At 39.8% G+C, this 61,021-nt stretch overlaps 2 protein-coding genes across 7 annotated transcripts; both read right to left on the reverse strand.

Moving 5' to 3' along the window:
* Nucleotides 1-6,229: 6,229 nt before the first annotated feature.
* On the reverse strand, nucleotides 6,230-53,452 carry LOC143031999 (uncharacterized). 5 transcript variants are annotated; one of them, XM_076196439.1, is made up of 4 exons: nucleotides 53,240-53,452; nucleotides 32,637-32,895; nucleotides 19,734-19,991; nucleotides 6,230-8,727 (listed from the first exon to the last, which is right to left on the reverse strand). In XM_076196439.1, exon 4 carries the CDS (start codon nucleotides 8,709-8,711, stop codon nucleotides 7,239-7,241), a length of 1,473 nt encoding a protein of 490 aa, XP_076052554.1. In that variant the 5' UTR covers nucleotides 8,712-8,727; nucleotides 19,734-19,991; nucleotides 32,637-32,895; nucleotides 53,240-53,452; the 3' UTR covers nucleotides 6,230-7,238. The 5 variants fall into 5 exon arrangements, with proteins under 5 accessions (XP_076052554.1, XP_076052553.1, XP_076052555.1 ...); XM_076196438.1 differs by lacking the exon at nucleotides 19,734-19,991 and having other exon boundaries at nucleotides 53,240-53,451; XM_076196440.1 differs by lacking the exons at nucleotides 19,734-19,991; nucleotides 53,240-53,452 and adding an exon at nucleotides 52,808-52,901.
* On the reverse strand, nucleotides 39,932-53,884 carry LOC143032000 (uncharacterized). Of its 2 annotated transcripts, none has more exons than XM_076196442.1 (2): nucleotides 53,597-53,884; nucleotides 39,932-41,288 (listed from the first exon to the last, which is right to left on the reverse strand). In XM_076196442.1, the coding sequence occupies exon 2, from the start codon at nucleotides 40,655-40,657 to the stop codon at nucleotides 39,938-39,940; it is 720 nt and encodes a 239-aa protein (XP_076052557.1). In that variant the 5' UTR covers nucleotides 40,658-41,288; nucleotides 53,597-53,884; the 3' UTR covers nucleotides 39,932-39,937. The 2 variants fall into 2 exon arrangements, with proteins under 2 accessions (XP_076052557.1, XP_076052558.1); XM_076196443.1 differs by lacking the exon at nucleotides 53,597-53,884 and adding an exon at nucleotides 53,158-53,227.
* Nucleotides 53,885-61,021: the final 7,137 nt, after the last annotated feature.

Raw genomic sequence — 61,021 nt, forward strand, 5'->3', positions numbered from 1 at the left:
CTTTTGGTGATGAAGACATATTTCTATATTTTGAGGACCAAAAACTCGATGGAGATAATCAGGAAACTTAATATTATATATATATATATATATTTATATATAATTATATATGTATTGTCACAATTTTGGATTGTGACACACGGCCTACTATTCTTTTTCATTTTCTTTCGTCTGCTTTCAAACCCGTTACCAAATACTTTCGCTCATGGGCCTACCCGACGCAGGTTTCATTTTCTTTCGTCTGCTTTCACCCCGTTTCGGCCATTCATTCCCTTTACTCTGGGGAATTAAGGCTTCTAGTAACTACTTCTTGATATTCTTCCTTCTCCTTATCCTCATTAACTATTGTGCCAATTTGGCAATCAGTTACAGTGCCTTAACGAAGTTGAGAGAGACTTCTAATTGCTCAGGGAAGCCTCACCCCCCTCCCTTCAATTCCCAGCGTCTGGATATGCCTGCGAGCAAAGACGATTAATATTAAGTGTGAGATTCCACAATTTCTCAAGTTTACTGTTTCTTATTGCATTTGTAAGCTGCTACTCTATGATTAGAATTCGAGCTTTCCATTCAAGTGTCACCGTACGATTTAGGTCTAACGGTTTTTAACCCCCCCCCCCCCTGCGCGCTTGCCATTTATTGTTTAGGCTAGTTTTAATTATATTAGTTAGGATCATATCTTACACGCTCGTGAAGAGTGGCTACCCTCAAGGAACAATTAGAACTGTTTCAACTTCCACATAGACATTGCATGGTGCTCCCTTCAAATATAACGAGGGGAAATTGAGAGAGACGGCAACGGTGTACGCCCTATAGTATGGGCATTTGGCCGCGGACGAGAGTGCCTATGGGCAGTCAACACATTGGGTCTCTACAGGGAGGTAGGGCCGCTCGTATTCTCGGAAGTTCAATCGCGCCCTATCCTCCTTATGTGGCTATCGAGGATTTTCATCCTTAAGTGACCGATTACGCACTGTAAGACCTTACACGAGTGATTCAGGTACAAACCCCTCCCGGAAACTTAACAAGTGAAGCGTTGCGAGCGACATCCAGACCATCGTGGGAAAGGATTTGAATGGTGTGACGCGGTCAGCCTCCAGTGAACACATCACTCTTGTGTTATTGGACTATGTGCGTACCTGTACCCTTTTTCTCGGGACATTCTGACCTGAAAGGAACTTGATAGTGAAAAACAGGAAACCCCCTACGAGATCAAACCCGTGCCCCCGCCACGAGGTGTCCAACTATGAAGATGGCCAGGGTTCCCGCCGTGATCAACTGCACAGTTATCCTTCAATAGCCAACGCATCCTGCCTGAACGAGGGACCAGAGCCCCTTGAAAGACATCCCCACAACCAGCAGAAACACTCCAAGGATGATAGCAAGTAACGATATTGGTGTTTACTAGATAGGACCCCTAGATAGGCGCGCAGGGAGATAGAGTACGATAGGAACCCCTAATTAACTTTTAGGCCAACTTTTATAGATTAAGGTGTATGGTTACAGTGTTTGATTATTGAAATAAGTTGACAATTAAAACTCACAATAGGAACTCAGGTTTTCATTAGCCTAGGACGGTCCACTCAATGAGTTGTTCCGCCACCCCCCTCTTTGATTTACGTACACGCACGCCGTGAAGGGAGCGTGCGTGGTCCCGGGCGGTGCTACAAATCTCCTGGACTTCGGCTTCCCAACTGCGGCTATCCCCCCCCCTCCCTTCATCACTCACTTAAGGTACGTATTTCCCACGCCCCCTCAACCACCACCTTCCACTGTCCAGGAATTTTGTGACATATACCTGTATATATATATATATACATATATATATATATATATAATTATATATATATATGTGTCCAAACCACCCCAATACTCTTTCATCAACCCTATCTCCCAACTCCCTTTCCACCCCTGTTCTCCTCCTCACTTTGTTTCTCACTCTTTCCAGCCTAGTAACCCCTGTCATACTTCTCAGGCACCTCATCTCAAAAACATGAAGAAAACAATAGGGAAATAGATGATCTAAAAATGGAACTGAATAGAATAAAGGGAGAAAATATAAGTTTGAAAAATGAAAATATGAATAGGAATGAAGTATTGAAGAGAGATGAAGGATCAAATACAGGCGGTGACTGAGAAACTGGAAGAAAGAATTAAAGAAAATGACTTTCAAGAAATTAAAAAACAGTGGAAGGAGGAACAGGAAAGTCAAAAATATATCCTTCAAAGAAATAATGGAACAACAAGTAAAGGATAATACAAAAGAAATGATAATCCAAGTGATTAAAGAAAAAGGAAATTTGGTTAGGGATGCAGTGGACAGGAAAAGATGCATTGTGATTTACGGTATTAAGGAAAAGCATGATGTGCCTAGATACCAGAGAGAGAAGAAAAAGAGAGCGCAAAAGAGATTCTAAAGGAGATTCAAGAGGAAAATCAGACCTTGCATAAAGAAATCGAGGAAACTTACAGAATGAGGAGATACTCAAAAGAAAAACAATATAGACCACTAAAAGTAAAACTTAGGTCAAAATTGATAGCAGAGGAAGTACTATCCAAACAGCAAAACTAGCAAATAGTGAAAAATCTCACAAACATATGGATAAAGAAAAAAATGAGTGAAGAAGAAAAAGAAAAAGAGCTTAGGAGTGAAGCAAAAAGGAGGAACAAAAAAAGAACCGAGAACGAAAAGAATTATTTTTTTGGGAAAGTGGTGGACCTGAGGTTGAGAAAATGGCATATCACAAAGAAGGAAACAAAACAGACTGAAGAAGGGAAAGAAAAAAATTAAAATTAGCATATACCAACACTGATGGAATGATCTCAGGAATGAATGAACTGAAAGATTACCTGGCATAAAATTGTATAGTTCGGATGGAATTGCAAATTGGAAACTGAAGGAATGTGTGGAGGAACTAACAGATAAAATACACACTATAATCAAATGCTCACTCAAAGAAGGAAAAGTACCACTAGACTGGAAAAATGCAAACATTGTACCAATATATAAAGGAGGAAGAAAGGAAGATCCAACTAACTACAGATGGTCTCCCTAACAAGCACAGTTGCTAAAATATGTGAAAAAGTGATTAAAAGTAGATGGGTTAAACATCTGGAAGAAAAATCTATACTAAACCCAAGCCAATTTGGATTTAGACAAGGAGGGTCATGTACAACAAATCTAATCTGCTTCTATTCGAGAATAACAGATACCGGTATTAGAGATGAGAGAGATGGATGGGCAGACTGTGCCTATCTAGATCTACAAAAGGCAATTGACAAAGTACCACACAAAAAATTAATTGGAAAATTAGAATCAATAGGTGGCATTCCAGGTAATTTATTAAAATGGATGGAAGACTTCCTGACTGGGAGAAAAATGAGGGTAATAATTAGAGACAAATACTCGAAATGGGAAGAAATGATAAGTGATGTTCCACAAGGGTCAGTACTAGCTCCAATCATGTTTGCTATATAAATAAACATGGACGAAGGAGTTGAATGTTATATGAATTTCTTCGCAGATGATGCAAAAATATTAAAGAAAGTATCAATAAATGAGGACTGTGACTCGTTACAATCAGACCTGGACACAATCTGGAAATGGACTCAAAAATGGGAGGTGAGCTTCAATATCAAGAAGTGTAGCATAATGGACTTTGGTAAAAGCAAAAACAGAATTTCAAAAAATTACAAAATTGATTAAAATGAAATAAAAAAAGGTGCACTTGGAAAGGGACCTTGGAGTGATAATCAGCAATGACATGACACCGGACAGACATATAAACAAAACAGTAGGTGAAACATACAACCTACTAATGTCAATGAAAGTGGTATTTGAATACTTGGACGAGGAAATGATAAAAAAAATATTAGTCACATTGATTAGACCAAAACTGGAATATGCAGCGACACTATGGACACCCAGTACTAAAAAGAATATAAGGAAACTAGAAAGAATACAGAGAGCAAAAACAGTATTGGCACCAGCTCTTTCCAAAGTAACATACGAACAAAGATTATCAAAACTAGAACTACCAACACTGTGTCTTTCAAACAACACATCACAAACATAAAAAACAAATGCGCACCCAGACTTAACGCACTTAAGTCAGTCACTGGAACAACATTTGGACAAAACAAAGAAACTAATATAATAATATACAAACAATGCATACGCTCAGTGTTGAATTATGCGAGTCCTACATGGGCTCCTAATCTCAGTGAGACACACCACAACACCCTTCAAATTATACAAAACAAAGCCCTAAAAACAATTACAGGCTGCACAAATACAACACCTACAGACCATTTACACCATGAAACAAAAGTCCTCAAAGTCAAGGACCACCTCGACATGAGAGGCACACAAACACTTGCCGCAGCCACCACAAACACATTACACCAGCTACACTACATAGCAGAACACCCACACACACCAAGAAACATTAAAACAACACCCAAAGACCTTTATCACGCACAGATACTCTCTTCTCTTCCTCCACAACCACCAAATACCAGCCTCCGCAAACATATTCATAATCATATCACTCACCGCTCCATTAACACACTGAAAGACAACACACTACTGCATGCCAGACCCCCTGATATTCACCCTTCTAAATCCTCTCTCCCACGAAAGGACAGAGTCCACTTGGCCAAACTGCGGTGTGGTCACCACCCAGCACTTCTAAACTACCAAAAGAGGCTGGATGACCGCATTGTGAACAGCTGCCCAGGATGTAACACTTCACCCCATACCATACAACACATAATGGAAGACTGCATTATACACAATCATGCACGCAAACAACACAACATACGCTCTATAAAGGATTTGTGGGAAAACCCAGTTTCGGCTATGGCATTCCTTGGGGAGACGGGACTGCTCGGACAGACAGTCTAGGGAACGACAACAACAACAACAACAACACTGGAGCAAAGAAGAGAAAGAGGTGATCTACTGACTATATATAGAATTATGAAAGGAATGGAAATCCTTGACAGAAAAGATTTACTAAAAAATGACAATGGAAAAACAAGAGGTCATGAAAAGAAACTCAAAAAGGACAACTATAGAAGAGATAGGAAAAAGAATATTCCCTCAGAGTGCTGGATATATGGAATAACTTAGATGAAAAAAGTGTGTGCAAATATTATTCACGATTTTAAAAATAAACTTGATGCTGAAAGATACAAAGACAGGTCAACACGAGCATAGCTCCCTTCCCATATAATACAACTAGGTAAATACATTTAAAGTCCTCCTCTCTTTATGTTCCATGTTTCTGCCCTATACAGTGCTGTCAGTACAATCACTCCTTCATAAAATCTTCTATTTAAGACAATATTAATAAAAAATAAGTGCATGCGACTGTAGTTGTCAGTAAACAGCATGACTGACTACAATCAACAGCTGCAGTCAACTCTTATAATTTTTTTTATTCAATGCTGTATTGGTATAAATAAATTGTACTATATCATATCCTATATGCAAGTTTGAAAGCATTTGGCCTCATCAATATCAAGTTAATCAAGATGCACGATACACTACTAACAACTTGGAGCTCTATGCAAGCTATGTGATGACATGTTTGTTTTCCGTGTTACTACTATACCATAATTTATAACTGCAAGTTTAAAAGCATTTTCCCTCATCCATATCAAAGTGTAACCACTTTGAAAATTAAAGGTAGACTCTAGTTTTACCGAAATATGTTTTAGTACTTACCAAAGTCAACAATAGCTAAATATATGACAAAATCTTTTGTTTTTTTACTCATTGCAATTTGAAATTACTGATCCAATCCCCAAAACATTGTCTGCTTCAGGCATTCTCATAAAACCTAACCATGGTGTTTTCTACTCCACAGTGATGTCATGAATTATGTTCATCTTTCAAGCATTGTCATTGTGTTTGATGAATGATGGTCATGTTGAGCATTGCAGGCAATTTAATATCAAATCTAGGAATTATGAGGATGAAGAAAGGACTACTGAAGAAAATACATGATTGGGTGATTAGGGAAAAAGAGGCAGAGAATAATATTCTAATAACATACAGAACTCAGAGAGCTAAAAGAAAGCATATGATAACTGCCAAGCAACAATGATATGATTCATGTACAGAACATACATGGGGAGCAAAAGGATGGAGCTAGATTATCTTACAAGAATAAAAATGGCATTTTTTAAAGCATTATGCAAAACAAATGATAAGAGATACTGTTTTTGGAACACTTTATTAAATTTATCACATAAGATTAGAAAAATAAAACAAGGTGAAATGGTATGTGAAGAAAGAAATTACACAGAATAAATATAACCAAAGGGAAAATAAAACTAGACAGAAAATAGGATGTGCATTATAGGAATAAATGCAAAACATACTTGACATTTGCTAAAACAGATTGGTATGTTCTTAGCAGTACTTGTAGTGAAACTTTCATTTTCATAGTGTGTAAACGATCTAAAATAATGTATCTAATTTGTATAAAGAATAATTAGTTTTATCAAGTAGTACCAAATCACTACTGGTGCACTTGGGCCAAGATAAAAAAAATATCTGTATAATGTTGTAGAAATCATTGTATACAAATCGTTTGTGGCATCCACGTGGCATAGTGCGATACAGTGCAGTATTTCGTACAGGAGCACAATGCAAAAATTATAAACGAGTCATGTATACTACCCTTGCTTTTTTGAGTGCCCAGAGGCAGCATTACAGGACTAACATGCACACAGGTAAGCATCTATTATGCACCAATATAAAAACTTCTCCAGAGAGATATTTCAGTTCAAACTGATAGCCTGTAACTATGCCATCTATCCACATATCTTGCCTATTGTCATAGATATTTAGGGAGTCAAGACCACCCCCAAAAGATGATAAAAAAAAACCTCAATATCCCTGAAGAATAGTATGTTTCAGTACAGGACATTGTTAACTGAGATGGTTTGTGTTGGTATACAACATGACATTATCAAAACTAAAATCAAGAGATGGTGCTGTATGCCATGTTTTAGAAAGAAAATTAGCAGATGACAGATATTGTAAAAAAAAAAAAAAGTCCTTCAAAAATTACTTTTGAGATATTTGTTTTAAACAGGATTCTCTTGAAAATGAATAACATTATGAGAGAAAATGCAAAGTTGTACCTGGGCATGGTGGTTACTTTTACTATAATGTAAAAAATCCAACAAGTTACACTAGGAGACAATTTGCACCTTAAACAGACAATCTATGTGTGTGTTTCCATGTGTCTCTTTAGACCATAAGCACGGGAGAACGAAGCAACACAAGCAGTACATTTATGCGGCTTGTCTCCCGTGTGAGTGTAAATATGATTCCTCAAACTACCCAAATCAGAGAAGGAAGCCTTGCACACTTGACAGTGGTGAGGACGTTCACCTGTGTGCGTTTGCATGTGCCTTGTTAGTCTACTCATCTCGGCAAAGGTTGCAGGGCACTGCTCACACTGGTAGGGGCGTTCCCCAGAATGGGTTTTGACGTGCCTCCACAGGTCACTCGGGTGTGCAAATGCCGAGTCACAAAACTGGCATCGATGTGGCTTCTCGCCAGTGTGGATGCGGATGTGCGTTTTGAGTCTTCCAGCCACGGCAAAAGCAGCCCCACACACTTGGCACTTGTGGGGCTTTACTCCTGTGTGAGTACTGATGTGCCTCCTGAGATCTCCAGGGGAGAAGAAGGCTGAAGTGCAGGTTGGGCATTTGTGAGTTTTTTCTCCTGTGTGGGTGCTGATGTGATACTTCAAATGACCTCTTTGGGAAAAGGCGGCACTGCACATTGTACATTGGTACGGCTTTTCACCTGTGTGAGTCCGTGTGTGGATCTTCAAGTCGTCTGTCCGACTAAATTCCGCCCTACAAACGGTGCACCGGTACGGTCTCTCACCTGTGTGTATTCTGACGTGTTTCTTCAGGTAACCGTTCTGGGAGAAAGCAGCATCACAGTATATACATTTAAAGGGTTTCTGTCCCGTGTGTATCCTGAAATGCTTGCGCAGACCGCCTGCTTCCGAGAAAGCAGCACCACACTGTTCGCATTCATACGGCTTCTCACCCGTATGCGTCCGTATGTGGTTGTTCAGCCTGTTTGATTCTGAGAAAGCAGCATCACAAAGACTACATTTATGTGGTTTTTTGCTGCCTGTATGAGTGCGTAGGTGTTCCTTGAGGCTCCCAGTTCGGGAAAAGGCCGCGTGACAGACTGTGCATTTGTGGAGTTTATCTTCTGTGTGTATTTTATTGTGGTCTTCGAGATGACCTATTTGATAAAAGGCCACATCACACCGGGTACAATAATATTCCTTTTGCTCTTCTTTACAGCTGCTGTTGTCCATCACAGTGGTACTGCTTAAAATGGTCGAGTTAAAAGACAAATCTCTTTGGGAACTTTTCTGAACACAGACCTTACTATGGCACTCAAGGTCATCTTTGGTAGTAAACATCAAATGGCAAATGTCACAGTTTGATGGCTTTTCCTCTGTCAAAGTCACACAAGTGTTCTCTGGAGTGGGAATGTCCTGCTGTGAAGTGGAATACCCTTTGCAGGTATCAGACTGAAATTGTTCTAATTTGATATGAGCCCTGGGAGGGGCATCTTGCTTGTGGGTCTGCTTTGAAAAGCTCTTCTTATCTCTTTTCCAGTGATTGGGGTCATCACTCACTAACTTGGACATTGTACCATCCATTTTACCTCTTGTGAGTCTGAAAGAAAGAGACAAAAATCAAAACATGTAAAGGTTTGTATTATATACTAAATATCTATATCTTATATCTTTATAATCATAACAGTCTCTCTGCCAAACAGTAGTGTGAGTTCAAACACACCTTAACTGAAGTAAAGGCTTTCGATGAAGTACCTCACAGTCCATTTATGTGGTAATTGGTGCACACTGGAGGACTGAGGGGGAAACTACTCATATGGATAAGATTTTTTGAGGGGAAGATACAAGAGGACAGCAGTAAAGGATACAATGTCAAGATTGAGAGCAGTAATGAGTGCAGTTCCACAGGATTCAGTGTTTGCACCAATAATGTCTCTTGACAATCCATATCAATGAGATGATGGAAGATACAACAAGCTATGTCAACATATTTGCAGATGATGCAAAACTCATGAGAAGAGTGAATAATGAGGACTGTATGATATTGCAAAAAGATCTAGACATTATTTTTTGCAAAGGACCAAGAATGGGAAGGTTCAATACAACATGCAAAGTATTGGAAACAGGCAATAATGGCAAAAGACTTTTCCTTGGGGGGAAGAGAACACTTACAAGAGCAAAAGATGAGAAAGATTTGGAAGTGGTGATAAAAGGCAGCCTGTTACCTGACAGATGTATCAGCAAGATTGTGAGAGAGATGTACAGACTGCTGCAAGATTGAGAAAATACAAAGGGCAGGAATCAAACTGGTTTCCAGCCTGGCAGATAAACCATATGAGAGAAGACTAAAAGTATTGGGTCTGTAAAATTAGCAACGACTGCAACAGTGCTGTAGGAGAGAGGCCAAACGCAGAGTATGGGATCCAATGTATTTAACGTTTCCCCCAACAGGGCTTCTTCAGAAATAACACAGTGGAGAAACATCTGATTCCTTATATAGCCTGAGCTTGCAGGGAGAAACAAACATAAAACCGGTGTAAACACAATTTGCGTAAATTGCTTGTTACTTGGTTATTAAAATTGCTAAAGGTTTATTGTAAAAAATCCATTGTTTTGATTTATATTATCAATAAGAGATATAAAAGCAGATTCAAAACATCTACGTTTCATAGTATGGTTTTCATATTTAATAATCTTAGAATTATTCCAGTCAGCATTGTGGCCTGTATCGAATCTATGTCTAACAATGGCATTATTCATATTGTAAGTTTTCATATCATATTTATGTTCCAATATTCTTTTATCAATACCACGGAAACTTTCATCAATGTAGACCTTTTTACAACCTAAACATGGCACACAGTAAACACCTGCTTGACAAACATTTTCCCTACTCTTATTTCGGCTTTTTATAAGATTGCCAACTGTTATCAAGCTGGTTTTAACAACATTAACATTATTAAATAAGGTTGATAGAAGGTATATCTTGATAAAGGATGGGAGGGCCTTAATAGCTTATGGGAACAAATTAAGACCATATGTCTAAAGATTGTGAAGAAATAGCTTAGGTGATATGGCCCGAGCTGGAACAGTGCAAGAATTAATACCTAAATATGGTAACTGGAAATCAAGGATATAGTTGGAACTGTATATCAATGTGAAGCTAGGTATAATAAACTGGAGATGAAAATGGGACCCAATGAATATTATTCCTTTCCTATATACTATATTCAGGTAAATACCAACCCCATCCTCTCAGTGGGAAAGGGGGAAGTAAACATCAATATTATTTTTCTGGAAAGAGGGGGTTGGTGTCAAGTCACTGTCTTAAACGCCAAGTCATTTTCAGCAAAGCTATCAACAATCAACAATCTTCCCCTAGTAAACTATGGGCTGGGGGTCTCCTACAAGAGAGACTTCCTGGGGTACTAGATTGAATATAATCAGGGTTGTATTTTTTCCTGTAACCTCTAATATTTTTTTTTTCCTAGCTTTCTGCACAGCGTTTGTTTCTTCTAATGTTGTCTAGGAATGTTGGATTCTCCAATATTTTTTCTTATATCTTCTTTGTAATCCCACCATATTACTTCCTTATAATTTGTGTATCAGGATTACAAAGGATTAAAAAGGCGGAACATGATGACATGAGACATTTTGGTCCATGAATAGGTCGAATGCAATAAAAAATATACTATAAAAATATATATTTATATATAAATAATAATAAATAAAATAAATAAATGCATAGGTATAGTTAAATAATAAACAGGTCAATAGAGAATAATAATATATAGACAGATACATATACCAAGGCTTCTTCCCCCTTACAAGGCAGGTAGCCAAAAATGAAAAGGCATAAAATCATTCCCACCCATTCCATCCCTGAATACACTCCACACCCCTCCACCCTCCCTCTTATCTTAGCACCTCCTGGATGACGGGTCATCCCTGCATCTTGTCCACTGCCCTGGGTCAGAAGCAGTGTCGCAAGACACAGCACATCCACAGCAAGGCCGCTTCATTAAATCGGTGACCCCAACTCTCCGTCCCCCAATACATAAAAGGAGAAGACGGGGAGAAATCCCTTCGGGCTGCATCAAATTTTGCTCACACAAACTACCTAACACCCCTTCCCCCCGCCCACTCCACCTCATGCATCACAACATCATCCACATACAACCATTCTCCATTCGCCCCTGTCTTCTGTCCTCTCCCGTCCTTCCTCAACAGACATTCCCCTCTTCCCCAAAGCCCCCTTCACCCCATCCATCCACCTCATCCTAGGACGTCCCCTCATGTTCACTCCCTCCACATCTACCTTCCATACCTCTTTTACTAGTCTTTCTTCACTCATTCTTTCCATGTGTCCAAACCATCCTAATACTCTTTCATCAACCCTATCTCCCAGCTCCTTTTCCACCCCCGTTCTTCTCCTCACCTCCTCATTTCTCACTCTATCTAGCCTAGTAACCCCCATCATACTTCTCTGACACCTCATCTCAAATACATTCAAACTCCTTCTCTCTTCCTCTCTTATGTTCCATGTTTCTGCCCCATACAGTGCTGTTGGTACAATCACTCCTTCATACAGTCTCCTCTTCGCATCCATTCCCAAATGTCTATTCCTCATTACACTCTTTAATCCACCAAGGCATTTACTCGCTTCTCTCAATCTACATTCTATCTCCACCTTCACTCCACCTTTTCCTGCCACATTTGCACCCAAGTATCTAAAACTATCCACTTCCTCCAGTCCCTCTCCCTTAATGCTCACTTCCAGTCTACTGACACTTTCACCCCTTGTACATCTCATCACCTTACTTCTACCCACATTTATCTTTAGCTTTCTTCTATCACATACTCTCCCAAACTCTGTCACCAACTTCCTCAATCCCTTCCCCAATCCTGCCACAAGTGCAGTGTCGTCCGCAAACAACAGCTGGCTCACCTCCCACTTTTCTCCATTTTCTTTAACCAGCTCCAATCCCTGACCTACTACCCTTGCATTTACCTCTTGCACCACCCCATCCATGTATAAGTTGAACAGCCAGGGCGACATAACGCATCCTTGACGAAGTCCCACCTTTACCTTGAACCACTCACTCTTTCCATTTCTAATCCTGACACAAGCTCTACTACTCTCATAAAAACTCTTGACAGCTTCTAGAAGCTTTCCTCCTATCCCATATATCTGCATAACCTCCCAAAGTGCCTTTCTGTCTACCCTATCGTAAGCCTTTTCCAGATCCATAAAAGCCTAAAAAACATCCTTCCCCTTTCCTATAGCTGTCTCACATATTTGTCTTACCACAAAGATCTGATCTACACAACCTCTACCCGTCCTAAATCCACACTGTTCCTCACCAATTACTCCCTCTGTTCCTCTCCTAATTCTCTCAATCAAGATCCTCCCATAAGCCTTCCCAACTACACTTAACAAGCTAATCCCTCTGAAACTACTACATTCACACTTGTCCCCTTTTCCCTTGTAAAGTGGAACTATACACGCACTCCTCCAGTCCTCTGGCAGCCTACCCTCTCTCCAGCAAACATTAAATAATCTCACCAGCCAGTCCATCATCACTGTACCTCCTTTTTTTAGACATTCTGCATGGCATCCATCCAGACCAGGTGCCTTACCTGCTTTCATCATCTTAACAACTGCCTTCACTTCATCCTTCCTTATTTCTACTCCATTTTCCTCACTCATCACGGTCATTTTCTTAGCATTTCCCACTGCAACTATCTTTCCCTCCCTATCCTCCTTCACATTTAGCAACTCCCTCAAATATTCTGCCCATCTTCCCCTTACTGCCTTCTCTTCCATTATCATCTCTCCATCTGCACCTTTTACCTTTTCTTCTCTACTTGATTCGCCTCCTCTTCCTCTCTTAATTTTTTTTTCCAAAACATCTTTTTATTACTTTCAAAATTTTCTGTCATACTCTTACCCCATTTCACATCTGCTTTCCTCTTTGCCTCCTTTACCTTTTGCTTTACTTCGCTCTTCTTTTCTTTGTACCTCTCATATGACTCCCTTGTCCTATTTTGTAACCAATCTGTGAATGCTCGCTTCTTCTCTTCTACAACCTTCTTTGTTTCCTCATCCCACCATTCACTACCCTTTCTTCTATTTCCCCCTGTCCTTCTTGTTCCACACACCATCCTTGCACACTTTGTGACTCCCTCCTTGAACCATCCCCATTCCTCCTCCACACCTAGCTCTACTCTATCCTTCACTCCCTCCCACTCCTACTTCAGCTTCTTTTCGTACTCCTTCTCCTTTTCCTTTTCATTCAAAGAGTTCACTCTAAGCACCTCCCTACCTTTTGTCCCTTTCCTCTTTCTCCATTTATCCTCCACTCTCAGCTTACCTTCCACCAAAAATGATCTGATATTCCCCCACCCTCTCCCCTTAGCACATGTACATCCTTAACTCTTCCTATCATAATCCTATCTACCACTACATAATCCATTAGCACTCTACCACCCTTCCCTCCACCACCCTCTCCCATGTGTACTTATGCTTGACTTTCTTCCGAAACACTGTATTTGCTATCATCAACTCTCTTTCTAGACACATTTCCACCATCAACTCTCCACTACGATTCTTTCCTGTAACTCCACATTTCCCAACCACTCCATTGATCAGAACATTATGGCCCAAGCTGGAACAGTGCAAGAATTAATACCTAAATATGGTAATTGGAAATCAAGGATATAGTTGGAACTGTATATCAATGAGAAGCTAGGTATAATAAACTGGAGAGGAAGATGGGACCCAATGAATATTATTCCTTTCCTATATACTATATTCAGGTAAATACCAACCCCATCCTCTCAGTGGGAAAGGGGGGGAGGGAGAAGTAAACATCAATATCATTTTTCTGGAAGGAGGGGGCTGGTGTCAAGTCACTGTCTAAACGCCAAGTCATTTTCAGCAAAGCTATCAACAATCAACAATCTTCCCCTAGTAAACTATGGGCTGTGGGTCTCCTACAAGAGAGACTTCCTGGGGTACTGGATTGAATATATTTAGGGTTGTATTTTTTCCTGTAACCTCTAATATTTTTTTTTCCTAGCTTTCTGCACAGCGTTTGTTTCTTCTGATGTTGTCTTGGAATGTTGGATTCTCCAATATTTTTTCTTATTTCTTCTTTGTAATCTCACCATATTACTTCCTAATAATTTGTGTATCAGGATTACAAAGGATTAAAATGGCAGAGCATGATGACATGAGACATTTTGGTCCATGACCAGGTCAAATGCAATAAAAAAGATATTATATTATATATACATATATATATATATATATATATATATATATATATATAATAATATAAATAATAATAAATAAAATAAATAAATGCATAGGTATAGTTAAATAATAAACAGGTAAATAGTAAATAATAATAAATTGACAGATAAATAATAATAAATGAAAATCAAGCAAATAATAAAGACAAATATTAACAAATAATATAAAATAAATGGCAGTCATTACAGTATCTTGCTTAGATGTTTATCTAAACAAATCTTAAAGCTTTGAACTGAACTACATTGCACTGCCTCTGCAGGAAGTTTATTCCATTCATTAACTACACGGTTGGCAAAGTTGTTTCTACCCACTTCCAAATTAAATCTATTTCTTGACAGTTTGAGACCATTATTTCTTGTCGGATTCTCATTCAGTGTAAAAATTTTGTCACTTTTGTTGATGGCAATCCCCTTTAGAATCTTAAAGACCTGTCAGTGACCCCCCCTCTCCATCCTTATCAGTAGGCTTGATTATTTCTTCAAGCTCTATGGTGCGGTGATCTGAGAGACCATGAATGGTTTCCCATGCATGTGATTGGAATGAAGGTGACCACATTGTTATGTGGGATGTTAACCCATTCAACTCCGATGACAAGATGTCTTGTCATTTGGTCAAATAAAACAAAAAATCATAATAAAACAACAAAATGTTTGATGATCAAACAGCACCAGAAAAATATGACGTCATCAGTCCTCCACCTCGCTGTTTGATCATCAAACATTTTGTTGTTTTATTATGATTTTTTGTTTTATTTGACCAAATGACAAGACATCTTGTCATCGGAGTTGAATGGGTTAATTGTTGGTTGTATTCTAATGGTTGTCCTGTGAATATTTGCTGGAGTTCAGTATGTTCAGGTTTTGGAGTTTTCACTTATTTTTTCCTCTCTATTTTGTGTGTGTAAGCATACTGGGTGTACGTTCAGGTCACCTACCAGTATGTGCCTTGTTAATAAAGGATTGGAGTTGGGGAGAGTACCTTTGCGGGGTTGATGTGGAGGGTGGTGTGTAGATGTTTGTGACACTATATATTTTCTTTGTGTTTGGATTACAATTCTGGTGTGGTATCTGTAGAAGGGTATGCTGCTGTGTATCACTGTTGTAAGTCTACCTATGTGATGGGTTTTCTCTACCTTGGCTGTGGTGTAGATAGTGAATGTATGTAGTGTGGTTTGAGGCATTAGCTTGGTTTCCTTAATGGAATAAAAAGATAATTATCAAAAGCAAGGATATTAGGATCACAAGTGTACTCTACATACCACAAGATACTAGTACAGAATATGGTGTGCATGTACAACCTTAATCCAACCAGTAATCCTTCAGCAAACAGTATCACACCCTAAACTAACTTGTGTCAATGCTGTCAACTTTGCATGATAGATATTTCTTGGAGAAAAGCAGTTAATTGATCTTTCTTGAGTCATAAAACACATTTCCATAACTTTTCATAATGCCCAACCTTTGAAGTGCCATATTTTGAATCCTATTAAGTTCATATGACATACAACACTTTGTAAGTCTTGATGATACCATGATTTTTTTCCTTGTTTCTTTTATCTGTTACTCAGTGGTGGATGGGGGCAGGGTCTGAAGTACTGTCCCCCCATTTGTTCTTTCATTACCTCATTGCAGAGGTCAAGAAACCTACCTTGTGTACCCCAGTATGTGGCAGAATTTTTTCCCCAGCATTTAATAAAACACTTCAGTGAGAATAATTGGAAGGATATTCAACACATTACTGAGGGTAAATCTTTAAAAATGGTAAGATTAAGTATTACTTTTGCCCAAGTCGAGAACATATACTTAAATCTATATTCAAAATCATCCCATTTGTGCTACAGAAAACACCTGTTTAACCCATTCAACTCCGATGACAAGATTCCTTGTCATTTGGTCAAATAAAACAAAAAATCATAAAACACCAAAATTTTTGATCAAACACCAGAAAAATATGACGTCAGTTCTCGCTTCGTGCGAGGACTGACGTCATATTTTTCTGGTGTTTGATCAAACATTTTGGTGTTTTATGATTTTTTGTTTTATTTGACCAAATGACAAGGAATCTTGTCATCGGAGTTTAATGGGTTAAGCCTTTGAATATGATGATGCCTACACAGGCGTCATGAGGCACGAGTGGAGTATAGGACGATGCCAGCATCATCTTCCTGATTATATTTATTTTCTTGTTGTAGCTGAGTGACCCTCTTATTCTGTGAACAGGCTTGATCACTTTTTCTGTGGTTACATTCCGGGTAAAGGCATAAAACCATTCCCATCCATTTCATCCCTAAAAACAATCCACCCTCTTCCACCCTTATCTTAGCACCTCCTGGATGACGGGTCATCCCTTCACCTTGTCCACTGCCCTGGGTCAGAGGCAGTGTCACAAGACACAGCACATCCACAGCAAGGCCACTTAATGAAATTGGCGACCCCCCCCTCCCCGTCCCCCCATGCAGAAAAGGAGAAAACAGGGAGAAATCCCTTCAGGCTGCATCAAATTATTCCCACACATACTTTATGCCTTTTTCTTTTTGGCTACCTCCCTTGTAAGGGGGAAAAAGCCTTGGTATATGTATGTATGTACATTCTGGGTGAAAGAGAATGAGTACAACAGCTGTAACTTTATATCTTATAATGCATGTACTGGGATGCATCATTGTACATCAGGCAGGTAATGTGCACGTGGATATTTGACTCATACTGAAGTGGTTAAAAGCATCATCTATATAAAAATTTAGGTTAACCTCCCCCAAAGTGACATCTATAATTACAAAATTCATGTTAGCCTCCATAAATTTTTATCCTGGATCCACCATTGCTATTACTATTGTTTTCAGGAGTAGGGAGGTGCAGTTTAGAGACAAAATGTTATTAATCAACCAACTTCTTCCAGACAAAAACTTGCACTTAAATGATAGATGAACAAGTTTTATCAAAAAGTCCACTTTGATATTTACAAAAATGAGTTCCTTTTGGCCTGAACACAATATGTGAACACTTGTTGCATTTAGTAACTATACTGTGACTGAGGAGATAAGGATATGGTTATAGATTCTGATCCTACTGGGAATAAAGGTTTCCTTAAATCTCTATAGATGTATAGGAGTTGCCAATCATTTTCCAGGTCTTAAGATAAATACAACTGACATGTAGAAGATAGATAGTAGTATTACAAATTTTTTCAACTTGTTTTATTACAATGTTAACATATAGCTCATCCAACAATACCATACCAACTTTCAGTTTTAATGGTGTGTTTCTATGTGCTTCTCTAGATTTTCAGCACAAGAGAAAACAGCAACACAAGCAATAAACTTGTGTGGCTTTCCTCCCGTGTGAGTGTGAATATGCTTCCTCAAACTACGCATCTGAGAGAAGGAAGCCTTACACAGTCCACAGTGGTGTGGACGTTCACCTGTGTGTGTCTGCATGTGCTTGTTTAGATTGCCTGTCTCAGCAAAGGCTGCAGGGCATTGCTCACACTGATTAGGGTGCTCCGCAGAATGAGTTCTGATATGTCTCTGTAGGTTGTATCTTCGAGAAAATGCCGAGTCACAGAATTCGCATTCATGTGGCTTCTCGACAGTGTGGATGCGAATGTGCTTCTTGAGGTTTCCAGCTACAGAGAAAGCAGCCCCACACACCTGACACCCATTAAACTCCGATGACAAGATTCTTGTCATTTGGTCAAATAAAACAAAAAATCATAAAACACCAAAATGTTTGATCAAATGCCAGAAAAATATGACGTCAGCCCTCGCTTTGCGAGAGCTGACGTCATATTTTTCTGGCGTTTGATCAAACATTTTGGTGTTTTATGATTTTTTGTTTTATTTGACCAAATGACAAGAATCTTGTCATCGGAGTTTAATGGGTTAAATGACCTACTCAGGAAAAATGCAGCACAAAAAGGTTGTGTATTTGAGAGGTTTAGGTTTCCTCCTGTGTAGGTGCGGATGTGATCTTTCAAATGACCTGCATGGGCAAAGGCAGCACTGCAAATTGTACATTCACAGGGTTCTTCTCCTGTACGAGTCCTTAAACGGATCTCCAAATGAGCTGTTCGAGAAAATGGAGCACAACAGTGGGTGCTCCTGTACGATTTCTCTCCTGTGTGTATCTTGAAACCCTTGTGTAGTCTGCCTGTATTCAACCCCTTCCATACTGTGACACCTATGTAGGCGTCATGAGGAGCAAGTGGGTACACGAGGATGCCGACGTCGGCGTCTTGATTATATCTATTGAAGTCATACCTACGTGACCCTCATCCTCTGTAAACTGGCTTCATCATATTTTCTATGGTGATTAGAATTCACGGGTGAAAGAGAACGAGCGATAGAGCAGTGACTTTATTTTCTATAATGCGAGTATTATGACGCAACATCGCACGCCTGGAAGCATTAGCTGCCAGACGTGCGATGTGGCCCGTATTGAAGGGGTTAAGAAAGTAGGATCACATTGCTCACATCCATATGGCTTCTCACCTGCGCACTTCCATAAGTGTTTTTTCAAGTAACTTGTATAAGTGAAAGCAGCACCACAAAGCACACACTTATGTGGTTCCTCATCCAGTATGAGTTTGGATGTGCAACTTCAAATGTTGTGATTTTGTGAAAGAAGCAGTGCACATGGAACACTTGAAGAGTTTTTTACCTGTATGCTGAGTCAGCATATGAATCCTGAGGCCCTGATACTGTGAAAAGGCTTTATGGCAGACTGTGCATTTGTAGGATTTGCCTTTTGTGTGTCTTATTAACCCATTAAACTCCGATGACAAGACATCTTGTCATCGGAGTTTAACCCCTTCCATACGGTGCCGCACACGTAGGCGTCATGGACTTAGATCTCGGTGGCAGCAACCAATGCCAGCCGTACGACGTGTCGTAATAATACTCGCATCATAAAATATAGTCACCGCTTATATCGATCGTTCTCTCTTCACCCGTGAATTTAGATAACCATAGAAAATGCGATTACAAAAGAATTAGAAAGAATGTCATTATGGAGGGGCGACTACAATAAATATAATCAAGACGCCGATATGGCAGCCTCGCGAATACACTCGCTCCCCATGACGCCTACGTGTGCGGCACCGTATGGAAGGGGTTAATGGGTTAATGTAGTCTTCGAGGTGACCCATTTGATAAAAGGCCATATTACACTGAGGACAATGATATTGATTTTGCTCTTCTCTATAGCAATGGTTATCCATCATAGCAGTGCTGACTAAAATGGCTGAGTTAATAGACAGATCTCCTTGGGACCTTTTTTAAACACAGAACTTACCATGCAGCTCAAGCTTATCTATTGTTGCACAGAACTGATAGCAAATGTCACACTGTGATGGCTTTTCCTCTGTGAAAATCATATAACTGTTCTCTGGAATGGGAATGTCCTGCTGTGAAGTGAAATACTCTTTGCAGATATCAGGTTGAACTTGCTGTGATTTGATAGCCTCGGGAGTGGCATCTGTCTTGTGGGTCCCACAGATCATCACCCACTAACTTGGACACTGTACCATCCATTTTACCTCATCTTATCAGTCTGCAAGGAAGATATGAGAGTCAAGACATGTAAAGCCAAAAAACAAAGGCAAAAAACCACACACACCCATTCCATCCCAACATACTCCACTCCCATCCACTCTCTTCCCTTCCTCTTGTCTTGGCTCCTCTTGGATGATGGGTCATTCCTGCATCTCACCCACTGCCCTGGGTCAGAAGCAGTGTTGCAAGACACTGCACATTCACAGCAAGATTACTTTATTAAATCAGTGACCTCCCCTCTCTGTCCCCTCATGCAGAAATGGAGAAAATGGGGAGAAATACCTTCAGGCTGTGTCAGTTTATTTTTCACACACTCACTCAACCCCCATCCCCCACCCACTCCCCCTCATGCATCACAGCATCATCCATACACAACCATTCTCCATTCACCATTATCTTCTGTCTTCTCCTGTCCTTCCTCAACAGACATTTCCCTTTTTCCCAGTGCCCCTTTTACTCCATTCATCTCATCCTTGATCTCCCTCTCATGTTCACTCCTTCCACCTCTGTCTTCCACACCTTTTACTAATCTTTCTTCACTCATTCTTTACATGTGTACAAACCATCCCAATATTCTTTCATCAACCCTATCTCCCTACTCTTTTTCCACACCCATTCTCCTCCTCACCTCCTTGTTTCTCACTTTATCCAGCCTAGTAACCCCTATCATACTTCTCAGGCACCTCATCTCAAACACATTCAAACTCCTCCTATCTTATGTTCCATGCTCCTGCCCCATACAAAACTGTTGGCTCAATCACTCCTTCATACAATATCCTCTTAGCATCCATTCCCAAATTTCTATTTCTCATTACACTTTTTAATCCACCGAGGCGTTTACTCGCTTCTCTCAACCTCCACCTTCACTCCTCCCTTTCTCACCACATTTGCACCCAAGTACCTAAAACTATACACCTCCTCTAGTCTCTTTTCCTTAATACTCACTTCCAGTCTGCTGTCACTCTCTCCCCTTGTTCATCTCATCACCTTACTTTTGCCCACATTTATCTTCAGCTTCCTTCTTTCACACACCCTCTCAAACTCTCTCACTAACTTCCTCAATCCCTCCTCTGATTCTCCTACATGCACAGTGTCGTCGGCAAACAACAACTGGCTCATCTCTCATTTTTCTCCATTTTCTTTAACCATCTCCAATCCCTGACCCACTACCCTTGCATTTACCTTCTGCACCACCACATCCATATATAAATTTAACATCTAAGGCAACATAACACATCTCTGATGAACTCCCACCTTTACCTCAAATCACTCTCTCCATTTCTGATTCTAACACAAGCTCTACTAGTCTTGTAAAAATTCTTGACTGCTTTTAATAGCTTTCCTCCTATCCCATATATCTCCAATACCTCCCACAGTGCCTTCCTGTCTACTTTGTTATAAGCATTTTTCAAATCCATGAAAGCCCCAAAAAATATCCTTACCTTTTCCTAAAGCTTTCTCACATATCTGTCTTACCACAAAAATCTAATCCACGCAACCCCTACCTGTCCTAAACCCACACTGTTCCTCACCAATTACTCCCTCTGTTCCTCTCCTAATCCTCTCAATCAAGACCCTCCCATAAGCCTTCCCAACTACACTTAACAAACTGATTCCTCTGAAACTACTACATTCATACTTGTTCCCTTTTCCTTTGTAAAGTGGAACTATACAGGCACTCCTCCAGTCCTCCAGCACTCTATCCTCTCTTAAACAAACATTAAATAACCTCACCAGCCAGTTCATCCTCACTGCACCTCCTTTTTCTAAACATTCTGCATGACACCCATCCAACCCAGGTGCCTTACCTGCTCTCAATCCTGGGCCCACCACAAAATACACATGCCCAACATGCTCCAAACCCATCACCTCAAGCAGACAGACAAAGGGCTCAGTTCAATGCAACATATGCAAAAACTGGGCCCACTTCACTTGTACAACACTTGCAGACACAAACAAATACACAAACACTTGGACATGTTCTACCTGCCCTCCAATAACCTCACTCCCACTTTCCCAACCACAGCCTGCACCCTTACCCACACCCACTCTCCCCCCGCCCTTGTCCCCAATCAGTTCTCTCCTGCCTTTGTCCCCAATCACACCTCTCCCTCCCTCTAACCCAGATCCTATACCTTCCCCATTGACACCCCAACCCCAGAAGGCAACATACAACATGTATAGAACACACAAGATTGATATATTACAACACAACATTGATGGCATCAACACAAAAAAACACAAACTCGAACACTTCCTCAAACAACACAACATACACGTTGCCATCATACAAGAAACAAAACTAAGACACTCACACAAAACACCATCATTTCACAACTTCACCACCATTAGACAAGACCGGACTGACGGCAATGGCAGTGGACTCATCACCCTGGTCCACCATTCCATCTGATTTATGGACACAAGTGCCACAACCAAAATCCTCCTCCCTACCACAGAAATCCAATCTATTCTAATCTGTACAGGCAACAAATCAACACTGACTATAGTTAACATATACATCCCCCACAGTTCCAAACACCTTCAGGCCTCAACTTAATCAACTTGCCACAACCCCTAACCTCATCATGGGCGGTGACTTCAATGGCAAGTCATCGGCCTGGTATGTCAACAACACTGACACAGACAGAGGGACTGATATGTAGACTCAACTTGACTCACTGACCATCATGAACAACACACATAATCATACACATATCCCACACCTAGCCCTCTACACCTCTACACCCCCTCCTCCCCTGACATCACCTTCTGCTCCCCCTGCCTAACCCCAACAACTTCATGGAGAGTGGTCAGAACCCATGGTTCTGACCACCTCCCAATCATCATCACCACCAAAACAAGATGCACCCCAGTTGGCCACAGACACACATACACCAATTACAAGAGAGCAAACTGGGAAGCTTTTACTGAAGAGACAGAACAATATTTTGAGACACTTAACAGTACACCAATCACAAACATAAACAATGCTGTGCCCACACAAAATGCAGACAAGTGATATATCCCTAGAGGCAACAGAAAATCACGCAACCCCAACTTCACACCAGAAATCCAAGGTCTCATTAGACAACGAGATGCACTTAAACATAATACCTCCACACCTATCCCTCAAAGCATAGCAGACCAAATACAAACATTAAACACTGAGATTACCAATAAAATATATGAACAGAAAACACAAAATTGGCAAAATTATGCTTGATTACAAAACAGACACCAGCAAATTATTCAAAACATTCAACAGCATTGCACTATCCAACAGTAACACAACATGCTCTCATGCAGCAATAACCACAACAACAGATAATTTACCCTCAGACAACAAGCAAACACATTCATAAATCATTTTGCAGAGACAAGCCATCTCACTTCTCACCCTGATGACTGACATACTATTCCACATAAGACTTTCCCACAGACTCAGACTACACACCCTTCATAGACAGACAAAACACATAATACATAACCTCAAGAATTCATCCACCTGTGGCCCTGACAACATAAGTAACATCCACCTAAAACACATTGACCACAAGGTATACATGTACTCACAAACATTACAAACTACAGTCATTCACACAACACTATACTCAACATCTGGAAGCGGCAGCATCTACGTCGTGGGACCACCCCCCAACCCCAAGAGTTGGGGGCCAAATGGCGCCAACCAGCCCTGTCCACTGGCTCTACGCAGGTGGCACCGATCCCTAAGAGGAGCTACAACTGCCTTGGGGAGTACCACAATCTGCACCCTTACCCACTCCCAATTTCCCTTTGCCCTTATCCCTTATCAGTACTCCCTTCCTTTGTCCCCAATCTCTCCTTTACCCCCTCTAACCCAGATCCTATACCTTCCCCATTAACACCCCAACCTCAACCCCAAACGGCAACATACAACACATACAGAACACACAACATCAACATATTACAACACAACATTGACAGTATTAACACGAAAAAACATGAACTCGAACACTTTCTTAAACAACATAACATACACATTGCAATTATACAAGAAACAAAACTAAGACACTCACACAAAACACCATCATTTCATAATTACACCACCATCAGACAAGACCGGACCGACGGCAATGGCGGTGGACTCATCACCCTGATCCACCACTCCATCTGTTTTGTGGACACAAGTGCCACAACCAAAATTCTCCTTCCTACCACAGATAACACTACAGAAATCCAATCCATTCGAATCCGCACAGGCAACAAATCAACACTGACAATAGTTAACATGTACATTCCCCCCCAACCATCCCCCACAGTTCCAAACACCTTCAGGCCTCAATTTAGCCATCTAGCCTCAATCCCCAACCTGATCATGGGTGGTGACTTCAACGCCAAGTCGTCTGCCCAGTATGTCGACAACCCTGACACAGACAGAGGGCTTGATATACAGACTCAGTTTGACTCATTGACTATCATGAACAACACACATAATCATACACATATCCTACACCAAGCACCATACACTCCCTCCTCTCCTGATATCACCTTCTGCTCCCCCTGCCTAACCCCAACAACATCATGGAGAGTGGTCAGAACCCATGGTTCTGACCACCTTCCAATCATCATCACCACCAAAACAAGATGCACACCCCAGTTGGCCACAGACACACATACACCAATTACAAGAGAGCTAACTGGGAAGCTTTTACTAAAGAGACAGAACAATATTTTGAAACACTTAACAGTACACTAATCACAAACATAAACAATGCTGTGCACACTTTTAATACAATCATACAAAATGCAGACAAGATACATCCCTAGAGGCAACAGAAAATCACACAACCCCAACTTCACACCACAAATCCAAGGCCTCATCAGACAATGAGACACACTTAAACACAATACCCCCACACCTATCCCTCAAAACATAGCAGACCAAATACAAACACTAAACACTGTCATTGCCAATAAAATACACAAACAAAAACACAAAATTGGCAAAACTTTATCAATACACTTGATCACAAAACAAACACCAGCAAATTGTATAAAACACTCAACAGCATTACACTATCCAACAGTAACACAACATGCTCTCATGCAGCAATAATCACAACAACAGACAATCTACCCTCAAACAGACGAGCAAACACACTCATAAATCATTTTGCACAGACAAGCCATCTCACTTCTCACCCTGACAACCGACGCACTATTCGACGTAAGACTTTCCCACAGACTCAGACTATACACCCTTCATAGACAGTCAGACAAAACACATAATACATAATCTCAAGCACTCATCTGCCTGTGGCCCTGATAACATGAGTAACATCCACCTAAAACACATTGGATCACAAGGTATACATGCACTCACAAAGATTGCAAACTACAGCTATTCACGCAACACTATACCCAACATCTGGAAGCATGGTAAAATAGTTACCATTCCAAAACCGAACAAAGACCCAACAATCCCAACATTGCGCCGCCCAATCACACTTCTCCGCACCTCCTCTAAAGTCATTGAACGCCTAATACTTAAACTTGTCACACCACATATTCCCCTTGCTGACTCACAACATGGTTTTAGGCCACTACACTCCACAAACACTCTTCTGATAAACCTCACACAAAGAATTTTAGATGGCATCAATTCAGATAGGCCCCACCACAGAACACTTCTTATAACATTAGACATTAGTAAAGCTTTTGATGTTATCCCCCACCACAACCTAACAAATAAAATATATAACACAGACATGCACAATAACACCAAAAGATGGCTGGCCAATTATCTGGCAGGTAGGAATGCTTACATGGCATATAATGGCAAATCATCACACATCAGAAACATTAAGAATGGAGTACCACAGGGCTCTGTTCTATCCCCCACGCTCTTTAATCTATACATGCATGACTTACCCACACCAGACACCTCACAAATACAAATCCCTTCCTACGCAGATGACATAACAATCACATGCACACATCATAACACAGACAAAGCTGCAGAAATAATCCAGCCATACCTTGCTACATTCAACATATGGCTCATCACAAACAGACTCAAAATAGCTCCAACCAAATCTACAGCAACACTTCTCACCAACTGGACAAAAGAACACAAATACATACCTCATCTCTACATCAACAACACTAATACCACACACAAACACACCAAAAATTCTTGGTGTGACATACGATACATCCATGTCTTTCAAACAACACATCACAAACATTAAAAACAAATGCACACCTAGACTTAACCTCTTCACTCCGGGGCACATCGCACGTCTGGCAGCATTAGCTGCTTGACGTGCGATGTTGCGTCATAATAATCGCACTATAAAAGATAAAGTCAGTGCTCAATCGTTCGTTCTCTTTCACCCATGTATTTTGATAACCATAGAAAATATGATGAAGCCAGTTTAGAGAGAATGAAGGTTACGTAGGTATGACTACAATAAATATAATCAAGATGGCGACGTCGGCATCATCAAGTACCCACTTGCTCCTCATGCCGCCTACGTAGGCGTCACCGTATGGAAGTAGTTAACGCACTTAAGTCAATCACTGGAACAACATCTGGACAAAACAAAGAAACTAATACAACAATATACAAACAATTCATATGCTCAGTGATGAATTATGCAAGTCCTGCACGGGCTCCTAATCTCAGTGAGACACACCACAACACCCTTCAAATTATACAAAACAAAGCCCTAAAAACAATTACAGGCTGCACAAATACAACACCTACAGACCATTTACACCATGAAACAAAAGTCCTCAAAGTCAAGAACCACCTCGACATGAGAGGCACACAAACACTTGCCGCAGCCACCACAAACACATCACACCCGCTACACTACATAGCAGAACACCCACACACACCAAGAAACATTAAAACAACACCCAAAGACCTGTATCACACACAGATACTCTCTTCTCTTCCTCCACAAACACCAAATACCAGCCTCCGCAAACATATTCATAATCATATCACTCACTGCTCCATTAACACACTGAAAGACAACACACTGCTGCATGCCAGACACCCCTGATATCCACCCTTCTGAATCCTCTCTCCCACGAAAGGACAGAGTCCACCTGGCCAGACTGCAGTGCAGCCACCACCCAGCACTTCTAAGTTACCAGAAGAGGCTGGATGACTGCATTGTGAACAGCTGCCCAGGATGTAACACTTCACCCCATACCATACAACACATAATGGAAGACTGCATTATACACAATCATGCATGCAAACAACACAACATACACTCTATAAAGGATTTGTGGGAAAACCCAGTTTCGGCTATGGCATTCCTTGGGGAGACGGGACTGCTCGGACAGACAGTCTAGGGAACGACAACAACAACAACAACATCTGGAAGCATGGGAAAATAATCACCATCCCAAAACCCAATAAAGACCCAACAATCCCAATATTGCACCACCCAATCACACTTCTCTGCACCCCCTCCAAAGTCATTGAATGCCTCATACTTCAACTCATCACTCCACATATTCTCCTTGCTGAATCACAACATGGTTTTAGGCCACTACACTCCACACTCTTCTGATAAACCTCACACAAAGAATTTCAGATGGCATCAATTCAGATAGGCTACATCATAGAACAATTCTCATAACATTCGATATTAGTAAAGCTTTTGATGCTATCCCCTGCCACAATCTAACAAACAAAATTTACACAGACATGCACAATAACACCAAAAGATGGCTGGCTAATCATCTGGCAGGCAGGAATGCTTATGTGTCATATAATGGTCAATCATCACACACCAGAAACATTAAGAATGGAGTACCACAGGGCACAGTTCTATCCCCACACCAGACACCTCAGAAATACAAATCTCTTCCTACACAGATCACATAACAATAACATGCACACATTGTAACACAGACAAAGCTGCAGAAATAATACAGCCATACCTTGATACACTCAACACATGGTTCATTACAGACAGACTCAAAATAGCCCCAGGCAAATCTAGAGCAACATTTTTCACCAACTGGACAAAAGAACACAAATACATACTTCACCTCTATATAAACAACACTCTAATACCACACACACACCGAAAATTCATGGTGAAACATACAATATGTCCATGTCATTCAAACAACACAAACATAAAAAATAAATGCACACCTAGACTTAACACACTTACATCAATCACTGGAACAACATTTGGACAAAACAAAAAACTAATACAATATACAAACAATGCATATGCTCAGTGATGAATTATGTGAGTCCTACATGGGCACCTAATCTCAGTGAGATGCACCTCAACACCCTTCAGACCATACAAAACAAAGCCCTAAAAACAACTACAGACTGCACAAATACAACACCTACAGACCACCTACACTATGAAACAAAAGTCCTCAGAGTCAAGGATCATATTGAAATGAGAGGCACACAAACACTTGCTCCAGCCTCCACAAACACAGCACACCCACTACATTACATAGCAGAACACCCACACACCAAGAAAAAAAAAAAAAAAAAATAACACCCAAATACCTATATCACACACAAATACTCTCTTCTCTTCCTCCACAACCACCAAATACCAGCCTCCAGAAACATATTCATAATCATATCACTCACTGCTCCATTAACACACTAAAAGACAACACATTGCTGCATGCCAGACCCCCTGATATCCATCCCTCTGAATCCTCTCTCCCACGAAAGGACACAGTCCACCTGGCCAGAGTGTGATGTACCCACCACCCAGCAGCCTTTCTAAGCTACCAGAAGTGGCTGGATGACTGCATTGTGGACAACTGCCCAGGATGTAACACTTCACCCCATACTACACATAATGAAAGACTGTATTATATACAATCATGCACACAAACAACACAACATACACTCTATAAAGGATTTGTGGGAAAATCCCGTTCTGGCCATGGCATTCCTTGGGGAGACAGGACTGCTCGGAGAGACAGTCTAGGGAATGACAACAACAATAACACACTCTCATGACCTTGACAACTGCCTTCATCTCATCTTTCCTTATTTCTTCCTCATTTTCCTCCCTCATCACTGTCATTTTTTTTAGCACTTCCCACTGCAACTACCTTTCCCTCCCTATCCTCCTTCACATTGAGCAACTCCCTAAAATATTCTGCCCATCTTCCCCTTACTACCTTCTCTTCCATTACCATCTATCCATCTGCACCTTTTACCTTTTCTTCTCTACTTGATTCACCTCTTCCTCTCTTAATTTCTTTCCAAAACATCTTATTACTTTCAAAATTTTCTGTCATACTCTTTCCCTATTTCACATCTGCTCTCCTCTTTGCCTCCTTTACCTTGTGCTTTACTTCTCTTTTCTTTTCTTTGTACCTCTCATAAGACTCCCTCATCCTATTTTGTAACCAATCTGTGAAAGCTCGCTTCTTCTCTTCTACAACCTTCTTTGTTTCCTCATCCCACCACTCACTACTCTTCCTTCTATGCCCTCCTGTCTTCCTTGTTCCATGCACCATCTTTGCACATCTTGTGACTCCCTCCTTGAACCATCCCCATTCCTCTACTCCTACTTCTACTCTATCCTTCACTCCCTCCCATTCTTCAGCTTCTTGTACTCCTTTTCCTTTTCTTTCTCATTTAAGCAATTCACTTTAAGCACCTTCCTACCTTCTGTCCTTTTACTTTTTTCTCTATCTATCCTCCACTCTCAACTTACCTTCCATCAAAAAATGATCTGATATTCCCCCACTCTCTCCCCAAAATACATCCTTAACTCTGCCTAATATACTCCTGGTTACCAATATATAGTCCATTGACATTCTATCTAATACCCTTCCATCCACCACCTTCTCCCATGTGTACTTATGCTTGACTTTCTTCCTAAACACTGTATTTGCTATCATCAACTCTCTAGGTGCACCTCCACCATCAACTCTCCACTAAGATTTTTTCCTGGAACTACCCTCCATAATCCCTCTATGCACTCCCTTTTCTCTACACTCTTCTCACTGCCAGGCCCATATGCACTTACACAAACTCACATCTCCCTTCCCAGTTTCATCTTCATCCACATTATCTTTGAAGAAACCTCCTTCCATTCCACTACACGCTTACCTATTTCTTCACTTACTAAGACAGCCACCCCTGCTCTCCCTCATCCTCTCTTCACTCCTGAGATCCTCCCAACTACACTCCCAAACTCAAACTCATCCCTCCCTTTCAGCTTAGTTTCACTCAAAGCCAACACATCATCTTTCTTCTCACAAACATACTACCTATCTCTTCCCTTTTACTCTCATCTGTACCACATCCATGCACATTAAAAGACCCAAACTGGTACTGATTGGAAAATTCCTCCCAGACCCTCTTATGCCTTTACCTTTTTCTTTTTTTTCTAGTAATGTCCCCTTTGGGGCTACAGGGAGAAGGATGCCTAGTCCTATCCCCATCCCATTTTTGTCACCTCATACAACTCAAGTGGAAAGACTTGGTGGCAGTATTCTTTTCCCCCACCACAGGGTTTGGCAAAATGAGAAAATTGATATTCAGAGAAATGGTACAGGGCAGTAACAAGAGTGGGGGGACAGCATAATAAAGGGACAGCCACAGTATATTAAAGTATCATCATTTCTCTGAGAATAGAGATTTTCCTCTACCACAGTCAAAATCATGTGTGGTTTTGGTCCACAGGGGTGCCCCATATAGACCCTAGAGCATCAGCTGCATGCTACTTAGCAGCTTTTAACCCCACAATAACATGCAGCCAATACCCCAGACGGGATATATATATATATATATATATATATATATATATATATATATGTATATATATATATATATGTATATATATATATACATATATCTCTCTCCCTCCCTCCCCCCTGCCATCTCTCTCTGTCCCATACCATATTTTTCTCTCTCTATCTTCCCCCCTATCCCCCCTTTCTTACTCGTTAACTGTGTGTGCCCATCTAAAAGTATTGTTCCAATAAGCACCTCTTGAGCTACCAAACATTAAAATGAATCAATAAAAAATCCTCTAACATCTTCTTCACTTGTGCCCACTGTGGAGCATTGTGCAAAAGGGGAATGTCTATTGAGGAAGGAGTGGAGAAGGCAGGAGATAGGAATGAATGGAGAATGACTGTGTATGGATGATACTATTATGCAAGGAAAGGAGGGATGGAGGGTTGGGGGTGTTTATGTGTGAATGATATTTTAACACAGCATGAGGGGATTTCTCCCTGTCTTCTCTTTTTCTGCATCTGGGGACGGAGAGGGGGGTCGCCGATTAAGCAAAGCACCCTTGCTTTGGATCTACTGTCTTGCTGCATTGCATTTGACCCATGCATCAATTTCCCTGCTATGAAGACTTTATCTCAAACTAAGTGGGTGCTTGGTCTAAGACTGACAGGCATATCAGAATGCACTTCTTTATTTACTAGAATGTCAAAGCAAATACAGAGGCTGCGCTTGTTATGACATAACAGGATTGAAAATGAGGCAGCAGCCATCTTTCTTGCAAATATGTATGGCTCATGTGTGAAAAATATGTAACTGCAGAATGTCCCATAACCTATAGTCCACTAAACACACTGAGAGATCTGAGAGAGAAAATTTAAAGTGAGGGTCTCCCTTCAGCTGTATAGAACCACCTTTTGATATCTTTAAAAATATGATGTGGTTAGTGGATACTATTAAGTTAATTACCAAACCCACTTCTTAAAAATTTCCTACTGTGATGTATTCCTTAGCCCTTTCATTATGATGATGCCTACATTGGCATCATGAGGAGCAAGTGGGTATATGAAGCTGCTGGCGTCAGCATCTTGATTATATTTATTTTGTAGTTGTAGCAGAGTCCCCATATTCTGTGAAATGGCCTGATCATATTTTCTGTGATTATTAACACTCAAGAAAGAGAACTAGTAATACAGCTGTAACTTTATATCTTATAATTTACCTAGTTCTATTTTGCGGGAAGGGGAGCTACACTCGTGGTGTCCTCCCTTTGTATCTCAGTGTCTAGTTTGCTTTTGAACTCCTGAATGGATTTTGTGCACACTATTTCCTTGTCCAGTTTGTTCCAAGTGTCTACCACTCTATGTGGAAAACTGTTTTTCTTCATATCTCTTCTGTAGCTATGTTTTTTTATTTTCTTTCCATGTCCTCTTGTGCTTCTCCTGTCCCAGTTTACCAAGTCCTCTCTATCAAGTATTTCTGTGCCTTTCATGATTCTGTAAATGCTCAGTAGGTTACCTCTCTCTTCTTTGCTCCAGAGTTGGTAGATCTAGTTTGGCCAATCTCTCCTCCTATGACAAGTTTGCGAGTGCAGGTGTCATTTTTCTTGCTGCTCTCTGGATTCTATTTTCTTTATATTCTTTTTGGTATTGGGTGACCACAATGTCACCGCATATTCTAGTCTAGGCGAGTATTGTGATGCATCATCGTATATCAGGCAGCTATTGTTGCTCATGAGACTGTGACTCGTATTGAAGAGGTTAAATAACTTGCTCCAACGAAGCTCAAGTCTTAAAATCTATCCAAAATGCCCATACTTGAAAAACCTTCAGTGTTCCATGAAATACAAATGATTCAGAAACATGAAATATCAAAACATATTCATAATCAACTCACCAAAAACAATATAGTAGTGCTCCTTTCACCATTCAATGCATGCTTTCCGCCACAGTACTTGCGTACTCCCGATAAAGAGCATGATTATCAGATGAACTGAGGAGAGCTCCATTTTCTTTTTCCATATAATCTATTGCTCTGCTACTCTCAGCTCGTCTTTACTTCTACCCTCCACTAAAACATCGGCAAAAGGTCCTCAAGGAAAACTAATTTTCATTATTTTCCATAATTCCTGACTGTAGCACAGAACCTAGTTTTTCTGAAATAAGAGGTAATTTAATGAAGCCAAGTGACAAAAATAGGGTGGAAATGCAGTTTAGCAAAGAGGTCTATACTGTTTTCATACCCATCTGCAGTTGTCATTATTACAATTAATCTGTTACCCCTCATCTCTTTTGTAGAAGACCTGCAGATTCCAAGTGACTGACAATGGCTGCTAGGCAGGCACATAGGTCACTCTAGGAAGAAATGTTGTGTTATTGTCTAGGGTGACATGTAGGATGAGGTGTTTTGTGTGTGGCAGCAGCATCTTGGGCAGTTTGATGCTTTATTTAATATCTCACAAAAATGGTACATCAAGAATTCCAGAGGTAAACAGTGGTAAGTCCAGTGACATAGCAAAGCTGCCTATTTTCAAATCCTGTCAACCCCCTCACCTCCATCAGGAGGCACAGGCTCTCAATATTCAGACAGTATTCAAGATCTATCAACTTGAACTGTATTTTTTGCACTTTTTCACCTATGGGGAGCTGATAACTGGCAACTGATCTTCTTTCCCTGCCACTTGCAGCTGGTGACATGGAAACGGTTCCATATAAGAAAGTGATATAGCCCAGCCTCAAACACTACATGAATTAAAATTTATAATTGGAAATAGATTAAGTTATAACTGTGTATGAATTTGAGGCTAAGTATGATCAATTGGACAGTAGGAGACATGACCCAATGAGGGGAGGATTGCTCCTTTCCTGTATCCTACAAGTAGAGAAATACACTGATACAACACAAGCAATGGTACAAACTTTCTTCCTGGAGAGGTCTGTGAAAGGTTCTGAAGACTGCTACCAGCCAGTGTAGTGGATACATTTTTTTTTTCATTTAGTGGAACTTGAGGCAATGACTGATTGTAAGGGCAGCATTGTTATAATTGTTGTTGTGAACATTATCATATCATCCGTAATTAATGTAATAAGCAAATAATGAATAAAATAATCTGGCAATAGCCAGAACAAGGAGCACAAGAAGAGGCCTAGGAGAAGTATAGAAGAGGTAAGGGTAACCACCATGCCCAGGCTTGAATTTGCATCTTTTCTTTCTTTCATAATGTTATTTATTTTCATGAAAACCATGTTTACAACAAATATTTTACCTCAAAATTAGTTTTTGAGGGACTTTTGGACAAAAATATTTGTCGCCTACTAATCCGTATTCTAGAACACAGCAAAAGGTGCCATCTCTTGGTATCAGTTCTGATGATGTCAAAATGGATACCAACCCAAGCCATCTTAATTGACAATTAATGTCCTGTAGCGAAACAGACAATTCCTTCAGCATTATTGAGTTTTTCATCATCTTTTGAGTAATCTTGATTCCCTAAATAACTCTGACAACAAGCAGGATGTATGGATGGACAGTACAGTTATGGGCTATCATTTAGAATTCAATTAACACCTGAAAATGTTTTCATACTGGTTACCTGTGCCCATGTTAATTCTTCAATGCTGTCTTTGGGAACAAAAAATAAGGATTATATATGCGATGCATTCAATATCTTTGCAGTGTGCTCCTAGATAATACTGCATCACATTCTCACTATGCCTCTTAAATGCCAAAAGCTTTGTAAACAATGATATCTACAATGTAATACAGGTACCTTTTCATCTTGGCTCTAGTGTGCCATTAAAAAGGTTATAGCGATGTGTTACTACTAGATAAAACTAATTATTCTTTACATGACAAGTTACATTCATTATTTTAGATTGTTTACACAGTGTATAAAAATGAAGGCTTCTCTACAAGTATAGCTAAGAACATACCAATTCCTAGTAAATGCTTCTTTTTTTTTCTATTCCTACTGGTTTGGAAGGATATTAAGACAGGAAGAGGAAGTGAGTTAAGTACAAAAGAAAAGGTAAAAGGTGCAAATGGAGAGATGATAATTGAAGAAGGCAGTAAGAGAAAGGTGGACAGAGTATTTTAGGGAGTTGCTAAATGTGAAGGAGGATAGGGAGGGAAAGATAGTTGCAGTGGGAAGCGCTAAGAAAATGACAGTGATGAATGAGAAAATTTGGAGGAGAAATAAGGAAAGATGAGGTGAAAGCAGCTGTTTAGATGATGAGAGCAGGTAAGGCACCTGGGCTGGATGGGTGTCATGTGGAGTGTCTAAAGAAGGAAGGTACAGGGTACAGTGATAGACAGGTTGGTGAGGTTGTTTAATGTTTGTCTAAAAGAGGGTTGAGTGCTAGAAGACTGGTGGAATGCCTGTATAATTCCACTTTACAAGGGAAAAGGGAACAAGTGTGAGTGTAGTAGTTTTAGAGGGATCAGTTTGTTGAGTGTAGTTGGGAAGGTTTATGGGAGGATTTTGATTGAGAGGATTAGGAGAGGAACAGAAGGAGTAATTGGTGAGGAACAGTGTGGGTTTAGGACAGGTAGGAGTTGTATAGATCAGATTATTGTGGTAAGGCAGATATGTGAGAAAGCTTTAGGAAAAGGTAAGAATGTTTTATGGGCTTTTATGGATTTGGAAAAGGCTCAAGACAGGGTGGACAGGAAGGCACTGTGGGAGGTGTTGCAGATATATGGGATAAGAGGAAAGCTGTTAAGAGCAGTCAGGAGATTTTAACAAGAGCAGTAAAGCCTGTGTTAAAATTAGAAATGAAGAGAGTGATTGATCTGAGGTAAAGGTGGGACTTTACCAGGGATGTGTTATGTTGCCTTGGCTGCTCAATATATACATGGATGTGGTGGTGTGAGAGGTAAACGCAAGGGTAGTGAGCAGGGGATTGGAGATGGTTAAAGAAAATGGGGAAGAATGGGAGATAAGCCAGTTGTTGTTTGCTGATGACACTGCACTTGTGGCAGAATCTGAGTAGGGATTAAGGAAGTTTGTGGTGGAGTTTGGGAGGGTGTTGGAGAGAAGGAAGTTGAAGATAAATGTGGGTAAAAGTAAGGTGATGATATGTACGAAGGGAGAATATGGCAGCAAATTGGAAGTGAGTATTAAGGTAGAGAGACTGGAGGAAGTGGATAGCTTTAGACACTTGGGTGCAAATGTTCCAGGAATGGGAGTGGAGGTAGAATGTAGATTGAGAGAAACAAGTAAATGCCTTGGGGAATTTAAAAGTGTAATGAGAAATAGACTTTTGGGAATGAATGGTAAGAGGAGATTGTATGAAGGAGTGATTGTGCTGACAACACTGTATAGGGCAGAAACATGGAACATACGAGAAGAAGAAAGGAAGAATTTAATATGTTTGAGATGGAATGCCTCAGAAGTATGGTAGGGCTTATTAAGATGGATAAGAGTGAGAAAGAAGGTGAGGATGTGAGCTGAGGTGGAAAGGGAGTTAGGTGATGAGTTAGGTATTGGGATGGTTTGGACATATGGAAAGAATGAATGATGAAAGATTAGTACAAGAGGTGTGGAAGGCAGAGGTGGAAGGAGTGAACATGAGGGGGCAACCAAGGATGAGATGGTTGGATGGGGTAAAAGGGGGTACTGGGAAAAAGGGGAATGTCTGTTGAGGAAGGAAGGGAGAAGACAGAATCGTTGTGTATGGATGATGTTATGATACATGGAAGTGGGTTTGGGATGGGGGGGAGGGAGTGTGTGTGAATGATATTTTGATGCAGCCTGAAGGGATTTTTCCCCATCTTCTCTTTTTCTGTATGAGGAGATGAAGAGGAGGGGTTGCCAATTAACTGAAGCATCCTTGCTGAGGATATGTTGAGTCTTGCTACATTGCTTCTGACCCACAGCAGTGGGCGAAATGCAGGGATGACCTGTCATCCAAGAGGAACCAAGATAAGAGGGAGAGAACAGAGTGGAGTATGTGGGGATGGAATATGTGGAACTGGACTTATGCCTTTGACTTTGGCTACCACCCTTGTAAAGGGGAAAAAGCAGTTAGTATGTATATATGTATATATATATATATATATATATACTTCACATCCTAATTTTAATTTCTTCCTCCTTTCATTTTACCTTTAGTTATATTTATTCCACATAATTTCTTTGTTACTGACTTAGTATTTCACCTGGTTTTATTTTTCTAGGCTTATTTTTTTTGACAGATTTAATAAAAATTCCAAAAACAATATCTCCAAACATTTGTCTTACATGCTTTAAAAAAAGGTCATTTAGTACAGTATTACTGTAAGAGACTTGACCCATCATTTAGCTCCCAAGTATGTTTCGTATGGTTATCATAAGCTTTCTTCTCTTTTCTTTCCAAATTCTATATGCTATTAATATATTATTCCTCTCTGCCTCTTTCCTTTTCTTTCCAATTGTGTATTTTCCTCAGTAGTTCTTTCATCTTCATAATTCCTAAATTTGATATCAAATAGCCTGTGGCACCCACACTATCAAATTTGACATATGAACAAAGATTGGAGAAATTACAGCTGTCAACATTGGAGCAGAGAAGGGAAAGAGGCGACCTGTTGACCATCTTCAGAATTATGAAAGGGATGGAAGTTCTCAATAGAGATGACCTATTGAAATGTGACAGAGTGATTGAAGGAGTGAGTGAAGGAGTGATTGTGCCAACAGCACTGTACGGGGCAGAAACATGGAACATGAGAGAGAAAAAGAGAAGGAGTTTGAATATTTTTGAGATGAAATGTCTGAGAAGTATGATAGGTTTTACTAGGCTAGAGTGAGAAATGAGGAGGTGAGGAGGAGAACAGGGATGGAAAGGGAGTTGGGAGATAGGGTTGATGAAAGAGTATTAGGATGGTTTGGACACATGGAAAGAATGAGTGAAGAAAGATTAGTAAAAGAAGTGTGGAAGGCGGAGGTGGAAGGAGTGAATATAAGGGGGCGTCCTAGGATGAGATGGATGGATGGGGTGAAAGGGGCTTTACAAAAGAGAGGAATGTCTGTAGAGGAAGGATGGGAGAGGACAGAGGATAGGGGTGAATGGAGAAGGGTTGTGTATAGATGAGGCTGTGATGCATTGAGGGGGAGTGGGTGGGGGATGGGGGTGAGGAAGTATGTATGAGAAAAAATTTGACGCAGCCCGAAGGGATTTCTCCCCGTCTTCTCCTTTTCTGCATGAGGGGACGGAGAGGGGGGGGTCGCCAAATTTATGAAGTGGCCTTGCTGTGGATGTGCTGTGCCTTGCGACACTGCTTCTGACCCAGAGCAGTGGACAGGATGCAGGGATGACCCATCATCCAGGAGGTGCCAAGATAGGAGGGAGGGAGGATGGTGGAGGGGAATGGAATATATGGGAAATGAAATGGGTGGGAGTGATTTCTATGCCTTTTCTTTTTGGCTACCCCCCATGTAAGGGGGAAAAAGCCTTTGGTGTATGTATGTATTGGCTTTGATAAGTTCTAGAAACATGTTTCAGTAAAATTAGACACCTTTGATATAGTGGTTACACTTTAAGGTTGGATGAAACAAGGGATTGTAAATAAAGAAAAAAAATAGAAAAAAAATAGAAAAATAAAATTAGATAAAACTCAGCATTGCACTACATGTGGAAATTTGTCTCTGAACATAATGGAATGTTGCACAATTCTGCATATACTTTACAAGCACAATAGCTAAAATATGTGAAGTTATCAAAAGTAGATGGACTAAACATCCAAAACAATTTGGCTTTAGACAAGGAAAATCATGTGCCACAAACTTGACTTGTTTTTATTCAAGGTTAATAGATATATAGTCCCAGGAGTATTAGATTTTCACCCAGAACAAATCAGTTACAAGCTGAAATTTTCAGGAAGTACTCAGAAGACCTTTCCTAATAACATACAAAAGTCCCCAAGATATTCAAGATAGCATCCAAAATGGCAGCCAATTTTAGAGTTTGTCATATTTCAAGCCCCAAACATCACAGAATTCAAACAATAAGTCAATATATATGTTTTTTGGGGCAAGGAGTTCAATTCTCTAATCTTTGGATTATCTGAATTTTAAATGGAATCATAAGCAAAAGAAAAACAAAATACATGTCAATGGTCTTAGGCATCGTCTTTGTCATCGGTTTCAGGAGAAACTGGTCTTGGTGCTTCAGTCTCTTCATCATCATCAATGAAGGATGGCATTTGTGCTGCACTGTTGCAGGTTTGACCACTGCACTTTGCACAAATGGCAGAGCAGTGCAGCACCCCCATCTTCCTGCAGCCACATGATGCTCCACAGCTATCTGATTTGCAGCCACATGAGATCATGTTGAGCAGACAGACAGGGGCAATGGGGTGGTCAGTTTCAACTGGAATTAGATGTCCTCCAGCTTCCATCCCCAGGCTGTTGGCTGCAAGGGCCTGCCCATCCATTCCTGGACAGTGTGATAAGTTCTGAAGGAATGCTGTTTGGCTGCAGCACTTGTCGGAGGCAAACTTGCCAGTTGGAAGGATGAGGACAGAGATGTTCTGCTGATTGCCTGTTTGTAGGCAGTGTAGCAGAACTCATTCAGTGACACACCATGAGGTGCACCATACAACTTCAGGAGGAAGCTTTCACCTGCTTCTTGCACTTGTTGGTGAGTGCTTCCAGCATTAGAGAATGTCTTGAGCTGATCATACTCCTTCTTGTTGTGAACCAGGTTGAATGCCTTGCACTTCCCTTGCCGATACACAGCAGACACTGTGTCACATCCAGTTATGGTGTGTAACTCCATTAGATATTTACTGGTCTCACCAAGGCTTTCCTGTATGTCACAAACCTTGTACAATGTGGTTGGATTCACACAGCATAGCATATAAAGATCCATGTCTGCACTTGCTTGGTTCACCAGCATCACCAACAAGTCAGTGTCAGTTCCAACGACAACCACTGGTTCACCAGACTCTGCCAAGAATAGAGCTGTAGAGACAATCAAGGCATCTGCATCAGCACTTGCCTGCTTCACTGCTATGCCTGATTGAGTCATCTCTCAGCCCTGATGAAGTTGAGCATGAGCAGTACCTGGTTGATGTACTGGACCCATAGCTTGCCTGTTCTGCTCTGTGTGGCAGCTTCCTCGAGGTGGTGAGTTAGAAACTGTTGAAACTCATGGAGAGTTTCATCTTCATCAATCTCAGCAGCACCTTTATCTTGGTCAACTGCATCCAGGTACAGACTAGCCAGATGATTCTTGTTTGTCTGACTCTCCTAGTCTGCTTTTTCCAGCAGTACTCGGATGAGGGCCAGCAAGGTTGGCATTGTCAAATATGAACTGGGTGAAGCCATTGAGGCCATAGGAGGACTCATTGCCAGACAGCAGGCCATTTTCAAATCTCTGCACCTCCTTGTATTCATCAGCAAAGCTGATACTGCTGAGAATATCTATCAGCTCACGAGAGGCATATCTGCGATGAATGTACAGTGCAATGGCAAGTAGAACAGGTGAAATGAAAGACCTTGGTCTGCAGGCAGAAATAACAGAATGGGCTATGGCAGAACATCGCCTGCTCAGTACACCTGTGTTTTTGCCCTTTGGGTCCAACAATTTATGCAGAAAGAGGTTCAGAGACCCAGGAATCATAGACAACCCATTTTCAGTATCTTCTAAACTGGGATATTTACTGAGGTCAAATACAGACAATCGAATGTCATCACGAATAATTGACGCAGCCATTTCAATTATTCTTTCATTCTCCTCTGCTTTGTCTGCTGCTCTGTCTGCCATCCACTTTTCTCGAAGAATGCGGTGAGCTGAATCTCTGAAGCTAACAATGCTCGACTTCTCAGGGAGGCTTGTAATGATTATGTCATCTTGATATCTTTCCTTCAGCTTCTGTTTCAAGTACTTCATGGAGTAGCCCTCCTCACCATGCAAGAACGTCTCCATCATCTCCATGAGGTCAGACACAGCATACTGACATTCATCATTTTCATCCAGATAGGCACAAAGTTCATTGAAGGCAGATTGCTTAAGAGCATCAGGTGGTTTGCTTCAGATTTGCTGAGAAAATCTTGGGCACAGTTACGGTGATATTTGGCTTCAGCAGCAACCAAATCAGAGGATGCCTCAATCATTCTTTTGGCAACTATTTCTCCCCATTCATCATTCCTCTCTTTTGCCCTGTCTAAGATGTTCTGTCTGAAGGGCATTGTCTCCACATTACTGGTCATCTTCTTCCGTTTTGTAGTAAGTCTGCTACTAGTTGGCAGTACTTTGGAGCAGAACAAGCAGTGTGTGCTGATGTCAAACTTTGGAGTTTTTGATCTTAGGATGGATGGCTGAACCTCCTCTTGTGGTACAGGTTCTTCTGACTTCCTCTTCGTGGACCTGATGGAGGACTCTCAGGTGCAGGCCTTCCTGCAGGCAATGCGAAGTGTCAGTGGGTTCTGCATCTCCAAGGTTTCATGAAGTCCATCCTTCCTCTCCAGGCTCGCTGCTACTAAGGTTGTCCTTCCCTTGGCTCCTACTTGTACATAATCTTTGGTGCATAACTCCTTGCAAATAACACACAAATCCATCTTGTACTCTGAAAAGCAAACAAAATTTTACATCACATACAACATATGAATCAGGCTAACACTTTCATCAACTGATAATCATGGTTTTACATGTATCACTAAAAAAAACCTTTCTGGCGTTTCAGGATTACTTGTTATAACATCTGTGAATGTACTTGTAACTCAAAAACATGACACAGGCTCAATTTATCACACATACACTGACATAAATGAATTCCTTGGGTCCGAAAACCTATATTTTTATACTTCATTTGTGTTTCTATCTTGACTGAGTCCTGAGATATAACAAAATATGATATCGATGGCCATTTTGGACGCCATCTTGAATTTCTCAAAACCCTTGGGGGGATTCTTGGGGACTTTTAGTATGTTATTAGGGAAGGTCTCCTGAGCACTTTCTGAAAATTTCAGCTTGTTACTAATTTGTTCCGGGTTGAAGCCATATTTGAGCTAAAGCTCCTGGACTGCAAGAAAGGGATGGATGGGCAGATTGTGCTTTTCTGGATTTACAAAAGGCATATGATAACGTACCACACAAAAAGCTATTAAGAAAACCTGAAACAATAGGTGTACGAGGAAAGTTATTGAAATGAATAGAAGATTTCTTGCATGGGAGAAAAATGAGGGAGGTAATTAGAGATAAAAACTCGACCTGGGAAGAAATGAGAAATGGAGTCCCACAAGGCACAGTATTAGCTCCAATAATGTTTGCTATATATAAATGACATGGATGAAGGTATGGAATGTTATAGGAATTTCTTTGCAGATGATGTAAAACTACTAAAGTACAGAAAAAAAAATTGTGAATCTAAGAAATGTAGCATAATGGAATTTGGAAGAGGCAAAAATAGAGTTTCGGGAAAATATACGATTGGAAACAAAGAAATAAAGAAAGTATACTCAGAGAGGGACCTAGGAGTAATCATCTCAATAGACTTGAGACCTGACAAACATGTAAATAAATTATTCGGAGAGACTTACAACTTATTGAGATCAATAAAAGTGGCCTTCGACTACATGGATGAAGAGATGGTTAAGAAAATAATTACTACATTGATAAGACCAAAACTAGAATATACTATATCAATGTGGGCACCAAGCACAAATAAAAACACAAAGAAATTAGAAAGAATCTAAAGAGCGGTGACAAAGATGGCACCCACACTATCAAATTTGACATATTTACCTAGTTGTATTTACCTAGTTGTAATATACGGGAGGGGAGCTATGCTCGTGGTGACCCGTTTTTGTATCTCTCCGCATCAAGTTTTATCTTAAAATCTTGTATAGTATTTGCACATACTGTTTTGTTGTCTAATTTGTTCCATGTATTAATCGCTCTGTGTGGGAAACTGTTCCTTTTCAAGTTTTTTCTATAACTATCCTTTTTCAGTTTTTTTCGTGTTCTCTCGTTTTACCATTGTCCCACACTAACAGGTCGTTCCTGTCTAAAACTTCCATTCCTTTCATTATTCTGTAGATAGTCAGCAAATCTCCTCTTTCTCTTCTTTGTTCCAGGGTTGGTAGGTTCAGTTTGGATAGTCTTTGCTCATATGTTAGTTCGGCGAGAGTCAGTGCTAGTTTGGTTGTCGCTCTTTGTAATCTTTCTAGTTTCTTAATGTTCTTTTTGGTGCTGGGTGTCCAAAGTGATGATGCGTACTCAAATTTTGGTCTTATTAGTGTAGTTAGTATTTTCTTTATCATTTCTTCATCCATATAAGTAAATGCCACTTTTATGGACCTCAATAAATTGTAGGTTTCTCTGATTATCTTATTGATATGCTTATCAGGTTTCATGTCCTTTCCAATCATCACTCCAAGATCTTTTTCAGTTTGCTTTTTTTTTTATTTTTTCTTCTCCAATTCTGTATTCTTTTGATATTCTGTTTTTACTCTTTCCAAATTCCATTATACTGCATTTCTTTACATTAAATTTCACTTCCCACTTTTGAGTCCAATTCCATATCGTGTCCAGATCTTGTTGCAATGAGTTGCAGTTCTCTTCTGTTTTTACCTTAAGTAATTTTGCATCATCTGCAAAAAAATTCATATAGCACTCCACGCCTTCATTCATGTCATTAATGTATACGGCGAACATGATCGGGGCCAGTATCGATCCTTGTGGGACACCGCTTTTTACTTCTTCCCAGTTGGAGAATTTTTCTCTAATTACAACTCTCATTTTCCTCCCAATCAGGAAGTCTTCCATCCATTCCAATAATTTTCCTCTGATGCCACCCTTTGATTCTATCTTATTTATTAATTTCCTATGAGGTACCTTATCAAATGGCTTTTGCAGGTCCAGAAAAGCACATTACGCCCATCCATCTCATTCTTGTATTATGTCTACTAATCTTGAGTAAAAGCAGATCAGATTTAGTGTACATGATCTCCCTTGTCTGAATCCAAATTGGTTTGGGTTCAGTATAGATTTGTCTTCCAGGTATTTACCCATCTGTTTTTGACAACTCTTTCACAAATTTTTGCTATTGTGCTTGTTAGTGAGACCTGTCTGTAGTTAGATGGATCTTCTTTATCACCTCCCTTATAAATTGGTACAATGTTTGCCTTTTTCCAGTCCAATGGTACTTTTCCTTCTTTAAGTGAGGATCTAATTATATATTTTGTCAGTTAATTCTTCTATACATTCCTTCAGTATCCAGTTTGCAATTCCGTCTGGGCCATATGATTTTATGACATCAAGGGTTTTAATTTGATCACTGATTTCTTTTTGAGTTACGTTTATTTCTTTCAGTGTTGGGGATAATTCTCTCTCTCTATCTACACTGTTAGGAGAGTTTTCTATTGTGAATACTGATCTAAGGGGTTGTTCATAATTTCAGCCATTTCCAGTTCTTCTGCATATTCCTTTTTATCTTGGCGCAGTTGTTCTATTTCTTGTTTGTTTTTCAGTTTTCCATTTACATATTTGTAAAATTGTTTGGGTTCTTCCTTACATTTGTCTATTATCTTTTTCTCATAATTCCTCTTTTCATCTCTGCGTATCTTTACATATTCATTTCTTAGTTTGATGTACGTTTGCCATTTGCTTTGTTTCTTATCTCTTTTCCACTTTTTCCAAGCTTTGTCTCTTTTTTCCTTAGCTTCACTACATCTTTTGTTGTACCAGCTCTTTATGTATGCCTTTTCCATTTTTTGTTGTGGTACATATTTGTTCACTCCTTCATTATGAATTTCTTTTAATATGTTCCATTTTTCTTCTATATGAACAAAGATAGGAGAAATTACAGCTGTCAACATTGGAGCAGAGAAGGGAAAGAGGCGACCTGTTGACCATCTTCAGAATTATGAAAGGGATGGAAGTTCTTGATAGAGATGACCTATTGAAATGGGACAAGAGAGAAACAAGAGGACATGATAGGAAGCTAAAGAAGGACAGTTACAGAAGAGACCTGAAAAAGAACAGTTTCCCGCACAGAGTGATCGATGTCTGGAACAAACTAAACAGTGAATGCCAGAACTATACACGAGTTCAAGAATAAACTGGATGTGGAGAGATACGAAAACGGGTCACAACGAGCATAGCTCCCATCCCGTAAAATACAACTAGGTAAATACTACAAAGAGACCTGGAAAAAGTCTGGGAATGGAGCCAAAATTGGGAAGTGAAATTCAACATCAAGAAATGTAGTATAATGGAGTTTGGAAAAAGATAAAAAAGAAAATCAGAACAATATAAAATTGGTACAAAGGAAATAAAAAATTTAGCTCTGAAAAGGACCTAGGAGTAACTATTAAGGGGGTACGCGACACCTGGGGGGGTGAATTTGGTCAAGATATGGCATTTTTCAAAACTGTGTTCAAAATGTTCGTATACCACTTAGAAATAAATCCCGACAAATAATTTTCCAGCCACGCGCAATTTAAAGGTCCTGGGTGAGGATTAAAGGGACAGATTTAAAGGCGCAACCCACACTAGAAGGAGGCGTGCCACTTAGGACCTTCAGGCGCAGCGAATAACGTTGAAATTTGATTGAATTTACACTCGCCCAGTGTATCAACGGCCAATACGATTGTGGAGGGGAAGGGAGGAAGGTGGAGGGAGAATATTTCGCCAACTTTGTGCGAAACTAAGCGTTAGTTACCGGCTAACTCTGAAAAGGGAAGTACGCATGTCTCATGAGCTCTCATTGCAATCTATTACTTTAGCTAGTACATATTACTCTTTAGTACAGTCATCATGGGTAGCAAAAAGAACAAAAGAACATCACAATGACAAAAAACAGCAGTTAAAGATGGCAAGCAGTCAAAGACGACTAAAGATCTCACCACCTCTCACTCCACCACCGCCCTCACCTGCACCTCTGTGACGGCGACAGAGGTAAAGGACAACATTAGACTAAACAATTCAAAGGGGAAGATTAAATCCAAAGAAGAAAGCAAGAGGAAAAAGATCAAGGCTATACAGGAAGAAGAAAGAAGAAGGGACATCATATGATGCTGGAGGGGGTGCCCTACCAACATAGATTGGCGAGGGGAATCTGATGAGGAAAGAGAAGGTGCCCACTACTGGAAAATAAACCTCTTTCCAATGATTTAGATACCCTGAAGACCCCCAGCAGAGAGGTTTCATATGAAGAAACCGCCAAAGGTGCAAAAAAGCAAATTATATGATGTTGTCGTCTGTGCGTCGTCACTACTGTGACATACTTATACTTTAGTTTTTCAGTATTTAAAGTACTTATAATTAAAATATGTTGATAATTTTTACTGTACTTACTTATTATATAATAAGAATTAAGCCATGAAAAAATCAGTCAAATTGGTGAAACTATAAGCAAGTTACAGATATATTCATATTTCAAGTTGCCATATCTCCGTTCGATATTTTTCTACTTTTTTTTAATCATAAAAAATCTAATATACATTAGATTTAAATGAAACTTACAGGGAATATTACTTTTAGTAACTGCTAGGGCCGATCGTTCGAATATTTTGAATAGGATGAAAGAGTTCGGAGTAATAATGGAAACAAGAGCAAAAAAATTGTATTTTTCACAATTTTTGCCAGCCATTAAAATTGAAATGCCTGTATGCAAAAGTATAAAGGAAATTGTTCAATTACTCAATGACCGGCCCTAGGTGTGCCTACTGACTAATCATAGCCAAAATATAAAACAAATTGGTCCACGTATTATGGTGCTGTGCACTTTTAAATGTCGCTACTGGTATACGTACATGTGTACATATGTACATGTGTACATACATCATTCTGCTTCACCTAAAATGTAAGCAATATGGATACCTATTTACCTGAGAAGTTTCAGCTCTTTACTCTAAATATTTTAGAAAATGACCTCCAGGTGTCGCGTACCCCCTTAACAAAGACATGTCACCAGACAAGCACATAAACAAAATAGTCGGAGAAACCTACAATTTGCTAAGATCAATAAAGGTGGCTTTTAGTTACTTGGATGAAGTAATGGTAAAGAAAATATTAGTCATACCGATAAGACCAAGACTGGAGTACACTGCAACACTATGGACACTCAGCACAAAAAAGAATATTAGAAAGAATCCAAAGAGCAATGACAAAAGATGGCACCAACACTTTCAAAATTGACATACAAACAGATTGTCTAAACTGGAACTATCAACCCTGGAACAAAGAAGAGAAAGAGGAGATCTCTTGGCCATTTACAGAATTATGAAAGGCATGAAAATCATTGACAGGGAAGATTTATCAAAGTGTGATAAAAGAAAAACAAGAGGACATGAAAAAAGACTAAAAAAGGATAGTTATAGAAGAGATCTGAAAAAAAGTTGTTCACACAGAATAGTGGATGTCTGGAACAAATTGGACGAAACAATAGTGTGTGCAAAAACCATACAAGAATCTAAGAACAAACTAGATGCTGAGAGATACATAGACAGGTCACTATGACCATAGCTCCCCTTCCTGTATAATACAACTAGGTAAATATCTACAAGTCAATATCCCTATGAATTTATATTTTCTATGTAATGGTAAAAATTACTCAGGCTATCTAAACCATCTTTAACCCATTCAACTCCGATGACAAGATGTCTTGTCATTTGGTCAAATAAAACAAAAAATCATAATAAAACAACAAAATGTTTGATGATCAAACAGCACCAGAAAAATATGACGTCATCAGTCCTCCTCGAGGAGGACTGATGACGTCATATTTTTCTGGTGCTGTTTGATCATCAAACATTTTGTTGTTTTATTATGATTTTTTGTTTTATTTGACCAAATGACAAGACATCTTGTCATCGGAGTTGAATGGGTTAAAACTAGTAAGATGTCTAGGAAATACAGAATTATTACTTGAAGGTTTGACCATTATTGTATATTTTACGAGTATTGTGTATCAGTGCACAGAGATGAATCAATTTCATCACAAAAACTTAGTTTGTAATAAAATGGCTAAATATTTAGGCAAGATGTTACTATTTCTGTAGTTCTTTTACTCAATGAAAGTAGTTTCTATATGCATGATTTTGTTCATATCAACACCAAACAATTCTATTCACTTGATAAGGCATCCCTAGTAAAACCTTTGTGCATAGTGATGAAAACACTGTTCCTGCAATTTTTTTTCTAATTTCTAAAGGGATATCACCAACAGTAAAAAATCATAACAGCATCCTGAATGAGAGGAAACAGTACCAATGGATGGAATTGAGATAGGCCAAAACCCCTTCACTACTGACGGGAGTGTCATAGGAGTGAACTGAACAGCCTGACCACAGCCAAAGATAAATGGAAACATTCTTCTACTATGGAAAGGGTTAAGTGATAAGCTACAGACTCTGCTACTAGGAAGGTGCCACAGAGATAAAGAGATTAGCCCAATAACAGCAGGAGACCCACAACCACCAGGTACCTGGCAATGGCCTCTGGTTTGACCTGCATGTCACTCAAGGAGGGTATGTTGTGTTGCTATCTGGATAGGGTGAGAGGTGAACAGTGCAGGTTGAGGTATTCTGTGTCTTCTGTGTGGTGACTACATCGAGGGCAGTTTGTATCTGTGGTCAGACCAATTCTGTATTGATACTTTATTTTGACTTAGCTACCTCTCTTATAAGGGGGTAAAAAGCCCTTGGTATGTTGATAGATAAGTAGACTTCTTTAGTGTTAGGTGTGCCTGAACAGTCATGTCATTGTGATTCTTACGTGTTACTGGAGCAATTACTCATTAGGGCTAATGTCTGGGTGAGTATGGTGGAATACTGGGTTTTGGAGGTCTATCTTGAAGTGCTTACTTTGTGACCTGGATGTATATGTAGTTTTGTATGGACATGTTCTGGGGTACTGATGGGAGGTTGGCATGGATATCAGCATACTATGAATAGAGATTATTGCCAGATAAAATTATTCTACCGAGGTGGTTCTTCTATATTGGGGATAAAACCCTCTATGTTAGCCTGTTCAACAAAGTGACATGTTTCAGATTTCCAATTAATGATAACCTTGTTCAGTTGAGGTCAACACTGTTCAACACAAGTTCAAGTGAACTTTTATGACATAGTGATACACTCCATGATTCTTATAAATGTGTGCCTCATAATTTCTTTCAACAAAGATGACAGCAGCAATGGATCCTGGTGATGATATGTGGTAACTACAACCATATATGACAGTGTCAACATGAATAGTGCCCTTGTGGTGTAACTGGAAGCATGCTGGTCTCCCAATTGGTTAATTGTGGGTTTGAATCTGACATTCCTCTTCCATTCCCACCAGTGACCGTTACCTGCCCCAACAGTCCGTGCACATAATAGAGCAAATGTGAGTTTCAGCTGTAGTTATGTGCCTCCTGGCTTAGATTCCTCATCACCAACATGCATAAACTGGAATAACCTTTGAGAAGTTACAAGATAGGCTGGAATAATACATGACTTCAAAGTGAGGTTTCACAATTGAAAATCAAGTAGCAAAACCCAATGGGTGTATTGTAGCTCCATTTCTATATATCAAAACTAAGTAAAAACAATTTCAAAAGCCAATTTCAATGCATTGAAATGTCAGTAGATGATAGAGCAAGTCCAAAAAAATGGTTACTTATATCAGGCTTTTATATATTCGAAGATGGCATCCTAGATGTAGAATAAAACACAACAATAATTGATTTATTGTAGTAAATTAAATTGATAAAATTCTAGAATCATGCAAGCATGGATATTTAACATCTTTCAAGTGCAAAAAACGAAGGAGTGAAGATACTAAGATTGTGCATTCCTATGCCATATATCAATATAAAATTATACATTAATTTGGTAAATTTAAATATGTCAATGTAATATATACTTTTCTTGGTGAAAATCAATAACAACCTTCCTAAAAGCAAATATACAACCAATAGGAGCCATGACAAGAAAATTTCCAGACGCCATGTTTGTTTTGTTGGTCCAGTCCTGTCAATGTCAGTTTGACAATGATGATCTAACATGTGCACATTTAAGCAATGTATCAATACAATATAAGAACATAAGAACATAAGAAATAAAGGAGACTGCAAAAGACCATAAGGCCTACACTAGGCAGCTCCGTATCCATCACCACCTGTCATCCCCATCCATAAAGTTGTCTAATCGTTTTTTAAAACAACTGATAGTTTCAGCGCTTACTACATGGTTACTAAGTTTATTCCATTCATTGACCACCCTATTAGTAAACCAATTCTTGCCTATTTCCTTCTTAAATCTAAATTTGTCCAGTTTATACCCATTACTGCGAGTCCTGCCCTGTTGTTTTATTATGATGACCTTGTTTGCATCACCCTTGTTATAAACTTTGATCCACTTGAACACTTCTATTAGATCACCCCGCACTCTGCGTCTTTCCAGAGAGTATAAGTTTAGGTGCCTAAGCCTCTCTTCGTAAGGCAAATTTCCGAGTCCTTGTATCATTTTGGTCATTCTTCTCTGTACTGATTCTAGTGAATTTACGTCCATTCAATATTAATTTTGTTAATTAAAATGCATCAATCTTGGTGGAAACCAATTACAAAAAAGAATTTCTAAAAGCAAACCAATCATATCATTCCCTATCCCCATGTCGCCTGTCCATGTACCGGGTACTCTCCCACTGTGCCAGTACCTTGCATGCTACATTTTTAAACAGGCCTACAGAGCTGAACTTCATGTTTATCTTGAAGCAATGAAAAAACAAGAGGACATGAAAAGAAACTAAAAAAGATAATTACAGAAGAGATCTGAAACAAAAAAAAGCTTCCCACACAGAGCGATAGATACTTGGAACAAATCAAAGAAACAGTGTATGCAAACACTATTCAAGATTTCAAGAAAAAACTTGATGCTGAGAGATACAAAGAGGGGTCACCATGAGCATAGCTCCCTTCCTGTATAATACAACTAGGTAAATACACCCCCAAGTCTGATCGGATGCCAAAACCAGCCATCAACATCTCTGACGACAATGATGACAATGACCCTGAGGACCTGTAGCATTACAGGTATTGCATATTAACCCATTCAACTCCGATGACAAGATGTCTTGTCATTTGGTCAAATAAAACAAAAAATTATAAAACACCAAAATGTTTGATCCAACACCAGAAAAATATGACGTTGGTCCTCCCGAGCGAGCGAAGCGAGGAGGACCAACGTCATATTTTTCTGGCGTTGGATCAAACATTTTGGTGTTTTATAATTTTTTGTTTTATTTGACCAAATGACAAGACATCTTGTCATCGGAGTTTAATGGGTTAAATACTGGTTAGGTTAGACCAGGGGTTCTCAGCCTTGCTTGGCCCATGCACCCCTTTTACCATTTGTCAGAATGTCATTCACCCCTCCTTTCCAAGATTGTCTGTTTCAAAAGGTGCATTCTAAATAATATGCAAAATTACTAAAAACCCTTTTATTTTTTCCAATTTTGTATATAATGTAGTATTCCCAAATTAGTATAAATCCAGCCCAGGTGACAGGCCAGGTAGGTCAAAATCTTTAATTGCTTTCCTCACCCCGTAAACTGACTGTGGTCACAATTCACCCCCAGAAAACCCAAAACTCCCCCCTGGGGGTGAATTTTACCCCTAATGAGAACCCCTGGGTTAGACCAATTTCATCATACTTTAATTTTTGCCTTCTGCACCTATCAAAAACATGGTGACTCAAAACACTGGTCATGGCCCAGTTCAGTAGTGTATTTTTTTTAACATTCTTTTTTTATTGATGTCGGTAATTTTTTTTAGAAAAGCACACCTACACAATTAACAATAAAAAATTAATAATTATCTCTGTAAATTATAATGCATCAACATGATGAGTTTTTCTTGGCAGAAATTAATGGCAAAAAAGTTGCCAAAACCGATTTATTAATGAAAGAAGTCATGGCAGGTAAATGATATGGCATGTTTGTTTTGATACATGCCGAGGTCAAAGAAATGAAAGGATGATAAATTCGTCTATTCTAACTTAACCCATTCAACTCCGATGACAAGATGTCTTGTCATTTGGTCAAATAAAACAAAAAATCATAATAAAACAACAAAATGTTTGATGATCAAACAGCACCAGAAAAATATGACGTCATCAGTCCTCCTCGAGGAGGACTGATGACGTCATATTTTTCTGGTGCTGTTTGATCATCAAACATTTTGTTGTTTTATTATGATTTTTTGTTTTATTTGACCAAATGACAAGACATCTTGTCATCGGAGTTGAATGGGTTAACCTATCTAACCCACCTAGCCTACCAAACCTAAGATGTATTTAGTAATGCAGTGCCTGTAATTCTAAAAACCATCCAGGTCGTTATCATCATTGTCACACATACTGACAGCCTGATAGTAATCAATTGGACTGCAGGGAATTGAGTTGTTGCATAGTTTGAAGGAAGCCCTATTATCTTTATAACAGCGCTTATTAATGTCACCTGGAGTTGGAGAACACCCTGTGCACAATGTGAAATCCATTGTTTGACTGACATTGACTGGACAGATGATAACATGGCATCTTGATCTATGCTCGCAGCTTCATTCGGTAGTATATTTGCTTTTAGTAAGTATTTTTTTATTGATTTCTGCCAAGAAAAACGTATATAACATTGATGTATTATAACTTACAAAATCAATAATTAATTTTCTAATACTATATCACATAGGTGTGCATTTCTCAAAAAAATACCTTGACATCTGCCAAGAAAAACATATTTTACATTGCTGTATCACTAATCATAAAATTAGTTTTTTTTTTTTTTAAACTGCGCACCTATGCAATATAGCATTAAAAAATAAATTTACAGGTACTGCATTACTAAATGCAGTTCAGGTTACACAAATTTATCATACTTTAATTTCTTTAACCTCTGCATCTATCAAAACAAAGATGGCATCTCAAACAATTGCAACAGCTCTGTTTATTAGTGTATCACTTTTAGCAACTTTTTCTGGTAATGATTTTAAGTTCCGCCAAGAAAAATGTATATTACAGTGATGTATGTATTATACCTTACAAAATTAACATTCAAATTTATACCGCTATATTGTGTAGACATGCAGTTCTAAAAACTTACCCAAATCAATATTTCATTTTCTAATGCTATATCATTAAGGTGTGCACTTCTTTAAGTTTATGGATTGAAAAATGTGTCTGCACTGTACTGAAAAAGAACCATTATTATCTTATATCATTATCATGATTATAGCACTAATGTGCTATGTATTTAGTGTTATCAATATCATCCATAGAACTGGTTGTTCCCTGTTGCTCACTTCGAATTCTCTATGAAACAGATAATATAGTAACCCTGTGGTGATTACAGAGGCAGTTATATGAACCTGACACGTCCAGTCGTATATAAAATCACATCTGTACAATCCATACATCAAACTTGGGTCTGTAGTGCATTTTCATAATATTTACAAGATGTAAAATTGAGCTGGGTGTATATTCCATACAACTGAGGTTACTGTTGAAGGTGCTCCAATATGAAATTGTTACTTACTTCGAACGATTGTGTATATTTACATGACAAGTAGTTACACTGTTTACTTGAAGACAAACATCTTCCTTTGTTTACATGACATTCTTGAACTCTTGATCGCAAAATACGCACAATAAAAAGTATGGTGACAAAACTTCAGGCCAAGAACGTATGCTCAAGAAATGCAAAAGTATTTCTTATTCCTAATGACTATCTAATAACTTGATTTCTTCGTTATTTTCTTCTCATAATTTCACGACCAACGCTAGATTTATCAAGAGGAATATGTTAGACCAGGTGAAACTGTGGTAGATTGTAAAAAAAAAATTATGCCAAATATTTAGTTTTCAAACGTTCAATCTGGTTTGTTTTTTTTACTTTATGAGGGTGTAGTGACGTGACGCATCCCACGACCCGTCACACACATAGTTGGCAAGCGTAAGTTGCAAGGACGTCCCGACCAGCCAGCGGTCAGCCAATCAGGAAATTGCAAAGCTCCTCACGTTCCCGCCAGCCTCACCCCCTCTCCTCCATCTTATCTATCCTGTCTTAGTAGTAGTAGATGACCGGAACTGTGACTACCAGCACACACAACAACATCTCTTCGCCCAGCCTTTTAGCCGTCCCATTGAGCCTCGCCGTCATCTGCTACCGCCTCGCTGTCGTTAGGCTCCACGTCCAGCCACAACCATAAGCTCCACGTCCAGCCACAACCACAAGCTCCACTAAGCAGTGGCCTTAGTCCGAGCTTCACCTATATTTCTCATGTGACACTTCTAGTGTCGCACCTTGTGGCTATTTACCAAAAGAAAGAGATTAGATAGTTTGTGTTGATTTTCATTTGTCCTACCGTTGTTCCGAACCAAATACTACTACAAAGTGGTGACCCCGGTGAAGGACAACCAGGATTATGGAAAGCACACAAGTGAAACTTCCCAGTTTCTCCCGTGACTTGGAGAGCTGGCTAATTCACACAGAGTCCTACTTAGCCACTCAACGTAACGTGCCGGACCTCCAAGCCTTCGGCGCGTACATCGCCGCTCTACCAACGGACATCATCGCCCTTGTCCGTAACGTCGTCTCCTCTCCTCCGCAAGAAGGCAAGTGTTCCGCCCTCAAGACTGCCTTGCGGAAGCTTTACACCAAGCCCGACGACCAGCTCTACCGAGATATCCAGCATAGTGGACTCGGCGACACCACCCCGTCACAATTTTACAACCGTATGGCCGCCATCAACACCCGGGCAAAGGTGTCATTGCCCAAGGAACTCCTTCGCTCCATTCACCTCTCCAAGATGCCGGACGCCCTCCATTTACACCCGGAAGCTCTAGCCGGTGATAAGGACGACGAACAATACTGCGAAATAGCAGATAGATTGTTCCAACCCCATATCTCTGTACAAGTCCGGTCAGCCAGCAGCTTCCACCCCAATGACAAACCAGTGCAAAGTAGTGGTGGGCAGCTACCGGTAAAGTTACCGGTTTTATCGGTAACAGCCTTGACGGTAGCTTACCGGCAATAATTCTGCTACCGTTAAGGTTCCGTTAACCGATAAGCTAAACCAAACACTCGTGGAGCGGTAAGCACGTCTCGGCTTGGTGGTACTGAGTGACGGTAGTGGTGGGCAGCTACCGGTAGTTACGGGTTTTATCGGTAACAACCTTGACGGTAGCTTACCAGCAAAAAATCTGCTACCGTTTAGGCTCCGTTAACCGATAAGCTATCCCATAATACTCAGAGAGCGGTAAGCAGGTTTCGGCTTGGTGGTACTGAGTGACAGTACTGACGGCCCTACGTAGGATGAAAATTAACAGGAACGTATTCAACGTGCTAGATCGTCCTGCTCTCTTCTCAGCCCACAGATGCACAGTACGAAATGTACGTATTCGAATATGAAAATTAACAGACGTGCTAGATCGTTTTGTTCGCATCTCGGCCCGCAGAGGTTCAGTGCAAAATATATGTATTCGATTAGTCAGCCTATGTGATCTAGAAATGAAGAGGTGGTCAAACTACTCGAAAACTTTTCAGTCTGCCTGGTTAAAGGATCCCCTGTTAAAAATGGTTAGCGGAAGTGAAAGAGGATGGAAATAAGGCACGTTGGTTTGTAGAACGGACATGAAAGCTCACAGAAAGGGGAGATTGGAGAGACACTGTTTCCACACTTACCAGATCTTCATATTTAATGTTTATTAATATATGCATATTTACATAAATGTACGCAGTTGCTCATGAAAGACACCATCTGCATATTACAATCTATTTGTACTGTACTTGTATTGGAGTTAATCACAAACAAGTTCACAAATACACTTATCAGACTCGCACGAGTGATGACTGACAAGGATATATATATAAGCTATGGGTTGGGGCAGGGAATACAGTATACCACAACAGACTCACGGAAAGCAGAGACAAGAATAAGCGGGCAGAGACGATCAAAGATTCTGGTGGATTAACACTGTGCCCATTGAAGTGGCCTCTACGACGCAAGGTAACGTCCTATTCAAAAATCATATTTTGTTAGTGATACGCATGTAATTATTATTCGCGTAGTCTTAAGTAACTAATATTTGCGAGCCTTACCCTAGATTGGTGGAGGTGGCGCGCGCTGGCGATTCCGGTGGGCATGTATCCAAATGGATACACAGAATAAAAAATTAAAATAAAATATATGCGTGTGTTTTTTGTCCATTTAAAGGTACTATAATATAAATATAGGGATCGTAGAATCCTGCTAATACAAAATTAATGTAATTTCAATATAAAAAATGACAACTATGAACATTTGAAAAAAACTTTGACAGAAATTCAAAGGGTTGAGATTATGTGTTCCTGAGCCTAATATAAGAGGAACTTGGTAAAAAAAAAAAAAAAAATTATGAAAATGACCTACATATGTCAATTCATCTCACACAAAACCTTTAAAACCTCAATTGTACAAAAAAAACTTTGTCCTGACTAAATGAAAAATGGGTGATTTTGGAAATGAATTTTTATGTGTAATGTGTAAAAATGATGCATGTAATTATTTTTCTTTTATGAAATTGTGTTTCTATGTGAAAAATATATTCTTTGTATGAAATTGCACTTACATAGAGACGGAAGTGGAGTGTGAGAGGGGGAGGGGGGGATTGGTGCGTAGGCCTATGCACTGAGGGAGAGGAGGTAATGCTGTGACCTTACACGCACCCCCTCCCTACTCCCCGCCCACGAGAGTTGGAGTAACGACTCGGAGCGCAGGATTTTTATAGTGACGACGTTACAAAACTTGAGTTGTGACTACACACCATAGTAGGATGAAATTTGTTTAGATTTAAGTCATAAAGGCGACTCGAACTTGGGACGTCACTACTACCTCACGAGTCTTTTACCGGTAAATTACCGGTAATCCCGGTAACGGCATTGTTGTTTACCGGTAATCCCGGTATTGAAATTAGCGGTATTTGCCCAGCACTAGTGCAAAGTGTTCAGTGTAGTGACGACCCAGGTGTCAGTGACATTAGTGCTGTGAGTGAAAACATTCCCGTGTCATATAGTGCCAGTGACCAAAGTGTGCAGCAGCTACGACAGAAAGTGGCCGACATGAAGACTTTGCTCAACCAGTTTTTAGCCGAGAAGGGAAGCCATCAACCACCACGTAGCCCCGCTCCACGACAGGATACTACCTCATGCTGGTACCATGCCCGCTTCGGAGCCGAGGCGCTCAGATGCACGCAACCATGCAGCTGGTTGCAGGGAAACGCCAAACGCGGGGGTCGGTAACCACCCCTACCCCCGCTAACCATACCCACACCCTCCTCTCAGTGCATTATCGCCATTCTGGCTTATCCCTCCTGGTAGACACAGGTTCAGCCGTCAGCATCATACCCCCGACGGAAGAACCCAACCACGGTACACGTTGGCCATCCTACGACCTGCTTGCAGCCAACGGTACGCCCATCGCAACGTACGGCAGCCACCACAGCGTCCTGGAACTCCACGATGTCAAGTTCCCTTGGACGTTCGTCATAGCAGCGGTACAGCAACCCATCCTTGGCTACGACTTCCTCCAGCACTACAATATGGTAGTTAGCGCCAAGGACCCTGTTTTAACTTGTATTGCCGTCACACAGAAAATCCATTGTTCGGAGTGTCACCAGGTGAGGTTTAGCAGGAAACTCGGAAAACCTACTTGACATGGAGCAATAGCGGGGGAGCCTACCCCCCCCCCCCGAATTTGTTTCATTATTTCATTCCAGAGGTCGCGAAACCTGCCTCGTGTACACCGGTATGTGGCAGAAAGCAGAGTTATGTAGTGGCATATTTTCCCCCCAACATTAAATAAAACACTTCAATGAGAATAATTGGAAAGACATTCAACACATTACTGAGGATGAATCTTTAAAAACGTAAGATTTAGTATTACTTTTGCCCAACATTTTGAAAGAAACTAAATCAAGTGAGAACATATACTTCAGTTTATATTCAGAATCACGGTCATCGTGCTACAGAGTATATTTGCTTAAGAAGTGTCAATTATATTTACAAAATCTAGGTTAGCCACCCCCACGGCATCATCTATATTTACAAAATTCAGGTTAGTACCCACACACCCCCAATTCATCCTGGATCCACCACTGGTCAGGAGGAAGATAGCTGTTGACAAGGAGACGCACCGCTATACGTAAAATGATGTCCGGAGACCATTGCCCTTTGTTTTTCGATTATGGTGGATTCAACTATCTTCCTCCTGAAACCACAACTAGACTTAACACTAGTTTGGCCTTGTCCCAGTCAGTCTGGTGATTATTATGACTAACATGATGGAAAACAACCAAAGTTTCTTGTGCATGCTTAACCCATTAAACTCCGATGATGACAATATTCTTGTCATCATCGGAGTTTAATGGGTTCATGGATCGCCCGTGTTCGACCAATCTAGTATTCAAGTCTTTCCCAGTCTGGCCTAGGTATACCAGATCGCTATCTTGGCAGGGTAAGCTACTCCGGGAGAGTCAGCTCCCCTGAATCTCTTATAAGAATGAAGGAGACTGCAAGAGACCATAAGGCCCACACTAAGCAGCTCCGTATCCATCACCACCTGTCATCCCCATTCATAAAGTTGTATAATCGTTTCTTAAGGGAACTGGTAGTTTCAGCACTTACTACATGGTTACTAAGTCTATTCCATTCGCCGACCACCCTATTAGTAAACCAATTCTTGCCTATTTCCTTCTTAAATCTAAAATTGTCCAGTTTATAACCATTACTGCGAGTCCTGCCCTGCTGTTTTAATATGATGACCTTGTTTGCATCACCCTTGTTAAAGCCATTGATCCACTTGAACATCTCTATTAGATCACCCCGCACTCTGCGTCTTTCCAGAGAGTGTAAGTTAAGGTGCCTAAGTTCTTCGTTCACAATTTGATTATGCACTGTGTTGGGATAGGTCACGACAGTGGTTAGCAAATGTGAGACGATCCATAGCAACTGAGTTAACAAAATAGCTGATGGTGTTACTATAAGGGATTTTGGATCACCTGAAGAATTGTCACACCAGATTTCGACTGAGTGACAAGTCTTCAGGTGGGCTATCCTAGGGCAACAGTTCTTCAACTATGACACGCAATACCTTTCAAGACGTCGTTCTCCCACTTTTGAGTGATGATTCATCTAAAATTATCAGGTGGATGCAACAGAAAAAGCTTATAGAGGGCGAAGTTAAATTGTGCTACTTAGATGAATTGGACAAAATATTCCAAATCGAAGGGAGGGTTTCTCTGGAAATGCCAACAAATAGGCTGCTTGAAGTACAAATCGACCAAGTCTATAATATATATATATATATATATATATATATATATATATATATATATATATATATATATATATATATATATATATATATATATATATATATACTAACCCACCCGTGACCCGTAGGGTCAAATAAAATCTTAAATAATAGGTTGTTATTAAAATGGTCAATAAAATCTTTATTAAGACAATGCTCTATTCAGTAGACGAAGGCAGTGACTTGATTAGTTATAAGAAGTGAAATGCAGAAGATTGTGACGTCATGTCGTCGTTGCTTGGAACACTACGCATCATATAATTTATACGGTTCGTAATATTTTAATAAACTCATTATGCCTCATAGATGCTAACTCAGGAGTTGGCTATACTTTTAACTACTGGATATAAAAAATTTATAAGTATATATATATATATATATATATATATATGTGTGTGTTGGGACAAAATAAATTTTAAATGATACGTTGTTATAAGAAGTGGAGTGCAGAAGATTGTGACGCCATGTCGTCGTTGCTTGGAACACTACTCATCATATGATGCCGTGACGTCATGTCTCTTCTTCTGATTGGCTGGTCCTCAGTCGTGACATCATATCTCTTCTTCTGATTGGCTGGATGACGGTTTCAAGCAAGCAAGGTAACAAACAAAACGATCAGAATTTTATAAGTATATATATATGTGTGTGTGTGTGTGTGTGTGTGTGTGTGTGTGTGTGTGTGTGTGTGTGTGTGTGTGTGTGTGTGTGTGTGTGTATATATATATATATATATATATATATATAAATATATATATGTGTATATATATATATATTCCGTTCAAACATTGCACTTCAAAAGTGGATTTATGTTATGCACCTTTGGCGTGAGCGTATTGGAGAAAGGGCAGCAAGCTATCAGGTGAATCTTTCTGAGAAAACGATGATAAACTATTACATTTTTTCAGAGAGGTTTGTGCCTTTTTTTTTTATTTCTTTCTTTCTTTCTTTTTAAGCAAAACCCGTTAAACTTGGTGCACCTGGGGTTACAGTAGAAATCGATTAATTTTGCTTCTCCCATAAGTCGAAATATTATTGTGGACGTGGACCATGTTCTCCCGTTTTGATTTTTGGTATCGTCGACACCTGCACAAAACCTTTATTTGGCTACATGGAAATTGTTGGATATTGAGAAACAAGCTGGGATGGAAAAGGAGATGGCAGATAAGAGCTGATGAAAGAGTATTGGGATGGTTTGGACACATGGAAAGAATAAGTGAAGAAAGATTAGTATAAGAGGTGTGGTAGGCAGAGGTGAAAGGAATGAATTAGAGGGAGACGAACGAAGATGAGATTAACGAGAATGGTTGCCACAGCATAGTAGAAGGAATCGATATTCGATATGAATTGATCAAAGTTTAAATTTTTGAGGTATATGACGCCCGTTCGCTATCACATATATAACACACGATGAATATATTAATGCATTGTAGAGAGTATGCAAATAAAGTTACATATGAATACATTTAACAATATAATGGTCATCCTCGTATGTGACATAATATTTACAACATATAATTTTGATCATAATCGACATACATAATTGTTGGTAATACAAAGAACCTTAAGCATGGGAGGGCAAAAAGGACAGCATCAAGAGTGAGGTATTCCAGGCAGGTTACAAAGGATTACAAAGGCGGAGCATGCCGACAGGAGAACTTTTGGTCCATATCTTGGTCGGATGCGAAAAAGATCATAATTATGATAAATGAATAAATGAAGGCTATAATAATGTAAATAATAAATAAAGTACATAAATAAATGCATGGTTGTAGCTAAATAATAAACAAACAGATAAATAGTCAATAATAACACATTGACATATAACTAATAATAAATGAGAATTAAGCAAATAATAATAAACAAATGGACAAATGATAACAGAAAAACATAAGAATGAAGGAGACTGCAAGAGACCAAAAGCCCTACACTGGGCATGTCCCGTATCATATATCAACCCCATCCATAAA

The sequence above is a fragment of the Oratosquilla oratoria genome, chromosome 12, assembly GCF_046742065.1.
Source record: "Oratosquilla oratoria isolate Oo_2021 chromosome 12, ASM4674206v1, whole genome shotgun sequence".
Classification (NCBI taxonomy): Eukaryota; Metazoa; Arthropoda; class Malacostraca; order Stomatopoda; family Squillidae; genus Oratosquilla; species Oratosquilla oratoria.

What these genes read in the sequence shown, in the direction of transcription:
- LOC143031999 (XM_076196436.1), bottom strand. Translation starts at nt 8,894, where the DNA reads ATGGACTGTGAGGTACTTCATCGAAAGCCTTTACTTCAGTTAAG. An exon ending in AAGCCTTTACTTCAGTTAAG is followed by an intron (nt 8,728 to 8,850) that starts GTGTGTTTGAAC and finishes TCTTTCTTTCAG; the next exon opens with ACTCACAAGAGGTAAAATGG.
- LOC143032000 (XM_076196442.1), bottom strand. Translation starts at nt 40,657, where the DNA reads ATGGAGATGATGGAGACGTTCTTGCATGGTGAGGAGGGCTACTCCATG.